Below are 71,711 nucleotides of genomic sequence, written 5' to 3' on the forward strand. Positions count from 1 at the left end.
ATGAGTAAGTTCCCTGCAAGCACACACCGTCAAGTTTATTTATTTTTTCACACAATGCCAAACTACATTTTAGTCAGCTTTAGTTAGAACGTGGTACACACATGAAGGTCACTTTAGAAGGTATGTAGAGTTTGGTGCAACATAAAGCAGTTGCTGTCTCTATAATTTTTATTGGAAGCAATGAGCTGGACTGTTCATGTTGTGGAAAGAAGCCATGTTTGGTTATGCATATCATAATGTGCCTTTTTGTAACATTTGTGGATGGTTTTGGATGTGTGAATAGATTAAGAGATGTATTTATTTATTTGCAGCTTTATTTTGGTATTAACTCATATGCCTTGTCCTCTGTAAATTATTTTAATGTCACTGTAATGCCGAAAATGAATCACCCATTGGTATATGTGCACATTTGTATAAATTCCCAAAGTGTTTTTCGATACGTCTGTTACTATTGTGAGAGTAATTAACGCTTAACACAAACGCTGAATAATACACAGTATGTCCAGGTTTGGCATTTAAGTGGTGACGAGTCATTTTTAAATGGGTCTCAGACCAAAAATTTCATTTTATTGCTGCGTTCAGCACAAACTAAATAGATACCTTGCAACATGGGAATATGTAAGTGTTTGTTCTGAAGTTTTAGAAACCTGTTTTTGTGGATTCTGGTATCAGCACATTTGATGTGTAACTCCACAGTGCTGGCTCAGTTCAGGGTGATTTCAAAGGATGAGCACATGAAAAGCAAAGCTTAGTGCAGAAGTGATTGGGTGAGGAGAAATAAGAGTAGTTGTGGAAGAGCTCAATTAGCTCCTCATATCACATTATTTATATTAAACTGGATTTTATCACTGGATTTATATCCCCAAAACAACAGATTTTTAAAACAAAATTATCAAAGAAATGACAGAAAATGTTAGCAGGCTAAAGCAAAGTCTATGGTAATGAGGCACTTTAAAGCGAGGGATGCTGCTGGACTGCCCAATGTGAAATGACAAATCTAGTCAGCTCTTTAAATTTTAAAAATAAGGCTCTGATTTTATCTTCACTTTTACTGAGCACCATGCACACACCTGATGGACGTGAGCGAGAACAGGGTATTATGCACATATTTTACATTATCGGTGGCTCACATTGGCAAATTCTGTCATTGGCAATGCTGTCTAACACCACGTGTTGTGCTTTCGAATGAATAATGGTATTTTTAAGTTACACTTTGGAGCTGTAAATTAACTAATGTAATAAAGAAACAAAGTGTCATCAGACTGTGCATTGTGAAGTGAAATTAAATAAAAATGCTTACCTGCTCGAGGTAATTGCCTATGTTGCTTATGCATAGAAGGACTGTGAATGCCTGTCCTGCATACTACCATAACTTGCATGGCTAAACTGGGGGGGTTGGGACATGCTCATGGCAATTTGGCAGAAAAAAATCTCATGATGCATTTACTGTAGGTGCCAGGTATGATCAGCTAATTTGTGGAAAACAGAGAAAGAAATTGAAGGAGGAAGGAATGGAGGAATGAGAAAAAGTCATCCAGGACACAAAGAGATAGACAAAGTGCAAGAGGTTAGAGAAATAGAGAGGTGATAGAGGGATGGAGGTAACTGTAGAGAAGAGCGCAAGGGGGGGATTTACAATCACTCACATGCTGCGCTCGATCATTCCCTCTTTTGTGCGGTGGACAATGAGAGCCAGGGGTACAGGGCTTAAAAAGGATACGCACACTGTCACAGCCAACAACCCTGGAGAGACACCAGCCAACCCAGAGGTATCAGAAAAAAAAACTTGGACTTACACAGAATCTATTTTTTATTTTACTACTTTCTTTGAAGGTTTAAAAGGCAAATCCACAGCTAAGAACCTGCATTTGGAGAACAAGCGGAACTTCAAAGACCGGAGAGATGAAGTGTGGAGATCTCTGTCTATGGAAAAGATCTTTACAGCTTACAGATTGGGCCTAGGGACCTGTTGTTCGTTCTCGTTTTCTTGACAAACACCAATATTGTCAGACACATTTGGGATTAAGATGAAAAGGTCTTATTCGGATGTGATTTTGGAATATGTTTTTTTTTTCCAAGAGCGGGGAGTACGGTAGTTGAAAACCAGTGTATGAATTCATTGGTTTGCTGGCTGTGTGACAGAGAGCGACACTGCTGACAGTTCAGTTGCTCAGTATTGGAAGATTAGTTTGCAGTGCATGGAGGGGAATTAGTGGCGAACAATGGCTCTGAACTGCCTGATAGGCAAGCTTATTGTCACACAGCAGTTTGGGTCAAGTGCTTTGCTGGCTGTGACCAATATGACAGCTTCACTAAAGAATGAGTCACTCTCTTGTCTAATGTGTGTGTGTGTGTGTGTGTGTGTGTGTGTGTGTGTGTGTGTGTGTGTGTGTGTGTGTGTGTGTGTGTGTGTGTGTGTGTGTGTATGTGTACGAAATGTTCATGTCAAATCTCTGGCTTTTATATTTGAAGAAACATGCTTAATGAGGATCATTTGGGAAAATGACTCTTGCTATTGTTTTTAAACTCTTTAAACACTTGGACATTTAGTTTTGGAGTTTGGTCAGTCTATTATGTCTGCTCAGAAACTACAGGGAGTACTTAAATGAACTTAAACCTGGCTTAAACCAGGTTTACAGCAGGTCAGTGAACACCTCCCATAACTAATGTAACCAACGTCGCACATCCAACAAACTTAAGAAGTTATGTTCTGACGTGGTGGTGGTATACTGGAATGCTTTGTTTTCTTGACCAGACATAGATAATGATGTATAATGGATATTTTTGGCATTCAGGGCATCAAGGAGTAAATTAATGAGTATGACGTCTAAATGATGTAACCCTCCCCCCTCTCTCTTCCCTAACAGTTGCTGAATGTGTAGGAGGACAGTGCTTCCCCTGGCTTCTCCACGATGCTGTATACTTTAGCGGGAGGGGGCACGCTTTGCGGTGTGGCTGCCCTTGTGCTTCTCATTGTTTCTACGGCAACAGACTTCTGGATGCAGTATCGATACTCGGGTAGCTCAGCCAATCAGGGGCTTTGGAGGTTCTGCATTAACCACAAATGCCATGCCCACACCATAACTGTAGGTGAGTACTTCAGAAGTGGCATTTGGACAAGAGGACGAGACCCTAAGGTGCCTAAAGTTTAGAGAAGCAGAGCCGTTTAATCCCCAGACCGACAGGATACATCTGGCTGGGGAAAGTGAAAGAGCAGTCCCCTTCTTGATAAATGACAGTAAATATGATATCAAACACATTGACAGCGACTTACACATGTTGGTCATTTCTGCAGGTCAAAGCATGTTACACCTGTTTAAAAAGTATCCAGATAGATTTACTAGTGACTTGAATTAGGCTGTTTAAAGACATGGCAACCTCATTTTGTTATTGATGGAAAGAAGAGCGGATTAAAGAAAGACTCAGGCGAAAATTCCCCATAGTAAATATATCGAGAACACAAAAGTCAAAATGTCCCAACTGCACAGTACTGCAGAGGAGCTCTGTTTTCTGAGTGTGAAGTCCAGGCCTAAGTGTAAGTATGTGTTGACGTGTATGTGGTCCTGACCTTTTTTGTGTCCAGCCTTCTGGGATGCCACACGGGCCTTTATGTTGCTCGCGGTGCTGAGCTGCTTCGCCGGCGTGGTGCTCGGCCTGAGCGCCTTCACTAATGGCACCAAGAACAGGAGGGTCCGTACAGGCGGCATCGCCCTGGTCCTGTCAGGTAACACACACAATTAGCGTGTTCATCACATTATAAACTTGATTGTTTTTTTTCTAGGCAGAGTGATTATAAGATTGCAGAGTAGTGCCAGTTTGTTTTTTATTTATTTTCTCGAACAATCAACAATGTTGCAAAAGAAAAAAGAAAAAAACCACAAAATTACAATCAGAATTTACCAAAGACCAAATAAATAATAAAAAAGGATAAATTTGAGAAGGAGCAGGCAAAAACATACAGCTTATTAGGACCTTCACAATATCATATTATTACAAAACAAATAGATATGCAAATACAGCATACAATCTTTCAGGTCTTACAATAACTTCCAACAATATACAACAATACCTTTACATTACAATTACATTCCTATGTTTCGGTCTATTCTAACTCTTAATTTCTGTGACTGATTTTTATCTATGTGAGATATATGTGTCTATGTGTGTTTGTTGTGTTATGGTTGTCTAAGCTACTGGATGCCTAAAATTCCCCTTGGGATGAATAATCTATCTATCTATCTATCTATCTATCTATCTATCTATCTATCTATCTATCTATCTATCTATCTATCTATCTATCTATTCCTTTCTGTTAAAGTTAAGTTAACAGTCAGTTCCAAAAACATGTAGGCTTATATGGTTGTTATTTCCTTGAATCAGACTTGTTAGGTTAGGTTATATAGATTGGAGTTTCTTCCATAAATCTATTCTAGGTCTACTCATTTTGATGTTTTTTTTATTTATTTTTCTATTTCCTCTCACCCTCCGTTCTCAGGTTTTCTTGCTCTGCTTGCTTTGGCGATTTATACTGGAGTGACTGTCACTTTCTTTGGCAAACGATTCTTGGACTGGCGCTTTTCCTGGTCCTACATCATCGGCTGGGTGGCCATCATTTTGGCTTTTGCAGCAGGTATTAACTGTTATCAGTTATTAATGTATTTGTAAAAACAAAAAAATTGTTGGCAGCAGCCTGGACAAGAGTATCCAAATATGTGCATTGCAACATTGCACATTCTTTGGTCAGTAAAAAATCCTGTTGTTGCACCTTTAGATATCCTTACTCTGAAGGGAGTAAACACACACTTTAAGTGACTCTGCCAGATACTGTATTGTGCATCAAGATCTAACACTTTAATGAAGTTGTTTATTGGAAAAACTACTTTAGATGACATGGTTACACCGAGGCGGTGTCCATGGATCTGCATTAAACCAGTGGGCTCCCAAATAAGCAGAACTTTAAAGTGTTTTATAGTTATTTAAGTATTTGTAGGATTCAGTAAAACTAACACTGATCCACAACTTAGTAACAAAAGTGTGCTTTTCACTTTCTTTGCCAACAATCATTGGTCATAGTGAGATGAATGTCACTTAAGAATTAAACTATCAGTTATATTTGGAGATTACTGTGTTACTTACTTCGGCTTTTTGATTTATTTTTTTTCAGGTGTGTTTCAGCTCTGTGCTTACCAGCGGACCACGGCAGAACCTGCTCCTTCAAATAACCCGGACAGCTAAACAAGATGAGCATGCCGATTAGGACCGTTCTAATGGATGTCACTGCTGCTTTTGAGTACCTAGAATGGAATAAATAGAAATCATAGACTCCTGTGTGGTTTCACTGAAACTCTGATTCACTGACAATCTTTTTTTTTTATGTTGACCCCAAAATTTTGAAAACATCTTGATAGATAGAGCCTTTATTGTCCCATAGGGATAATCATTTCCACACATCTTCCTCTTCTTTCCATAGCACAGCACCACATCTAAAACACATAAAACGTATAACACATATAGAAAAACATCACATTAAGACACCCATATATAGACATATCAAATCTGCAAACTTTGCAAGGCAACTGAGATGGGGGTTGTAGTATTATAGTTGGTTCAGAATTGTGATAGCGGTGGGGACAAAACTTTCTTTGAAATAGGCTTTAGTCCAGTTCAGTTCTCTGTATCTGCGGCCGGATGGAAGTAGTATAAAGAATGGATTCACGGGATGGTCTGTGTCAGCTGCATCTTACCTTTTTTTTCAGGGTAAATTGTCAGATCTGCTTTTTTGACACCGCGCACCTAGAGCAAATGTTCAAACCCTGATCATTTTTATTTTTTGGGTTGTTTATTTTATTTATCCAGACAAAACAATAGAAAGTGAGAAACATTCCATCATAATACTACTTTTAATTTACTATATTTTTAACATCTCTAACTGAAATAACATATGGACTATTATTAATTTTGCAAAAACACACAAGGACTTCCTGTAAAATCTCCGGGTGATGTGTGCCACTAATCAGAATTAAAATGCCCATTCATAATGTAGTGTAGTTTTCTGCTGTATTGTCTGCATCTAGTGATTCTCCACTGGATGATGGTGTTGTACCACACACACACAAGAGGCACAAACACCACGGCTGTGTGGCAAAGTGAGTTAACATTACTCACACTTTTTGAGTTATTTAGTTCCACTTACTCACCTAATGATGAAAACCCTAGCTGACTGGTTATTAAAAACTTACCAAGTTACCAGTTTGGCTTTGGAACAAACACCCAATCTGAAGCCCAATACACAGCTCAGGAGCAGCACATTTAACAGGTGATGAAGTTGTTAGTCCCTCAGGGAATTTAGGTTATTGATAGAATCTAAGTATATTTTTACAATAAAAAAATAGAATATATAGTATAAGTCACAGGCAACTCGACTTCAGATTGCTTGAAGATGTAGAGGTCTTCAGCTCAACTGAAAAATCTTTTTGCACTAGAGGAAAGATGTCTAAGAAAGCTACAGCTAGTACGGTTAAATTTGACTTTGCACTTCTAAAATATCCTAGTAAGATAGAAGTATAAGTAAGAATGATAAACTATCAAAAGCAATAGTTACAATTATAAGTATAAACAGTAGATTCAGTTGAGTTTTAATGCTCCAAAACTGACGTTTCTGTCAAACCATGGATAATCTGCACTGGAAACACTTTGCAGCAATTCAATGTTTTTTTGTCAAAATGTCTAGATTTTATTTTATTGAATATCAACATTTTAAGTCACTGTCTGTACATGTATAACACAAACTAGGTGTGGAATGCAAATGTTCAGTTTGTTTCCAATTTACATGTGCCATTCCTACAAAAAACGTAACTTGATCAAGTCTTGTGTAGGGACAGCAAAGCAAATACACAAAACATTTACTTTGCAACATTTTTATTTATTTTTTTAACAATAGCAAAGTCATCTCACAGAGACTACTTTAAATTACAGAGAATGCAAATAGGACCATAGTAGAATTAAGGACATGATACAAAATTATTTACAACACTTTGAATAGTGCAAAACCACACATATACTGCCCTCGTCATTGAGATTCTTGCATTGCGAGTCCGTTCAAGGACAGTGGATGTGTGTGCTGCCCCCTGGTGGGAGATTAGAAGAACTGACAGTACTGTATAGGACATGCTGACAATAACCTTTGCTGAATATGAGAATATGACTCTCTTCAAACAGGATGTAGCAAAAGTAAACCCCATCGCTACACCTCGTCAAGAACAGCGTCGACAACAAGAGTGATGTTAAGTCATTGAGATGTGGCGTGGATATGAATTGTTAGGTCAGTTTAAAAAGTGTCAAATGGGGGCAAGCATTCTGAGGAGCTGAATACAGTAAAGTAGTAAAGTCAAGTGAATCTCAATGAAAAGTAGTGTTCTTTCTCAAATGGACATTTGAGAAATCACCAAAGCACGAGACTTTGAAATGACAAAGTAAAAGATAAACCATGTGGCAGGTAGTGCCCACCACCCCTGAGTGAAAACAATTTGTTTTTAAAAAGGTCTTAGCACCGTCAGATACCACAAAACGCCAGCTTTGACATTTCTTCTCTGTCCCGACTGTGACAGGCACAACACATTTTTTTTTAAAGTGCGCTCGCTCGACTGAGCTGCTCCTTTCACTCAAATCTTTTTGTTTCGCTTTTTTTCTTACACAATTTCTTACCCACAAACACCAAGCTCCATTTAAAAACGGCACACAAAGATAAATTACATTTTGCCATGCATAATAATTTGTTGCATATTGAAATTTCGTCTTGGGACCACTTGTTTTTGCTGTTGAAAACGAGGGACCTTACAGCATGCGGGGCTGCAAATTCTCCTCTTCAGGTGACAAGAAGGAGAAATGCATTTACAGTATCAGTCAGGAGTGTCGATATCGACACATTCATGAACATTAGAAATACATTATTGGTGCTACTTGAAATAACCTGAAAATTTGAGAAATGCCACTTGGTCTTCGGGAGGCCCGTCAGAGAAAGAAAGAGGTTCGTACTTGTAACAACGTGGTCAGACTGGACTGGTAGTACATCAGACATCTGAAATTGACTCTCTAGAAAAGCCATACTGATGCCTCTGAGACAACCTACTCGTGTCCTATTGTATCACATATTTGTGCATTGATGATGCATTCGTCCACAGTTGAGACTGCAGGGAAAATAACCTCTGAACATTGATCATCAACGGGGTTAAATCACGCCAAAGACGAGGAAAGTAACACTGCAATCATTGCCGATTGGTGAAAGAGAGAAAGGCTAAGACCATCAGGAGAGTATCACGCCTCCACGGGCTGATCTGATGTTGAGGTTTCAGCTATCATCATTTCAACCCACACCTGATTGGAAAGATAAGAACCATTCGGAGAGCAGTACCCGACAGAATTTAAAAGGACAAAGACAGATTTGTAAATCACGCTGTTGGATGGGTAAATAAGAGATAGAAAGTCATTTTAAAATCCTCGCCGTGCATTGTTAAGTTGGAGCTGTTTGGCTTTGGTTTTCGACGACAGACACGCTGCAACCAGGCAGGGTGTGTATGGATTTTGGTTCGGCTATGTGACTAAATCGTGGCATGTCCATTTGTCTACTAGGAGGAAGTATAGCCCTTCAAGTTAACAAGTTGCCTCTAAAATTGCACAGGTTGGCCATTTTTCCTCTAGCCGACAGCACAGGCCATGTTGGGAGCACAGTCTTGAGTACATTCAATTTCTCCCGCTGCGTCCTGCTGGAAGAGGTTGAAGTAATCCTCCCAACACGTGTCAACCAATCTCTCCTTCAGTCACTGAGTGTTATGTGTCTTGGTACCTATGGAAAGACAAGAGGGAACCAGTTGAGTGCCATATTAAAAAGCACACTAATGGCGCTTTTCCATTACATGTACCTACTCGCCTCGCCTTTTTTGGTTTTCCATTACGAAAAAAAGTCCCTCGTACCTGTGCCAACAGGTACTTTTTTTAGTACCACCTCAGTCGAGGTTCCAAGTGAGCTGAGGCGAGCCGAGAAGGTGTGACGTGAAACCCTGCAGGCTACAGATTGGTCGGAAAGAATCACTGATCACTGCATTGCTAGCGGCAGACGGCATTTTTAAATAGTTTAGCCAGCGGTGTTTTTTTGCTGCCCGAGGCTCCACGCAGAGCTTTCTCCGTAGCATACAAGTGGCCTGATGTTTATACGTGTGTGTCGAGTCGCTGCATGTGTGTGTGGGGAGCTGGTGAGCGAGGGAGAAGTGAGAGAGTGACGGCAATTAGCTCCACAGCGAGTCATATAGTGAGTGCCCTGTTCTTTCTGACCACGGTGGGAGATCTGGAGCAGGAGAATCTCGTTGATTTCATGTTGTTTACGGAGAAGGAGAACCAGAAAATGAGTCAGGGGAAATGCAACGCTACCAAGCCACGCCCACGGCAGTCGCTATGACGACCAGCCAAGCTGAGGCGGTACTAAAATCTGCAATGGAAAAGGGACGCACAGTGTGCCGAGTCGAGGTGAGCAGGTACCATGTAATGGAAAATGCCATAACACTTTAGTATTTAATTACTTGGTAACAAGGCTACTCCCATTACAGGAATTAATTGAACCCGTTTCCTTGAAAGAGAACACAATAATATAAAATATAATAATATAATAAAATATGTAGATATAATCTGCAAACATAGGCAACATTCCTGATTCCTAAGCATCAATACAGTCTTGAGGTGAACAGGATATGGTTATCTTTTTTAGAGCCTTGTGAAACTAAGATTACTTTGTCTTCTGTTTTTTACTTGTATCTTAGTAAGTATACAACACTGACCACCAGGTGGCAGTAATGTGTAATGATTGAGGACCATCTGGGCACAAATAAGGCTGAATCTAATGTCTGAGTGTAGTTGTGAGGCAGAACTGCTGTACTGGGTAAATATAAACTGCTTGCTTCAACTTTTCTATCTCTTTTGCAGCCAACCTATAAGACGGGTATTTATATTAAGAGAAAGACTTCTTACCCGCTCTGTAAAGTGAACTCAGACAGCGCCCCTAGGGATGACAGCTGTTCCTCCAGGGCCACGATACGTAAGCCAATGTAGCCAGAAGACAACAGCAGCAGTACAACCCTGTAACAAAAAAAATAAAATTGTCACACATATTGCCTTTTTCATGCTTACGTATTTACCGTGATAAAGGTCAATGATTTCGGCTGATAGCAGGTACATAGAAAACTAACAGCTCAACACTTGGTTAATGCCTATATTTTTTATAGTCCTTTCAGAAGGCATCAAAAGGACTGCATGTCACAATTGCATATCCATTAACTGCACTGTCAATAAAACATTACCTTTTACAACACTGGAGGACCACTTATTGTATGTAAGCAGGAAGAAGAAGAAAAAAAAAAAAAAAAAGTCTCAACCTTAATGGGTTGCAATATAGTTTAAAGGTCCAATATGTAATATTTGTACTGTAATAAATCCAAAAATGACACCAAGGCCTCATCAGATATTAAGGAAACATGTTAAACTGAAATACTATCTTTTCTGACAACAATGCTAATGTCAATATTTTTTCTTTTTGAAATTTACATTCTGTGACGGAATTTATGTTTATGTTTTGATCTGTGTGTTGTTATCAACGGCCCAGTTTGACAGGCAGGCCGGGTTGCCAGATATACCTGTAAAAACGTAAACCCAGCGCACTACAGCTGTAACGTTAGTACAGCCATGAAAGCAGCAAACAAACGAACAGGATCAACGGAGATAGATTATACATGACATAAAAAAAGAAAACAGCATGTTTCTAACAGTTGCGTGACCAGAGACGTAACAACCCCCTGGTAAATATTGGAGATGTATTTGAAAGATGGAGACAGCTTAGATCCCAAAAGGACGCAGAGTTGGCTTATTTTCTCCTGAACAGGTAAGCATTAGCTTCAGGCTAATTTATCACAGCTACTAGGGACGGGCATTTTTTGTCATTTCAACATTTGTGTACTCACATTGAATTATATAACTAGAGTACCCGAGTTGGTTACTCGCAAAAACAATTGAGACATAGCCAATAAAGTGATCCCGACTGGTCCTGGCTAACGGCGTTATGCTAACCCTGCTAACTGTTAACGTTACCGGGAGGACCAGGCAAGCAACCCATGGCTGTTTACAGCGTGTAGCCTCTTCAGCGGCCGACAACGGTGAGTTATTTTAAACCCACGAGAGGGGGGCTGTAAATCGGAAAGAGAGGACTGTGAGTTTGCAGTGTGTTTAGCGATTGTTGCCGTAATTCTAAGCCAATGAAGTGTGTTCCGTCGGCAAGGTAGTGGTATTTTTAGCGTTTCGTATTGTAATTCTAAGCCGAGGAAGTGTGCCTGACTGGCGTGTGGAGAGGACAGTGAGGTTGTTGTTTTTTTAGCGGTTCATACTGTAATTTTAAGCCGAGAAAGTGTGTCTGTCAGTTGGTTACAGAGCTCAGCGTGAGCACTGGCTTTTATGACTGTCAATATAGCCAGCATCTACCGTTAGCTACTCCGCTGTGCTGTGGAGTAACGTCTGGCTATGTGAGACTAGCATCTACCGTTAGCTACTCCGCTGTGCTGTGGAGTAATGTCTGGCTATGTGAGACTAGCATCTACCGTTAGCTACTCCGCTGTGCTGTGGAGTAATGTCTGGCTATGTGAGACTAGCATCTACCGTTAGCTACTCCGCTGTGCTGTGGAGTAATGTCTGGCTATGTGAGACTAGCATCTACCGTTAGCTACTCCGCTGTGCTGTGGAGTAATGTCTGGCTATGTGAGACTAGCATCTACCGTTAGCTACTCCGCTGTGCTGTGGAGTAATGTCTGGCTATGTGAGACTAGCATCTAACGTTAGGTACTCTGCTGTGCTGTGGAGTAATGTCTGGCTATGTGAGAAAAGCGTCCAGCTACATTGTTGTGAATGCTGCGGTCTCAGCCTGAACTTCGAGTCTGGGCAGGAGGGGGCGGGGGAGACGACTCTCCAGTATTTTGAATTGGTAGTGCAGTAACTATTTTAACCGCTAGCTGCCAGTATTACATACAATATTACATATTGCACCTTTAAGGGACTGCTGTACATTTCTTATGCTAAATTGTCAAGCTTGGACGTAATGCGACTCTACAAGATCACCTAGTGTGTTGCTACTTTCTGAAATTCCTCAGCCTCTCTTTTAAGGGCAGTGACTTCAAGAGTGAGGAGCACATTTAGATTAGCACATAGGAAAGGTAAGATAAGGCGTAGGATTTGACAATAAAGGGAGACAAAGATAGAGAGCAAAAGATAAAACATATTATAGAGAGGAAGTGCTACTCACAAAATCAAGTAAATAAAGAGTAGGGTGTTGAGGTTGTTGGCCTCTCTCTGAACCAGCAGGGATTTGGCCTTTTCTGTTACGTTCCAAACCCACGATCCACCTGAACCCGGAAAACGAAAAGTAAACATAGCATGATTATCAATGCTGTCATGTTGGTAGGATGTAACTTACAGTATGTACAGTACATGCATAGTATAGACATGACTGCGGAGAGCAAGATGCACAATGAAGCTAGGAGCAAACAGAGAAATGATCCCAATATCATGAAAACCCTTATGATTAGAAAGGAAATTATGGGCTTCTTTGTAACTGCAAGATTCAAATATAGACATCTTTCAACTAACACTTTTCCAAATTTATATTTGCCTGCATCTGCTTTGTATCTGGGAATTAAAAACAAGCCACTTTTTATTGGAGGCCCCTAAAGTGCCTAAAATGACAATCAGTTGTCTACTCTACCAGCAACTTTGATAAATAAACCAACCAACCACAGTCAAGAGTTGAGCTGAGGGTTTAGGATTCAGCTGGTAAGTAATTGCAATCTGTATGAATGTCTCACCTGATACTGACAGCTCCTCAAAGGATGAGCTGTCACTCTGCTGCATGTTTAGGTTCCTGAAAGCGGGGACATTCCCATTAGGCACTGCCTCTGAAGAAGGGAGAGAGAGAGAGAAATGGGAGAAAAGAAATCAATGTTAGCCTGCTATTAGACCTTGGACTTTGCACGTCAACTTGCTTTGAAGAGACATGAGAACGGGAGATAACGGCACCAAAACAAACGGCCAACAGTTTTTGGATTTTGGAAGGATTAATTTTACCGTCAACTTCCCAAAAAGATTCTTGCAGGCACTTCAAATGCACCATGGGTTACTTAGAAATACTGTTTAGAGTTCTCTATCATGCAAGATTATTCTAGGTAAAAAGGTAACAGTTGTTACATTAACAACTAGGTTTGCCGTTTTGCATGTAAACATAGTGTAAACATAGACTCTAACCTCTGAGTGGTCTGTGCGGAGGCTGGTCCTGTAAAGATTGTGACTCGGAGCCATCGAATTGGTCCAAGCTGTTGTCCAGACTGGACTGGCTGGAGTTCTGTTGAGATACGAGAGCAAGGAACACTGTCACAAAACTGGTCTATCCTATAATTCAGCCAGATCCACAATGTTTTACTTACAGGGACATTATGTTCTCCTATAAAAATTTTAACTTTGAGCCCTGTAACAATAACGGGAGATTACATGTTTGCAATTTTGAGAAAAGGTCTCTTACCTCAAGTTTGCTCTTATCGAAGCTGTTCTCAGCCGAGGAGAAGATAGGGCTACTATTTGTGCTGCCATCCTGTAACAGAGAGACATGTTTCGATTTTTAGATGTATTAAAACTTGTATTTTTGAAAAGTAACTTATCATGAAGTTAGTTCTGGCGAATGGATTTGATAAGTCCGCATGCTCGGACTTGCATTTAGTCAAAATATAAATAAATGGTTTAGAGCTGTGCAACAAGGTTACAACAGCAGGGTTGCTGCCCTCTTTCCACTGTAAAACTAAACACATTTCCAGAACTATATTTTTTGTAATGAGCAAATATACTGTTTTCCTTTTACCATTGCAGAACTTCTAAATGTCTTAAAACTCTGTAACATTTGACCTGAGCAACTCACCTCTAGCTGAGGAGATACTGAACGCAGCAGCTGATAACATGATTCTCTGTTCCGCAGCGACACAAACAGGTACTGAACAATGAGAGGGAATTAAAAAACAAAAATTAGCCATCTGCCAAACACGGTCACTGATTAGATTACATCTAAAGCTTACATTTGACTTCAACCATCTCTAGTTATTAAATAGACTGTATGGCCATCACAGGTAAACTGAGAGGCCTGTGTGGGGCTGTAGGTGAGAAACTGACCTTGTCTCCTTCTGTGGTGCGAATCGACAAGGCGTTGGGTACCAGTAAAGCGGTGTTCTGCTTCTTCACTATGTGGATGCAGGAAACGGGAATAACTAACTGCAAGAGGACACAGCCACAAAACAGAAAAGGTTAGGGAAAGTGTGAACAATGTGGTGAAATACCAATCACAAAAAGAAATCAAATTATTTACATATGTATAGCCAGGGCAGAGCTGCAGCCTACCTTAGTGTCCTTGAGCAGAACAGAGGAGTAGAAACAGGCATTGGTGTCAGTGATGTACAGTCGACCATGGTAGGGCACTTCCTTCTGCAGGGCACAGATGTATGCTGGGAGAGGAAAGGAAGACAAACGCCTTAAGTTTTAGGTGGTTCATTCTTCTTGTCATTTATTCTCCCTTTCCTTTTTTGATTGTTTACCTACCATGTATCAAGTCTTCACTCTCGGAAATTTCTGGAAACAACTTGTGGAATGTCTTGTTGTGCTTCATGAAACTCTAAAAGAGAAAAAACAATTTAAGCAAAAATCCAGACCCTTCAGCAGAGCAGCTTTCACCCAACAACATCATGGTGCACTACAAGTACCACAAAGGGCTGTACTTCCACCTGAAGTATGATAATCTACTTCAAATGTTTAAATGAAAAGATGTGGACTTACACTTTGTGTGCCAGTGCCCTCCGTCCTCTCAAAGCCTCTGCTGTCATCAAATGTCTGCGACCTGCCGAGAAAAAGAAGTGTCAATTTGAAAAGGAAGTCTGTGGTTTCAGCAGGTTTATGTGAGAAGATACAGACAGACTACACGACTTGCCTACATCTCCATGCCAAATGAATATTTGAGGACAAAAATCATTTAGTGTAAAAAGGATTAGTTCCATATTTGTTTTGTAACTACAGTACGTTTTATCCGACTATGGTGGCAGGGCAGTGGGGGCTCGAAACTGCCCAAAGTAAGTAAGGCAGTGTTCACCATGCCCACTCGGAAAATTCTAGTATTTGTAACAGGCCTTTTTCACAGGCCAGATGAAGACATGAAAGGGGAGAGAGAGGGGGGGATTGACATGCAGCAAAGGGCCGCAGGTCGGAGTCGAACCCGCGGCCTCTGAGTCGAGGAGTAAACCTCTATATATGTGTGCCTGCTCTACCAGCTGAGCTAACCCAGCCACTAACAGGCCTTTTTCTTGACTGAACTTTGGTTAGTGTTGAGGTTACTCAATCCAAAATGACGTTGCAAGTGGCTGGGTAATCACATTGTCACGTAGGCAGCAGTTGGGGATGAATAACACTCTTCATACCAACACAAATCTAGCTGAAACATTTGAATCATGTGAGAAGACAGTCGGTGTACAAAGCTGTTCAGTCATGAGTGTGTCACGACTGAACACAAGCTGAGAGTTCGGTCTTGTGATATGTGTTGAGAATAGCCTCCACTCCACTCATCCCTTGTCATTTTCATTCCAAGACTGAGAAAAAGTATTTTCCCCACATCGGATAAGACTTGTTAAGAGTCTGCGAGGTTTATCACTTACATTTCAGTTTTTAGATTTTAAAACAACTTACGGTGAATATGTGTGAAAGTAAGACCTTCTCTTGGCTGAATGTTTGAATCTGAATGTAGATCTGTGTTTTCACAAGTGGTTCATCGCGGATCTATGAATACAAAAACTTTGGCACTCACATAGAAGCAATAAAGAACATTATTTAGCTCTGAGTGCCAGAGTTTTTTGTTTTCTTCGATCTTTGTCACTGCCGTGCACGCGATTCACTGTCATGTCTAAGATTTAGAGTTCTGCAAAACATTTAGCACAGTCTGTGTGTGCTTGTGAAGGATTATATTCAAAAACATTTAAGAGCTTCAAGGCTTTATTTTTTGATCATTTGAGTCATTGATTTTTTTGTTGTTGTTGCATTTTGTAGAATTCCCACTCTTTTCCCATCAGTCCTACCTGATGGCTACTTGTCTGGTGATGGTTTTGTGCGGTTGCTGGAGGTCGAGCTGGGACGCCTCCATGCTCAGGTCTTTCCTGCTCTTCACCTTCTTGATGCTGCCATTGCTTGAGCTGCTCCTGCTTTTCTTCACTTTGGCTGGCAGCCCGCCACCACTGCTCTCTACTGGGTAGCTGCTGGACATTGAAAAATAAATAAATAAAGATTTAGAAACATGCAATATATTGTTTTACAATCATTTTCGTGTGCACATTCACTATGCATGGGGAATTTCTCTAAGAAGACTTACAGCAAGGACATTACAAAACAAACAGCACGATTACACCCACTGATAAAACTTTACTTCTGTGGAAAAATGACTCTAACCCAGCTGAAAACATGAAAACAGATGACAAAGACCTAAATGATAACATATTAAAATAAGACAGGAAGAAGTCAGTGTAGGAAATCGACACCAGCCACCATCTGAATGAACCTAGCTCTATTACGGTTAAAGATGCCTGTAGCAATCTCCTGTACTCTACAGAGTGTCATCATCTAGCACCAAACAACAGTCATTAAACAGATCTTAGTAACTTAAATCACTCCAATTCTACTCAACTTAAAACCCTATGTATTGACTGGACTGACAATTGGCAGACAATGGGCTTATCTTTATGGTGTGCTGGGAAAGATTACACAAAGTTGTACTGATATACTCTGCGTCAACGCTCCGGTTGTGGCTGTACGAGTGCACCTCCTGGCTGCTTTACAAGCTGATCAACGTAGGCTCATGCTCCAAAACTGACAAGGCAAATATGCCATTTCAATAAACTGTAAAACAAGCCAGCCTGTAAAAAGGAAGGTTGCAGGATTTACTACAGCCAAGGAACTCTTTTAAGGCCATGATCTGTCATTGACCAAAACTAACAAGCCACAAATGCATAGATAGATTGAAAGAGAGTTTGCTAAAATCTAATGACACAATCTAAACATGTAAATCATATTAACAATGACGATACAGGACTAATATGAGACTACACAAATCTCCATCTCAAAACTACTAAAGACAAACAACAAAGACCACCTTACCTGGTCAATTTAAATCGCTTTGATGAACGAAAACTCATATAGCCACCGACAGTAGGCATTTCCTTTTCCTATAGAATCAATCCCAACTCAAAACGTTTTGCTATCTCCAAGCTATGCTTAATGGCCTCACGCCATCAAAGCTGAGAACTTTTAAAATAAAAGACACAGAGATAATAAAAACGTCCAAAAAGATTTGTATAGTTCTCTCGGTTTTAAATGTGTGGTCCAAGATGAGTTGTTGTCCTAGTTAAGTCAACGTTTCCTTTGCCACATCCTGCCAGAAAAAAAAAAAAAAAAAAACAACCTGTTGCTGTACTGCAGTGTGAAAGTGCTTGTACAAGGAAACAACTTTGTGATGAGAATGGTGTGACACTCCGTAGTGGGTGACGTTAAACTCAGCCACTCCCCCAACCACTCCCCCAGAGCCATGCACACGCATGCGTGCACACACACAGACACACACACTTAAGAAAACAAGGAAAATCCACTGACAAACTTCATCCAACATCAAAATCCGGTCTTGTTGGTATTTGTTCTGGTGTGGCAAAGCACTGCAGAGACTTCATAAAAAAAAAAAAAAAAAAAAAAGCTTTGTGTGTTATTAAAGAGTACTTGTGAGGTGCTCAGACTGGCCCGATCTAGGAGTGGTATATTATCCGTCTCCCCTCAGGCAATGAATCATACCAAGGAGATAGCAGAACAACACAACATAACCTCAAGTCTTCCTTAAACACACTCAGGGTGTTAAGAACTTCAAAAGAAATCATTTGAAAAAAGGGACACAGCCTCTCAACAACTAGCAGCATAATAAAAAACAGGCTACTTAAGAGTGCATAGGCTGTTTCACTGCCCAAGTCCTGCACATTATTTATAAAAAAAATAAAGAAATAAAAAAAAAAGAAATCAGTCTGGGTTGATGAGGAGTTTGTGCTACTATCTTTTATCCCATCAGTTATCCTTGAACAATGTATGTACCGCATCAACTGAGTGAGTGGAGAAGGTCAAAGAGAAAGAGAAAAACTGATTGGGTGGCATCTTTACACTTGAGGTGGATGGCAAACCTGTAACCAGTCCTGACTGTCTGACTATGAAATTGCAACCAGCAGCACTTCCTTATATCAGTACAAAAAGAGCTTTTAATATAAAAAAATAAAAAAATACATTAAAGAACTGATGTCCTGCTTGTGTATTTGAATCTAGTTACATTCTTAAGTGTCATGAAAGTTAGTTATTAATCATGTTAAGTAAAGTCCTATATTCTAAAATATAAAGTACTTATAACTTATATACTTTACTTGGATTGGGGTGGCAGCTAAATCGTGTTTGCAGCTGCTACTGTGGTCCTACTTGACGCCCTGCTACGCCCTGCACGGCTACTATTATTTCTAGTGATAGTTCTATTATCTTTATTGTTACCATAATTGCCACTGTTCATCATATCTGCTAAAATGATTATGAATCATACTTCTCTACTGTATCAGTGTCTCTGTGTCCCAACCGGCAGCGGCAGATGGCCACCCACTAAGAGTCAGGGTCTGTCCGAGGTTTCTGCCTGTAAAAAGAGTTTTCCCTCGCCACTGTCCCACCAAATGCTTGCTCTTGGTGGGGAACTGTTGGGTCTTTGCAAATTGTTGAGTAGGTCTAGACCTACTCTATCTGTAAAGTGTTATGATTTGACACTATAAATAAAATTGAATGAATTATAAAATATCAAGGCAATACCATATTAGTAAACTTTGGGGCAAGTAAGCTACTATAGCTGGTGTTTAGATAAAAGGTAACACACTGTGAGAACTATTTTATAATGAGTGCTGAACCATTGACCAGGCAGTCAACCATTGACTGTGCTCATATATGCTCACCTGAAACCATTTAAAGTGGCAGGGCAATATAGGCAGTATTTAAAGACTATTGACCGTTTGAATTTCTCAACAACTTCCTCTCTTTACTCAGGACTAACCCTAACCATTAACACGGTCACGTTGAAGCGGCTTCCTGTAACACTCGGGCAGCCGCCAGCACTCATCAGTTCTTTCAGATGGATGTGCTTTATATTTAAGAAGCACTCAGCCTTAGGTTAAGGGTTGCAATTTTTCTACAGATTATGGAATTTTAATTGAATTTCTTGGTAATATTGTCACAGTAAAGTCCCTGCACTACTCTGATGACCGCTCCTCAGACTATGATTATCTGTACCCTCATAAGCATGCAGTTTGTGTCAAAACACGCAGACAGTCTGGCAGTCAGCCACTCAATAATACTGTGTAGGTTTATTGCAGAGGTTCCGAGAAACACCGTCATATAGAAAATGATGATGTAAGAACCAAGAGTGAAACGAAAGGAAAGACTATAACCTATAAAAGTGTTCAAGGCCACAGCCATATAAAAATGTTCAGGGACACAGCCATTAAGGGTGAACAGGTGCGTGACAATAACCAGTGTAATAATCAAAAGGTTAAAGCATGGAGAAAAACCTTCTTACAAAATTAACTATGCAATGCATAGTTCATATTTACAAAGCTTGAGGTAGCCTGCCTGGATTGGGTGCGGTATGGCCAGACAGAAGCCTTGACCTCTGACCTACTTACTTGTTGGAACACTATGACCACCTGACCTGACACAATCAACGTTAGGCATAGTTGTACCCCCAGGCCTGACATTTCAAAGCAGGCATAGGCAAATCAAATTCTCTGCAGCAGCAGGATTAAAATGGACATGCACGGGGTAATAGAGGCAAATTTATCTGGACTTGCTTCAGAGTGGTGGGGGTTACAGAACAAACGGCAACCTCACATGAGACATGTTCTGTGAAATAAAAGATTAGTGACAAACACATTGATCCATTTCTTTATCTGCAGTTGTTCTGGTATCATCTTAGAGACCAGACAAATCAATTCATCACAGATGCAAACTGGATGTTGATCACAATTTTTTTTGGATTTGAAGCACTGATATGAGACTGATGACCAACAAAACTACTTTTCCAAAGTTTCCCCACAGTGGAAAATAAAACAAATTGGCTAGGTTTTCTCCCTATTTGAAAACAACGAGCCTACATTTCCTCAACGTTGCTTAAGTTAGCGCTTCCTTATCGGAGACGGGTTGAGAAGTACTGTCTGAGATCAGAAATTGGATATGTGTGCTCGCCTTACCTTCCCAGATCCTCAGAGCAATGAGACTCGGCCACAGCGCCCTGTTGGTTCAACAAGCCTTTCCCTCTCTCCATAACCAACCGACTTCTCCCTCCACGTTTTCCACGATCTCTAAAAGCTTGTAGTCTGGTCCAGGCAGCCAAATGAGTAGGGCAGCTGTATCTTTTGCACTTAGACCCTGAGCACTGAGCCAAAAATACAAGGGTGTAAAGGTCTGTTTTACTGCATGTTTTAGAGCACCAAAGGGCACAACGTGAAGATAGCGCCAGAAACACACAGCAGGAAAGTAAAAAAGAAACAGGGGGTGAAAAGACTAGTTGGGGTTCAAGCCTGAAATGCCCTCCCAAGCTTTGTCCTTTCAGAGTCCTTTCTCAGTCTAGATATAATGGAAAACAGCTACAACAGTAGGGGGTAGACGGTGGAAATGTGGGGGTGAGAGAAACAGTGCTCGGTTATTCTCCGTTTAGAAGGCCAAACAACAAAATTCAATGGCCTGTTTTACATGACAACAAGAAGATGGCTTTAAAAGCAGCCGGTGCAATGTGCATGACAATGGCTAGCACATACTCTTTGTGGATGATGTAAATGGAGCCATCACATACAAGACTATTTGTGTTTGACTAGAGGGAAAATGGGAGAAAAGCAAAGAATAATTTATAATGAAAAGCAGTGGATGAACATAGTACACTATGTACTGTAAATGTAACAGACCCGTTTCATTCACAAACCTCACCTGAGTGCTGCAGTTCAATTGGCCATTTCTATAACTATTAAAATCACTATTCAGGAAACTTAAGATAAAGTACAACTGCACTCGTGACATCAGTCCAAATTTAGCCACCATATATCATCCCTTACCTCTCCCGTCTCACCAACGCCTGCCATGTTTTCACTGTACAACTCTCGTTGTGGAGCTGCAGGATGAACGCGGTTATGAATACATTTTGCCATAATCAAAATGGCACAGGTTTGTTCCTTGCTACAGCCATGTGGCCTCTCAGAGTTCTTGTGCCTGAAACTGAAACCCCAACTTGCTCACCAACAGACTACACATTTGTCCTGTGTCCCAACAACTTAAAACACTCAATGTTGGATTGCAGGCTATGAGATGTCAAAGGTTAATTGGGCCACTGTTTTATCCTTTAACCCCTGCTATCCCCGATGGCATAAAGTCACTTCCTAAATCTCTGCAGGTCCAGGGACCACCAAGGATCCTTCAGGGTGTTCCAGGGGGTCCCCAGCAAAAAAGGGAATCATTCATTTTCACTATAGTTTTATCAATAAGTTACACAATGACATAATGTATGACTAGTTTGGTCATGCTCTCCATTTTATCTACAGGTCAGACTGCACAATGCTTGTGAGGGGGTGCAAGGGCACTTCTCATGATATTCATCTATAAACTTCTGAATTGCACAAATTAAAATGCATGTGCACAAGGCTGACACTGGCCCTCTTATGGTATAAAACAGGGCAGGAAATACCTCTTTCTAGTTATTGATCATTAATATTTAAAGAATAAATCACTGGCAAGTTATATATTAAAATCTACACTAGAATTATAAAATTATGTTTAAATTCACTGGAAACTAGTTTGGACTGACATGGCGACCGATTGCTCCAGCCGACAAAATAACTCTTCCGGGTATAGAATTATGATGCTTTGACTTGCTGTTCCGAGATGGGACATATGATCCCAGGAGTCCTGCTGCAGACGTCAGCTGTTTAGTGCTAGTGCCCTTTACAGGCAACATTACTGCTCCAACAACATGAGCCCCAGGTTTAAATGTGAGGCTGACAAACGTTTTACATCCACGTAATCTCCATGAAATCAGAGAATTTGCAAAACCAGATAGTGTGAGAGCACCATCTTCTGGAGAACCGTGGATAATTTTTGTCATGTCATGAACAGCCGATTCCCCCATCATCCAATCAAAACTACCATAATCCCAAAATTTTTTTTAAAAAGCAGCTGTGCTTCATTGAGCCCAATGGGATAATTAATATATTTCAAGTTTTTTGCAACCACGCACACACACCTGAGAGTCCTAATCTGTGATAATCTAGTTTAGTTTTCTGTTATTTTACCTATTTTAAAAATCAGAAACTGACAAATTATTGCCAAAATGCGAAAATTTAAAATATTATTCTGGGTTGGACTGAAAGTGATTCTGTATATGTATACATGCATGCACAGACACGTGCATGTGTGCGAGCTTCAATGGAGCAGTCATGAAGGGTAAGGAAGCGAGCCAGTGGTCATGGCGAAATCAGCTGCTGGAAAACTGCGTGTGCATGTGTGCCAAATGGAATAGAGCGAGCCTGTGTACATGTGTTACAGCAACAACTGTGTGAGTGGGAAGTCATGTGGCCTTGTGCATGCAGCATCACCCGCCACTTCCTCTGTGCTAACTGGACACAGAGAGGGTCTTTCTTCATGGCGACTCAAGAGTACTTTCAGCTACCAGGCATGTGAGCTGGAGGGGGGCGTGGTGGTGGCTGCAAAGTCCTGCCTGACTTTAAAATCGTTAAAAGTATTCCATTTCATGGAATCTACTGTATCCAAGGGGGGCTTGGACTGAATCTACAGTAGAATTGTGTTGATCTCAACTCCTCAGAGCAGCAGGTTGTCCAGGTAAATAATCATATCCAAAACTGTTAGGCTACATGTGCCTAGGGTGAAACTTTTTTCTGAGAAGAGTGGATTGCATTTTTCTTTCTTTGGCTGTTTTTCCTACAGATACTTCAACCTTCAATGAGCAGCTTACCGTGACACAGTGATGCCAAGGATGTATTCCTACTTTCCAAAAGGACTGGGTTTATCTTGAAAGCAAGTTACTATTTAAAAAAAAAAAAAAAAGCACCCAGCTTTTAGATAAGCTTGCATGTGTCTGAAATTAGTCTGACCTATGGCAACTTAGCTACTTTAGGTAGAATTCACCAGGCTACTTTGAGTACCAAAAGGTGAAACAGTTAAGAAGAATATAGCCTTTCTTGGCTCTGTGACAAGTGGTGTTGTCATTAGGACTTTCCTGACAGAGGCAACACACAATTTCAACTGTGACCAGCTGGTTAGTACGCAACCCCTCATTGAGCGATAAATAGTTGAGCAGATGTGGTTTTCATCCTCTAACTTGGGGTTTGCCCTGGGAGCATCTTCCTGGAGCCAACAGAACGCCTGCAAAGCAGCCCCACCCAGCCTATTCCAGGCTCCTCCGTCTAAACAAGCTTTGCAGCAATGTTCTTCCCTGTTGAAACATGGCCATTCATATTTTACCACTGTGTGCATTACAAACCTGTATGCAGCGACTTACAATGAGCTGGCAAGTAGCCGTTTAGTTAAAACATGTGATGCACTCATTTCCTACCTTCAACTACTTGGCTACTCACGTTTAACTGTAACACTTTTTTTGTTGCCATTTTCACCTTCATAAAAAGAAAGATTTAAGAACAAACTGACAAGAACATAGAGCGGAATAAATGACTATAGATGGATACTGCATTTACATGATAAGATCCTTGGCTCACTGAGGCCTAGTCTACAGTATATCCCTGACGTTCCACTTCCGGGATTGCTCCGCGGCCGCTGGAAAATCTGCTGGATTTCACTCATTTAGACCGGATATCCGTTGCCTTGGCATTTTAAACTCCGGTCGATTTATGAGGACTACAGTTAACCTTTTCTCAGATCTCTGCAGGGTAAATCCAGACAACTAGCTAGACTATCTGTCCAATCTACATTTTCTTTTGCTTGACTAAAACAACTTTTAAAACGTACACACGCTCCACCAAAACAAGTTCCTTCCGAGCACATTTTGCAGCTTTTCGCCGGTGCTTAGCACCGCCTAAGACGATTGTGATTGGTTTAAAGAAATGCCAATAAACCAGAGCACGTTATCCTCCCATCCCGAATGCTATGTGGAGTAGCCAGACTCTCCTCCAGCTCGCTTTGGAGGAAAGCGAGACTAACTGAGCCCTGACATAACACACATTTACGTGTGTGTGTTGTGGGAACAGATAATCACCCCACATACCATACTGCAGACACATGATAGCTATGCTGATAAGCAGCAGGCCAAGACTGATTGGGAGGGCTCTTGTACTCCATCAAATGGCTATGTATGGGGAGGAAAGTGAAAGGCCAAGCTCAGAGGATGAGGTGTACTAACAGTGAGAATTTGCATAACACCATGTACCATCTTTTCTGGGAAAACATAAGACGTACCAGACAATATATGTGTGCATGTTTAAAAGAGTGTATGAGTGAATGTGGTTGTGAACAAATGTGCCCCTGCCAGGCTGGTCTGCTGTGGATCTCAATAGGGCTGGATCATCCATTACAGAAGGACAAAAAAAGTGATGCCAATCTCACCGATATACATTCTGAGCAGGAGGCACAGGCGAGATTAAGAACCAACCAGATCTGGACTAGCATCCCTTTATGGCACTCAAACATATGCAATGCTGTTTATTTACACTGCCTAGAATAGATTAGCCAGGTACGAGACACTAACAACACATGTATTAACACCACTTTATAGTGCTATAATATGGGCCAATCATTGTGTTCTTGGAAATGGCCCAATGAGAAAGGACACTAATGAAACCCCTTGCATTGCGTCTGTACAAACACTTAAAAAAAGGCCAAACATGAAACTAAACCCACGAAAATACTTCCAAGATAAATGGCCACCATTATGCTAACAAGCATTTGTATTTTACCACTAAAAAGCATTTTATTTAGTGTTATCCAAGTTTGTCTTTAAGCATTATACATATATTAACGATGATCAGGTGTTTAGGTCACCAACAGTTCAAACATGCCCGTTAGCTAGGCCAACAACGTAACATATAGCGTATGCTTAACAACAGAGTGTAGATTCTCCATTTGTGCTAATGCAACGTTAACGTTACATTAAATATTGCAAATCTAGGCTACTCACAACAGCCACCGTCTACAACTACCAAGTGTATTTTAACTCAGAAGCCAACAATTACTGGTTGTTTAACGTTACGGTTTAATATCAGTGCCAGTGAGTGTAATTGATTGTAACGTTAGCAAAAGAATTGATATGCCAACACATTTTCATTCCGGCGTGTTGCTAACCTGCTAGCATTATCTAACGTTACTCATTGACTGAAAGACGTATTCTCCCCTTACGTAGGTTTCAGTTCAAATCAATTCTACAAACACGTTTCCTGGTGTGTGTTAAATAGCACCATAACATAAGATAAAACAATCCAATCTTATCGGACAGGTTGTCATCGGTAAATGAATGCTAATGTTAACCGTTAGCATCCACCCTGTTGATGTTGCTTACCGTTAGATAGCGTTTCATCTCGCCACATTCACTCCGCCTACCTTTCTTTCATGAAATGCTTGATTCTGACGATGGCCTTCTCGTCGATCTTCCTGAGGAAAGTTTTCAACCTGTCTCTCTTGTTTTCAAGCATTCTTCCCTCAACCAGAGGTCGACGTTCCACGCCAGACTCCACCGTTCTTGTTTGGCTTCTGCTTCCTTTTTTTTTTTTTACCCTCACTCCATCCACGGCTGATTATGATAATGAGCCTATATCGGACCAAGTCGGCCGACCAATCAGCGTCGGATATGACTTGTGAAAAAAAGTCATGTCAGCCCGGTTCTCCAATCAGAACGGGGTAGATGACTTTGACCGACCGCCCATTACCTTATATGGTAGTCGGGTTGTCTCCTTCTTGACTCTTCTTAAGGCCTGTGTTATAATTGTGCTGGTTATCTGGTCCTTTAAATAAATGATTTGCATGTAGTTTTAACGTCTCACGTTTGAACCACTTGGGGAATACACATTGTGATTTCACAATAGCGTTTATTATCACTGATAATAAACGCTATTGTTCAGCATATCAGCATAGTATGATAATCACACTATGCTAAATCTTAAAGATAACCACTGGTACACCAGGGTGGGGCTGTTTTATATTATTACCATAATATTAATAATAGTAACATAAAATAGCACACATGTTTATCTGAATAAGGTATACTGCTGTTTATTTTTGAAATTACATAATTACATTTATGCTTTGAAACCAGAACAAATAGCGGTATTCCTTTGAAAAGCGCAGAACTGAGTAGTAAAAGCTGGCAGCAGCCATAAAGTTCAAAAGTGAAATGACTCTTATCTCATGAATTATAATGAGCCAGGAAACAAATGAGCATTTATCCCTGTTCTTATGAAGGGAAGTGGAAGCTAGTGACTCAGAAGGCTAGTCAATTGCTCAGTTGGTGGCTTTTATTCTAATGCCACAGCATGAAACACTTAATTTCGGCCCAGCATTGTGCATGCAGCTATAGTGAAGGGTCAAGTCGTTAACTTCCCCCTTAAGGCTGATTTATACTTCTGCGTAAAATCTACGCCGTTACTACGTACGTTGGTACGAATGTTGGTACGTGAAGACACAAATCTACGCCGAACCCTACGCCGTTGCCTGACGTGCACTTCTCGAAAAATTTAACTACACGTTGCAGCTACGCACGTCGCTCGGCCATGGCTTGGAAGCGTTGCATTTCCCCCGACTCATTTCCTGGTTCTCCTTCTCCATAAACAACATGAAATCAAGTAGAGAGTAAAATTTTCCTGCTACAGATTTCCTACCGTGGTCAGGAAGAACAGGGGAGACACTTTGTTTCTTTCACTATGACTCTATAGAGTCTGTACTCGCTCCAAAGCTAATCGCAGTCACTCTCTCACTTCTCCCTCGCTCTACCACACACTCCCCACACACACACAAACACACACACACACACACATGCCGGCTCGACGCACACACCAGCGCACACATCCCTTACATAGGCTATGGCGAAAGTTCTGTGTGGAGCCTCCGCAGAACCATAAAACAGACTTTACTGGAGAAAAAGGCAGCGACAAATGGCATAGTCTTGCACCTACTGTACAATCAGCAGACCAAGGCCATAAGGTCAAAGCTAAATCATCAGCTAAGTCACATTGTAGTCACATTGGATGACACTGTGTGATACTTGTGACTACCTTGTGTGTTAAAAAAAATTGGATATGCCCCAGAGGAATGGTGTATTGAGACCTGAGACAATCTTTTTATTATGTTGTAAGATTGGGTTTATGAAATTATTTTTTATTTACAGAAATTATTTAAAGTGTCCTTGAACAAGTTGTGTGAGGGTTTTCTGTAGCTGACCCTGAACTTTGACCTCCATGTAAAGAGGGCTACACTAATAAAAAATACAAAATATAGATCATGGCAGAAAGAGAAGGATGTTTTTTTTTTTTTTTTTACAATTCTTATTACTTCATCCTTAATAATTCTTATTAGTCAATTTCAATAATTGTCCCAGAATTCTTCTTGATGTCATTGATACATGATCACATCATGACAAATCAATGGGTTTGTATTGAAACACAATTCACTCTATTTTACCACTCAATCGATGGACACCTTGATCATATAGACAACAGAAAACCAATCATTATTAGGTGGCAGTTTAGAGAAATTCACATAGATCTTAGCAAAGTCCTTTTTTTCTGACCAGGCAGCTGAGGCACCAACACGCCACCAGAAACAGAAGAGGCAGTGTATTGTCACATGCAGTAAACACACCACCTTACCACCTACCCACCCACCCACTCACATAATCTGGTTTACACCAGCCAGCCCACGGTCTTCCCTCCTGTTTACCCTGCCAGAAAACAAATCAGATAGATAGGAGGAAATCACGCTTCATAAGGAAGTATGTGATATAATAAGGGGGTGTACGTGCAACGTAGGAAATAAAGGGCCTTTCTGTGTTGATTCATCACTGTGAAAGCTGGATAGATAATTGGGGAACTACGCAAGTACCACTCACAAAAGCCCCAGCATCACAGTGTGTATGCACAATATCACAACCTTGAGGCTCTTTCCCGTAGAAAGGCACTGTGTCAGTAACATGTGAATTTGACGTAAAATCCACATTCAGCACAGTAGACCGTCACTGCTGAATGAAAACAAGTATCAAAAAACCTTTAACAAATAAGAAAACAGAATGAAAGAACCATGTTTATTCATCACTGTGAAAGCCTTTAATCCTATAAGACCACACATTTAGCTAATATTAACTGTCTGAGTCATGAATCCTGATGTAGTCAATATTTGTAAATGACACACCATCTGTTCGGAGCCAATGAGCTGAGAGTCACTTAAGAAAGGCGTATTTAAAATATGCTTTTGCAAACAGTAGAAATATTTGTGCAGCTTTCATTTACTGGCTTATTTTACTTTCTTTTACAATACACAACCATTGCAGAGAAATGAAGCTTTGACTGGCTGCTGTTATGAATATTGCAGGTTTCATTATTGTTTGCATGTAAAGTTGTTGAGCTGTTAATATAAAGTCTAGACTATCTTGCACTAATCTACAAACTTTGCTAACAAAGCATCAGGGGCTGCCTGCAAATAAGGAAAAAAGAAGGGGAGTAAGACTGAAATCAAATTTTTCAGAAAATGCAGAAAACGACTTTTATTGAGATAAATTAATGTTTTGACTTGATTTGTTTGTCAGTGAACAATGAAGGCGTTTATGTTAAGGAGGGACAAAGTCCTTTTAAATTAGGAAATGGACAACATTAAATGAAGTTCCTCTCCTGTTCAGCAAATATGATGATATCTAATTTCTAACAAAATATGTTTCCTGCCAGTTACACATCTGGGAAACCAGGCATCTGTTTGCTTTAGAAAATGTAGATAGATAGCATGTATGTCTCTGCAAGAAGAGAAAGTGAGATGTCCTTTGCTTAGAATTCCCTATTATCTGTTGCAAAATGAATGTTTTGTCAGTGTGATCCTTATTATCAGCTGCTGGTGTAAACACTCTGACCTTGGGAGGCTGAAAACACCTTGGCCTGGAAAAACGAGGCTATGACGCACAGGCAGCTGCAGCTATGCACGATACAGCACAGGTGTGTAGGAATGCTTGTGAAGCAGTAAAACAAAGTACATCACATTGCCCTTACAGTACAATTATGGAATACAAATGTTTGGCTAAATTTAACACGGTATACACATGAAAAATACAGTAAAGCATTAAGTCATGGCAGCATACAATGGCAATGTGAATGCCAAATAAATACTAAAAACTTTTAACTTCAGGCATTTTCACTTTGTTGATACATACCATACAAAATAAAAAAAAATCTATGTCTGAAGTGAATTACACAGGAATCACTATGCAGGAGACGCAATCCCACAAATTCCACATTTTGTGGAATTTCCAGATCTGATAGAGAGATAGATAGCTTTTTGTGTCCTGGCATGAGAGCATCCTTGTTTTGCATGAGTGATGCATCACATGGGAAAAAGTGCCACAAATAAAATTGTCAAGGCAAACAGACCATCATGGCAGAACAAAATAGGAATATGTTAATCATGGATTTTCAGTGTTTGGGTGTTTATCCACAATTCAGAAGAAGAACATATTTCTGTAATTGTCTGTCAAGCTTCAGGTTGGCTGATGAGCGGACTCAATAAAGGGACCAAGCTATTTAAGTCTTTTATTGGTTTCATTACATCTGTCACAGATTCAAGATTTAAAGAACATGTGTGTCTCATCATACATTTTAGTACCTTAGCACTATTTCCATTATTTGTCACTTATATAACGCATTTTGTTCCGAGTCAAGATACTCCATCATTTCACAAAATGACAACCCTGAAACCAATTGAGTCCCTTTACAAACAGACACTAAAAACACTAGACCTAAAGACCAATAGCTATCACCACATAGTAAAAAATACTTTTATACTTTTATCTTACTCTTTATTTAATTTAGATAGTTCAAACATTTTCCAGATGCTTGCCTTACCTTTAAGGTTTTACAGGGCTTGCAACTCCTACACTACGTCAGTTCATAATGCAGAAGGATAGTAGTTGCAGGGCAACAAGGGCACGGAATGTGTGAAAATTCTGTGTGGCCATCACGGAAAATAATGCCAATGTAAAGTCAATGAGACGATGACGTAGCGAGTAGTATGAAAAGCCCGAAAATCCACATAGGGAGGTTGGTTGGGGTGGTGGATGGGTCAAACACAGGACTTTCACCCAGGAGACCGGTCTTTCACCCCACGTGTCACGTTTCCTAAACCCAACCGTAACCGTCCCATTCTTCTTTTCCTAAACCCAACCATTCTTCCGGCCCATCACGGATTTCTTTTTTCACTGATTTCTGTGAGATCAGGTTGTACTGAAATGTTGATCAATGTGCACCATCCCATCACTTTTTTAAATTTGCATCTTTTATACATACAGTATATTATTGGTTTTAAGAGCTCATTAATAAAATGTATTGTATTATTTATCATTATTTTAAGTGCTATCATATGTACACACATTTTGGTACAGCAAGGTTTGAAACTGATATTTTAAATCCTTGAATCGGTGAATTAAACATCTGTTTAGCGGCTGTAACTGTCATCTTCTGTTTCTGTGGGCTGTCTGTGGGGTCAAAAAGGTCAGTGCATCACCAAGGATTCACCCCGGCAACAGCCAATTTCATTCAATGAGGCCAGTGAAGGGGGGAGCACCTTACTCCCTAACCCAATAATATCATCTTACCTGTAACACTGGGACATTGTCTGTGGCCATCTCTGAGCCGCCCACTTTGGAAATCATTTATTATGTGGTAATATAATGGGCAATTTCACACTTCAGAGGGATGTTCACATATTCAGGGTCATGCCTGTCTGGCACCCAGACTGATCTGGGGGATTAGAGTCTTAACCGTGTCATGTGTATAAAAAAACCTAACCCGATGTGTTTTGTTTGTGATCTTTATGCGTGAGCTGCCAGAGGCTCAGGTGTAACACACACAGTCCTGAACTCAAAGGGTGTTGGGTTTCTACCCAGCAGGGTCTGGCTGGCCTCTTCCAGCTACTGTTACCAGGCTACACTCATCACTAATTCATCTGCGCTCTTCACCCCAAAGCTCTGGGTGGCTATTTGTTGGTTGGTCGGCTAAGCGGGGGGAAGGACAGAGTTTCTCACTTTGCCAGAGCAGTGCACCACTAGGGCTCCCAGACAAGGCCCTTACCTGAGCTGGGGCCCTATGCAGAACGGGGAGGCTTTGAGCCCGCAGGACAAAGCAGCAGGGGCTGAGGCCATGGAGGAGCAGAAGGCCCAGAACCAGAGCCAGAATCAGGGGAGTGTGGCGCCTACAGCGCCTCCGCTTCCTCCACCTTCACCACCACCATCAGGGCCACCAGAATACCTGAGACCTAAGCTCATCTTCCACACCCAGCTGGCTCATGGGAGTCCCACAGGCCGCATCCACGGATTCACCAACGTCAAGGAGCTGTATGCCAAGATCGCTGAAGTGTTCAACATCTCGCCCTCAGAGGTACAGAACAAACCAAGCTATGCATGTAAACATGATTAGGCTCATTAGTGGCATTTCCAGTTTTGTGAGAAATGACACACTGTTACGATACACTCAAGATAATAAAATGGTGTTATTCCTTTCTTGCATTTCTGCTCTGGCAGGCAAGTTGCAAATAGGTATTAGGTTTCCTTTCTAGGCTATTTTCCATGATGCACTATTGAAGATCTTTTGGTCTCACTACTGTCAGTAGTCAGACTTTGTTGTCTGCACCTTGACCAGGATCAATAATGGAAACAAATAACCAGATAATGTTATGTGTAGTACATACAACACAACAAGATAGGCCTATAGTAAGGGAAGTGACTTTAGAGCAAAACAAAACCAGGTGACGAAAATTTTGCTTTGAAAGTTATTCACACTACAAACTTGGGGATAAGATATAGGTGCTCAGTTACATTGATGCAAATATCATCAACATTTCAACCTATTTTTAACAATCAGTGTATTACAGTAGCTCTTTTGCCTAATTAATTAAAAATAATCGGACAGATGATTATCAGCATGACGTCCAGCAGTGCTACATTTCAGCTCAAACAGAAACCAAGCTAAAATGGTCAAATACACAGTGATTAAGTGTAAAAGCAGCAGAGGCAGAGGTAGTCCCTATGGGTGAAGCTCCAAAAACGCTTGGTCCTACATTTCCCATGATGTAAATATTAGAAACTTTTCATTGGACCCTTCTTGCCTTGTGAATGCCCACACCTTTCAAACTCAGTTTGAAACACAGGTTTTCTTTTATGTTGTTGTGGCGTCCAAGCCCAACCCAAGATAATCTCCCGATAACATAGCAAGGCTTTTTTTTCTCGGACTTGACAAAGCTCCTCCAGAGCCACATAAGACATTAGAAAACAACTGTTTTTACAGTCTGACTAGTACTCCACATGACTAGTATGCTGATCTTTTGTGTGTAAAAATGGAGTTCACTTTTAAAACACTCCAAGAAGTAACATTACCCTAAAAATCTAAATACTGTGTTCAGTGAAGCTGTAACAAGTGACTGAACTGTCTGTGTTTTAGAGACATTAAATAGTAAATTAAAGGGATATCATATTTCCAAAATGGTTATACAACATTATAGGACTAAACAGTTCATTCATAGCACTGCATGGGGATTAAATGTGTGGTAGGTTATGCAGTCAAGTTACAGCAGGAAGCTGCTCACAAGGTCAGAATCCTTGAGAAGGAGTCTAATAACTAAACCTTTAGCAGGTCGGGGCTGGCCAAACCATGCATGCAGCCTGATACTCTCAATGCTAACACAATCAAAGGCCACAGACAGATGTCACTGAAAGACTTATCAATGGCTACACTTAATTTTTGTATTTTGTACAGGCATTTAGATGACATTTATCCAGACAAGCTGGAAGTAGATGGAACAGTAGAGTGATCAAAGAATGTGTGGGACAAAACTAGCAGGACTTTATGTGTAAGCAACCGATTTTCTGTCTTGTGCACGTGCATGTTTTGTCTGTAGAAATTGGTTTACTTAACTAAGCTGTGGTTGTTTATGCAGTTCAACATTATACTACAAGGATACACTGTAAAAATAGTGTCATCTTTTAAAAAAAAAAATTTAATTAAGGATAACGGTGGCGGAATGCTGCTGTTCTGCATGGTTCTCCAGTATTTTATGGCAACAGGGCAATTAACATTCAACTAATCTAATACTTATCAGTATTATGAAGGCCACCATGCATGAAGGCTTTCCTATCAATGTACTTGTTGGATATCAATGACTGGAGATGAAGGAATATGGGCATTTCATAAGAGCCAATCTTATTGTTCAGTTGTGTGCAGTCTGCGTGGCGTTTGTATGTTGTAACTCTCCAATGCGTTCTCATAAATGGGTTTGTATGATATCGTACGAAAACATATGCATAAGACACTCTTGTCCAAATTTTATTAGACACTCTAAATTCCTGTGAATGTGTTTGTCTTCTTATATGTAAGCCATGTGGTAGCTTGGCAACCTGTCCAGGGTAAACTCTGCCAAGTGTATGCTGGGATAATCTCCAGTGGTCCTGAAAGAATAAGCAGTTTAAATAACAGTCGGATAGATTACCACTAATCGTAAACAATGCATTGTTGGAGCCTTACATTGTAAGAAATACATAATAATAAATTCTAAAAATTAATCTTTTAAATCTTGAGACTTTGAAGTTTTTGTCAGATGTTGCTTTAAAGGTCCAATGTGTAGGAATTTCTCCCATCTAGCGTTGAGATCATATATCGCAATCAACTCTCTTGCACCACGCAGTTCAAAGTACGTATTACAGCTACGGTAGCCTTCACGCTGCAAAATGCCGGGCTCTTGCTCTTTTCAATATCCTTTTTCTTTTTCTGGGTGAAGAAGAAGTTTGTTTGTCTGTTCCTGAAATTTGGATTTTGAATACGTGTGCTCCTCCATGTTTCCTTCTTCAAACTTGCCGGGGCCGGGAAGCGACTATACCCATTAGCAGCATTAGCAGCACCTGTGAGTTTATCATGTCCTGTATGTCCCTTACCGGCTAACGTAGTTCAAGATGGCGCATGAATATGGAGCGTCTACCCCAGTTCATGCGAATGCAAATGTAAAATTTCAAGCCATAAGGAATACTTGGAATTGATGGTGGAGGTAAATATTCATGAAAAAGGACAAGTTTGTGAACGAGCAACACAGATTTTGATGATGAACAACTAAACACGTTACACACTGGACCTTTAAAAAACCCCTGATATTTCTAGTGCAGAAGACTAGAATGATTAATAAATAATTAATAACATTAATAACACACCTATTTTGGTCTTGCATGATTTGTTGTTTAATCAAGACATTAATAAGTATTTTACCAATAATTGAATGGTTTTGTCAGACATTCAAATAATAGTTGATTTAACGGCCTGAATTTCTTGAACCTTGAACTGCAGTCAGAATTCACGATACAAGACTTTCTATAGGAAATAGCAGGCAACTAGATGGTGATAGTGAGAGCAGTTCCCTTGACCTCCTCGGCACTGAACAGCAGCAGCATAAAGTTACAGCACAGCCAGATGCCAAAGAAAACCTTGGACTGCAAGCAGACTGTTCCACTTGCCAAGAGAACTACTATGAGCAATATCTAACAGGAACGGCTCCAAGTGAGATAACAGCTCACTCAGGTTATCTTCAATTTCCGTCATGGATTATGAAGTCAAAGTTGAACTTCAACCTCAGGCTTCAGAATATCAAACAAATAAACAAAAAAGAATTTGCAAAAACTAAAGTTATTTCAAAAACAAACTATGTAAACTATAAATAAACTTTATAAAGCGCAGCCTGGAGAGTGTCATGTGTTGTGCCAATGTTTGCTCAAATACATGGCTGATAAATGGTGTAATCCTGAGAGTTAGTTACATTTGATAACATCTATATGTTTTGGAAAAAAGAATTTACAGTATCTTACTATCAGCCATTTATCATTTTCAATCAATAATTCAGCAACAAACCTTTGAAAACAAGCAGCCCTCAAACAAACAGAAACATGCTTAATCAAACAGTATGTGTGCTGTGATTGACTCAAACATTGATCTTAACATATAGAGAGGCTCTTAATGAGTTGTCACATTTATGACTCATACAAAATGGCCACAATAGCTAAATCAAATTGTTGACTCTACTGCCCTCTGCTGCTTAATCTCTATACAGTAACAGCTAAAGGAATTCTGATAGAGGAAGAAATGAAGAAAAAAAAAACACCTAGGAATGCCACAGAAACTAAACTATCACATGTATTGTAAATAGGTAGGGAATTATTTTTTTCCAAAACATTTTTTTTTATTAAAAGTAATTTGCTAGGGATGTCCATATCTACACTACTACATGCACTTGTTTAAACCTAAAGTAGATTGAAGTTGTAGTTAGTCTTGGGCAATGTTACTGACATTATTTAAAAATTAACAATAGTATACTTTTTCTAATTGAATAATGTGCTCTCAAATATTTAGGGGCCACTTTAAAATGGTAAATGTAATAGTATTACATTATTATATTTCTAAATGGAAAACTTGGTGGAGTCTTAATCTTGTTTACTACAGAGTGTGGACATCGTATCATAAAAATAAAATATAATATGTGTTTCACTTTTGCATAGGTGGATTCTGCTAAGTAACTAACAGAAACAACTAACATTTTGGTCCATTTCCTCGAATTAGATCCTGTTCTGCACCCTCAACTCTCATAAAGTGGACATGCAGAAGCTACTGGGTGGTCAGATTGGACTGGAAGACTTCATCTTCGCTCACGTCAGAGGGGAGACCAAGGAGGTTGAGGTGACGAAGACGGAAGACGCATTGGGCCTCACTATCACAGACAATGGAGCTGGATATGCTTTCATCAAGGTAAACAAGTGGCAGAGCTAAACAGTCTGGGCACTGTCATCTCAATTTGTAGAAGGCTCCAAACTGGGAATCTCAACACGTGATTTCAATTTGTTTCTTTCAGAGGATAAAGGAAGGCAGCACTATAGACCAGCTGAAGACAGTATGTGTTGGTGACCACATCGAGGCCATCAATGACCAGAGCATTGTAGGCTGTCGACACTACGAGGTGGCAAAGATGCTAAAAGAGCAACCAAGAGGCATCCCCTTCACTCTCCGCCTGGTAGGGCCCAAAAAAGCCTTTGGTGAGTGGAAAATGTATCTAGATGACTGGGCTTCACTGTCATGTTCAGAACAGATGAAGATTGAGAATTCTAGACATGCACTCCTAAATCAGTTGGCAGTTGAAAGCAAACATTCAGATGGGGTTCACCTTGTAGTACATTTCTGCAAAGAAAAAAAAATACAAAGGCTTTAATCTAATATGGCCTGACGCTAAATATTGCTTACCTGTATGAGTTGACACTGGGTCTGTGCACTGATACCATTAACACTCAATAGTTTCTGCACACATCTGACTTTGTAATCACTTGCCTTCCACGGTATAAATCCATTCCTGATTAAATAATGGGATGAAAAGGCTCAATACCAAGAGCAAAGTTTTTGCCAGGAAGTGAAAACATAGAATAAACGCATGAAAAATTACTATTATTGCCATCTAAAGCTCTCACAAAGCAGAATTGTGTGTTGGCCATGATTATTCAAACTGACACTAAATATCATCAGCGCCAAAAGCTCCCCCGGAGGTGTCTTATGATCGGACTGTCCATGCACGATCTAGCACCAACAGATGATTTCTCCTAATAAGGCCACATTCTATTGTCCCCAGACTCTGCTCTCCTCAGTTAGTCCGAGTGGTTGATGGATTTCAGCCTTCTCTGGTACTTTTCCATATATCATCAGCCAAACAGGAAAAGGAGATAGAAACATTGAATAGATTACTGACTAGCTGCCAATGAGCCTGGAAAAGTTGTTGAACTGAGCAGCTACAAATAATTGACCAGTATTACAGTTCTCATTCCTTAGCCCGAAGAATCTTATGTGACAGTAGATGGTCTAAAGTAGCTCTGCAGGGAAAAGTATGGCTATGTTAGAAGAGATCTGAATAAATAAACTTTGAAAAACTCTTAGCAAAACATAGAAACAAAATACATTTCTTTGGTTGTCAGTTCTTGTTTACAGACTGAGTCTTTAATATTACAGAGAAATTGAAGTACTTTGTTAATTGTTTTTGAGAAAAATTAAATATGCAGAGCATAGCTAATCACCTCTTTAAAGTCAGTTACTGAAATAAGTTTTCATTCTCAATCATGTACCGAGACAAAATTGAAAAGGCTTGAGGTATTTTTCATCAGCCACAGGAAAAAACGAGGCTCTTCAAAAAGTAGATACTGCACAGTAATGAATTTCAAGTTTTTTTTTTCTTAGTTTACAATTCATCTCCAGGCATAAGACATGCAACACAAGAAATCAAGCACACCTTTTATAGGAATACAGAAACAACCTCCTGGAAGCTTAGTCTACAATTAAACAGGAGTAGCAGTTTTGTATCTGGTATGACACATCCCCTCAGAGTCATTTCGCTGTATAAACCTGCCATTCATAATTTTAATGGGTGTGAAGTAAATCTCTCAATAATTGAAACACACACGCAATGGCTGGCTGCCAAATCTGCATATGATGGATTCAATTTCATGTGTAAAATGATTTATTACACTAATTACAATCCTGAATGTAACAGAATGTAGGGCTCTTTTTGGCCCTAAATATCAGAAATATTATAGAGAGAGGATACATGGCGCGCAGAGTGCTAGCAACATAATTGTTAACACAAACAAAGTTATTAGGCTTGTCAGTTAGGGAACATGGTACACATTAACTCTATTACACAACTATTCCTTTACTGTAACTTTGGAGACATCGTAATAATAAAAAGGCATGAACACGACTGGCTTTGACACTGTTCTTTTTGTAGGTGGGACACAACATCACAACAAACTACACACTGAAATTTGATTTGAAATGTCTTGCCAACAGGCAGCATGCCTCTTTAAAATGACTTCTCATTTTATCATACACCAAGTTATTAAAACAATATTTCATGTCTTATGATAAGAGACAAGAAATGCACATCCGAACAACAGTATGTGAATTATTGTTTGTTGCTTTGGTCTTTGTCTATCCTCGGAGAAATGTACTGTGTAGGAAAGACTTGATAGAAGCAGAACATTGTGGTTAGCAGTAAGAGCCACAATGGTCACACAGGAAAGAGTGCCACCTGCAGAAACAATGTTGAAAAGGACAGATGACCACTGTGACGATGTCACAAATAAAAATTCCACAGATTATCTCTTTAATTTGATTAATTTAATTAATAAGTTATCCTGTTTGTGTGTGTGTGTGTGTGTGTGTGTGTGTGTGTGTGTGTGTCTGTGTGTGTGTGTGTGTGGTCAGACATGATCGGAATGAGGACGAGAGCGCCAAAATCTACCGAGGGCAAGATGGTAAACGGGAGGGAGACGCTGCGTCTTCGCTCCAAGGGTGCTGCTACAGTTCAAGAAGTGGTGAGTTTCACACGCTCTACTGGACAATGACCGCTTAACTACTATCAGTGTCATGAGAGTTGACAGAAATTCATGCTGTCTTTTTCGGTAGGTAAATATTATCTTAAAAACGAAAACTGAAATTAATGTTAGAACCATGTTATATACCATGCACAATTGTTTTAGTTTAGTATAATTTTGTATTTATTTTCAGTTTCCAAATGCTATTTTTCCACTATTTACTTCAATTTTAGTTATAGTTTCAGTTTTAGTAATAACCCTGACCTGAACTGAACAACAGTCCCAGTTGACTCTGATCACAAATCAACACACAGTCACAAAATATCCATTATTCCTTATAGAACAATGTCTCCATCAGCTTCGCCGGAAGTGACCTCTGTAAACTAAATTATTCTGACTTCCTACACGTCCGTGCAGGATGTTTCACATCACACTGAACTATGATGCGAATCCTCTGAGAAAATTTGGAGGCTGAAAAGGTTACCTGGGGTAAACTCAAGAAGGAACAAATAGAACCAGCAGTGAAGACCTACCAGCAATACTCAATGTCATCTATAAACTTTGATAAATTTATATATAACACAAAGATAAGTGATAAACAATAGCCCTAGATATGCTTGGCTCTTACATGTTTTGGCATGAGAAGGTACGCTTTGTATCACCATATCTAGAGTGTGAACACCATGAAATCCACTAACACCTCTGTATTTTCCTGTCTGCTCTGCCAGCAGAATGAGTTTGATGAACGTGCCATGAAGAAAGTGGACGACCTGCTGGAGAGCTACATGGGCATCAGAGATCTGGAGCTCGGTAAGACCACCCACATAACACTCGGGTCCTTAAAATACACAGCACATTTGAGGCCATGTTTGGATGTAAGAACAAGTTCATACTCAGATCCAGAAGTCAGTGGGGTTTACTGTGGGCTGTAAAAGACTGCCAAACTGCCTCACTCACGGCCTCTCTGGTATGCTGAGAAAGGCCAGTCCAATTTAGCCCGGCGTCGGATTAAAGCATATCCTTTACATAATGGTTAGTACATGGTACATAATGGTCCTTGGATTAATCAGGAATCTGAGTGGGACACATACTTAACATTTTCTTTTTTTAAGATTATTTTTTTGGGGCTTTTCCACCTTTAATTGATAGGACAGCTAGGTGAGAAAGAGGGGGAAGACATGCAGGAATTCGTCACAGGTTGGACTCGAACCCTGGACCTTTACGTCGAGGCATAAGCCTCTCAGTATACGTGCGCCTGCTCTACCCATTGAACCAACCCGGCCACATACCTAACATTTTCAATGATAGTAGTTTGCCCTTTCCCAGACTTCCAAGGTCAGTGGCCTGTTTTTCAAATGGGCGTTTGGCTCTTGAGACCTCATTTAAAAAAAAAAGTCTAGTTAACAAAAAATAATTGTGAGAAAGGCACTTGAAAAAATATGATTTACTCTCAAAGCCAGTTTAGAGAAACAAGATATCAAATTTCTGTTGTTGACCTAGTGCAACAACATTCATCTAGATATACTCTATCACATATATCATACATGCCGTCCTTTTATTCAGATAACTTCAGGTTTAGAGAAACAAACTATTTTTCAGTTCCTGTTGTTCAGATTTAAACAGTCTGGCAGTGCATTTAACGTGGGGATTACAGTACACTCAATTTTGCCTGCTGGTTAACTGATTCGGTTTGCTATGTAATTTGAACATCAAAATAACTATTACCATCTTATTACTGTGGTGTAATGTAAAGTGCTACCAAGAATATAATATTAGCTATGTCTAAATACATTTTTGATGCCTTACCAGTATTTGGCGGTAGTTAGTTAAATCTGGATTGATTAAAATCTGTCCCGTCCCTTCTTTTCTGCAGCAACCACCATCGTGGAAGCAGGTAAAGACAAGAAGAACCCTGATGACTTTGCAGAGGCCTTGGACTCAGTTCTGGGAGATTTTGCTTTCCCTGATGTGTTTTTATTTGATGTATGGGGAGCTATTGGAGATGTCAAGAATGGTAAAATGTAGAGTAATTTACTGTACACACAACAGCAAGATAAAGAGAGAGCTGGGGAAAAAAAGGAATGTGTAGAAGCTTTAACTTGTAATCACTTTAATTAAAACCATGCCAGGGACTGCAATTAATTAAACCATGTCCCTTTGAATAGTCAAATTACAATAATCTGCCCATAAACTCTTAATATTGTCCTGAAGTTTGACAAATCTTTACAATAAACACAAAATACAGAAAATTGCAGTGTAGTTTTTAAATACATTTGTACTGAAAGACTCAAGGATGAAATGAACCTTTATTATATAGGAATTTAGCTGATGATCTTGTTCAGGAAAACAGTAACAGTCAAATTAGCTAGTTCACAAAAACAAAATCTCTTTTGATTATAGAAAAGAGTATACAAAATATTTGTATGGTTCCCTTCCTGTATAGACCATTATGTAAAGGATATGCTAACAATCTGTCAGGAAACACAAGGGGACAATCAGCAAGCCATCTAGGAATCAAGGAAGTTAGATAAGCTACGTAAACCTGTTTCCTCTGGAAAAACAGGGGAAGGAACAAGGAGACATTTTTGGGTCATCCCAAAGTCTGAATGTATTGGTCTACTTTTCCGTTACCAATAATCTATGCAAGCTAGTGTAAGTTATAATATGTTTGCACAGGTTGCATTATATTTATATAGAACTGGTTTACTCTTTTCAATTACCAACTGTCCCCAGTGCAATTAAAACTTCAAAAAAGAAATTGCAATTTAAATATTCTAAGTGACTGATATGACCTATCTGTTTTAAGACAAATTTGTCATCTGAAAATGTAATCATATGATAATTAATATCACAGGGATATTCTCCAGATGTATGGCCCTGCTCTGCAAATCACATTTTCATACATTATCATTACTGTCAAACAGGAACCAAGCCCAAAATTCCCATGACAAAACAAAAAAAGAAGACAAACAAAGCTATCTTGTGTGCATACAAACCATTTCCTTGGGGTTCCCTGCAGCGATTGTTGCCTGAACGAAATGAAGGTCTTTGTGCCCCACTAATATTAAAATACCTTTGTATCACATATTCACTTGCTTCCCGCTTTTGCTATAAGTTCACAGGAAATGTTTCTGGTTTGATTCAAAGAGAGAATGTAAATATACTTGACCAGTTTGTTGCCGTCTTTATACTTCAGTACCACTTAGTTTAAATGTGCTGCTCTCTCTGTCTGTCTCTGCATTGGAGAGTATTTACTGTAAAATAAACCAAAACAAAAAAGAAACATCAAACTACAGGTTGGAATTTAAAAGTTTCATGTTTTCTGGCTTATCAAACAATTTAAACAAAGTATTAAAGTCATATTTGTTGCATACATGTAAGCAAGTAAACACTGAACTGCCAAATTTCAAAATGCAGTTTGACTCGACTTCATTCATTCTGGCTACACTGTTTCAGCTACATTAGTATTTGTCTAATAGCGATGTTTTCTTTTAACTCTTTGTATATGATTGCACCTCTTAATGAAGACCTGAAAATGTATGGCACATTTCACATGTTTAAATTGTTAGTAAAATGGTTGAAATCATAGTTGTCAAGCCTTTGTGTGTTTAACAGAAAAGCCCATTTAAAAGATGTTTTATTTTCTGCATTTTACTAATGCTTTATTTGTAGTTACAATCACGTGCCATATCTATCAAGCACATTCAACATTTACACTTCATTTTCACTGGGTAATACTCCTAAAGAGTTAAAGCAAGACACATCTCAGCCGTTATCAGTGATTGGTTTGGTAATTAATTGAGTGACACTGATGGACATGAGTATGATTATTACATGATAATGCAATATGTAAAATAGATCAGTAGATAGACGGAGTAATCAAGTAGAGCAAAAAATGACTTTTAGTTTAATTATATTATATTATATTTATATTGTAATTTTCTATCTACAATGTTAACATGTTGCTATTACATTGCCCAAATGATCAGGCTGAATTTGAATAATCAACTGAACATTTGAACAACTAAATCATCCCCCACTCCCTGTTCAGTGTTATCATAAACACCTTCTCAGTTGACGTTTCAGTTAAACATCTCTAAGAGATGCAGAAATAACAAGCTAGCACTGCAGTGAGGCCCAGAGGAAGAAGGAATTTCACTTTCTCCAGATGGAAATATCGGACTTCAGTACTGGCTTCCACCGTCATTCACTGATTCCAATGTAAAATAATAAAATAGATAAAAGTAAAGTAAGATAATTAAGTAAGCATGTCGTCTTTGTGTCAGTTCACGCAAATTTAGACATGTATTTTCTCATTTACCCTTACTCACACTTGCACTTAACCTTCTGTAGACTTAACATAACAACTAGTTTTTAACTACTGAAACAAAAAGGAGTAGGCTAGCTACTAGACTATCTGTTCAATCCATAGACTGTTCATATTAATGGGCAGCGCATCCGGTTTGGCGAAGTGCTGCAAATGCGGAAGTGCCTTAAACCTGCATTCTATCTGAATTTCAGCAGGGGGCGACACGTGCGGTTGCAAAAGGAGGTCGGTTTCTGTAGAAGTCTATGAGAAAGTGACCCACTTCTCACTTGATTTATTACCTCCGTAAACATTTTCATAATGAGTTTATAGTCTCAATTGCTAGTTTTAAGTCTTCTGCAATACAGAATGATGTTCTTTTTTTTTAATTATGGTCTCGTCCATTTTAAAATCGGCGATAAAGCAGGGTGTTTTTTAGGGCGTGGCTATGATGTGAATGCCAGTGAAAGTGTGTAACGTAACGTGGCTTCTCCCTCACTTTTCCCTCTCGTCTAAAATCATCACATCCGCAACCAGGATGGCTGCGCCCGTAACGGCAAACTCAACGACTCATAGCAGATCTCCACAAACATTAATATTAACAGTCTATGGTTCAATCAGAGTTTTCTGTTGCACGACTAAAACAACCTTTGAACATACAGGTTCCACCAAAACAAGTTCCTTCCCGAGGCTATTTTGCAGCAGCACCGTGGCTCTGTCCGGCGCATAGCGTTGCCTATGACGATTGTGATTGGTTTAAAGAAATGCCAATAAACCACAGCACGTTTTTCTTCCATCTCGGAATGCTGTGTGGACTAGCCAGACTCTCCTCCGCTGCGCTGCGGAGGTAGATTTGGTAAAGCGAGACTACCTCAAGACCAACATTTAAGGCTGTGGTTCATAAATGTCAAGGGGTGAAACCTAGGTCTGGTCTGTTTAACAAAGCAACATTAATTACACATAACACTTCAAATGAGTAACCCAGAACAATAACATGATTATGTTGAAAAGCAGTCCTCAATCATTTGTGTCAAACTTATCTTTACCATGTCATATGATATGCTACTTCAGTACACAACAAACAGGTATTACTGGACCACTACAGATGAAGATTTCATTTATATTCACATTTATAGACACCACCGCTGAATATCCCTGTAACAATTTGGCCACAATTAAGCACATTGACCATACACTAACTAGGTTTTGACATAGTCTTGTTCTTTAGCAGATAACGACTTCAAACTATTTATGTAGATATGACCCTTCATGCAGCATAATACATCTCAAAATAATACTGTTACTGTACATTTTTGTTTGCCTGCCTGAAGTTGACGGTGGAAAAGATTGTTCTATCACTGACAACATAATCTTAAAAATGTCAGGGTCTTCGTAAATATTTGTACATAAATCACGTTCTCATTGGCATCCACTTTATTTTCCTTTTTTCTTCTTCTGCCAAACCTGTGTGTGTCGCTTAATGACAAGCATGAGGACTGAACTAGAGTGTCCCATTCAGGGATTCTGAAAAAGATAATAACTGATCATTTCAAGGGTCTGGAAAGTTTGGTTTGATTCGCATGCATCATCAAAACATTTGACACATAGAAAACACATAAATTATCATGTGTTGTATAAACTATTGAAATGGAAATAATGTAGGATGCCTCTGGCAGTCTAAGCTATATTTCATTTTTGTTAAAGCATCTTCACTTCACATCTTCCTTCAAAATACAGCTAAATACTTTCAGAAAGGGAACAAAACATGAACAGTATGAGTTGGAAAAAACAATTAAATGATAATGTGACACTCAAAAGCATCTGAACAAAGTGTACATGAGCATAAAAGGCATTATGCCCCATCAGAATTAAGTATCACATTAAAACAATCACCTGAATTACCACAGAATGCCCATATCCACTGTAAAAAGTTGGAACAGTAGCCTATAGTACATGTAGAAAAGGGCAGTCCATGTAGATAGCTTTAAATCTATTTTAGGTGACTGCTGTGCACTGTATAGTGGTCTCTCTCTTTAAACGTTGCTCTAAATGAAAGTGTCATTGCTAATACTGTTTCAAAGGTATGCAATAAAATAACAAAATATTTGGTGCAATCCTGCTTCTTATCTTGTTCACAGTTAACATGAAAACTCCGTCAGAGCTTGAAAACACAGTCTAACACATACTAATAACCCCAACGATATTACTCAGTCTGTGGCAACAACTCAAATCCAAACAATCACGGAGTAGGAGGTGGCTTTAGTGTAGATGGGGGCGTTACGTTTGATTTCTGCATCTCTTCTGTTTCATCTTGGCTCATGGTGATCCTAAGTGAAGATTGTGTGAATCTTCGGACAGTGTCGGTGAAAGACGGGTACAAGCTCATGATGGAGCCCCGAGACCAGTCGAGGCGGGGGTTGACTCTCTTAAGAACTGATCTTCGGAACAGGATGTATACCCACGGATCCAGGATTTGGTTCCAGGTGGCAAAGCGTAGCCATAGCAGGAGGGATCTGATCAGGAGGGGATGTCCGGATAGCACAGTTTGTGCAATAAAGATCTGGTGGAAGTGGGGATAAGGATGAAGAAAAGAAGAGGCAAAGAGGCGAATGATGGGGGGAAGAAGTGGGGGAGGGATCAGAGGTTTGAAGAGAGGAAGTCAAACAGTAAGAAGAAAACAAGAAAAAAGATGTAAATTACAAAAGACAGCAAATTATATTTGAAAAAAGTGGGCAGGAGAGGTTAGAAATAAGTAACAAGAGGGCAAAGATGAAATTGGTTAATATTGCAAATACACACACACACACACACACACACACACACACACACACACACACACACACACACACACACACACACACACACACACACACACACACACACACACACACACACACACACACACACACACACACACACACACACACACACACACGGAATAGCTCAACCAATTTTCCACGGCCATCCTGAGGCAGTAGCTTCTGCAACATAATTACCCCCCTGCTTTAATTAAGCTGCATCATTTTATGTGAGGCATAGCCTTATTAGCATTAGCCCAAGAGTCTCTTGTGGTGGGAAAACATGCTAACAAGCTCCTTAAGGAATGACATGGCTTATTATTGTCTCTGTTCCAAATTCAGCTGGTGCCAAAAAAACGGTTCAACTGTGGTTTACACCAGAGTAGTGCAAGGAAAAAGTTATATAAATATTAAAAACTGTTGCATGCAAGTGTAATGAAGTACAAACCACAGTTTTAGTAAGGCAAACTTTTTCTCAGAGGCAGAGGTGTTCCAGAGACTGAAACAACCAAAGAGGCACAGTTGTCCAGTGTGCATGTTAGCTTGGTTGCTTCCACTTTCACAGAGGGTGGCATTCACGGTTTGCTTACTGGCAACAGGCTATTTCAAGCTAGATAATTTACTCTAGTGAGAATGCATTTTTCAGGAGCATTACAATACTGAGCTTGAATAACTTTCTTGATGTTTAACCCTTATCTGTAAAGATTTCTGCAGCTCTGCTTCAAAGAAATGTTTGAGTAACTAAACAACTACAATCTGCAGATTGTTACACTTGATAGTTTAACGACCTGCAGATTGTAATTGTTGTTTTGGATGAGAAACCATCTGTGTTAGTTTCAGGGAATGAAAGCAGACGCAAGGGCAATAAACAATCATGACAAAGGGCTGAAACTATTTAAGTGAACTGTTTATTAACTGACTAGGAATGGAAAAGTGTAGGTAGCAGCAGCAAAACCAAGATGAGAAAATGGATGCACTATGAAGCATGCTTCCAATAATACTTGGAGCTTATGGGTAATGGTTTGGAAGCTGTAAGGCATGGAGTAAACAGCATTGTCCATCCGTAACTTTCATTGGCAGATGTTTAGGACATGCTGAGGTAGATGGTCATCCACAGCCCAAAGTTATGATGGGGGTGTGCAGTTACAATAGGGAAGCTGTGTTATTGTTATAACCTTTCAAAGTTTTCGTTTTACTTTTTACTCGCCTTAGCTGGGACACTTTACACATGATGTATATCCAGGGGTCAAATATCTGATTGCAGGTGGCCATTCGTATGTAGAACAAAACATTGTCAGCGCTTACAGGATCAGCAGTCACCACGCTCATCAGAATATATATCTGTGCAGAGTGTCACACAACTTCAGTTAGTTAAATAGGACTGCAGAACAATATGTGTACCAGTCAGGTACTGTAGCTTTGGCACTTTTGTTCCTTACTCTGATGAGGACAAAGTGGAAGGAGGGGCAAGGAAGAGGATGTCAGTGGTGGAGATTAAGTAGGTTGGAGTAAATTCTTCATGGGGCTTCTATAGTTATGAGCTTTATTAATCCTCCAGCAGAACAGTTAAAAGACTCCATACAGGTTGTGAACAAGCAACAGTTTTGCCAGATTAGCTACCACCAGCTAATAATCTCTCATTAAAAATATCATAAATGCACGCAACTATGGCACTGGTGGTCAATGTTAAATTAAGAAGCCTGTGTGATTGTTGGGACTATTTTTAGTGATGTTGCCATGTTATTACTAATTACATTGGTGAGTGCAATGTTAGAACTGACGGAACCAATAGCATAAGTATAATCCAAGTTGTAATAAACTGGAGTTTTACCTTTTAAAGACACTGATTTAAACCCTCTTCTAAAGCTGAGATGTGTCATCTCAACTAAGGCGTTAAGGGGTCAGAGATCAGAGAGATCAACAAGATAGGAAGATGCATTGCTAAGGAGAAATGAAGCATATAGAGGGGGATGGAGAAAAGAAGCTTAGGACCTTGTGATGCCTTATTATGGTTTAAACAAGGCAGTGCTGATATCAGGGGATAGATGGGTCTGGGTCTGGTGTTTTTTTTAGATAACTGAGAAACCCATTATTTGGTGGACACAATTACTAAAAGTGCTTTGCCATATCATAACTGACTGTGTGTTCACATCTTCCCATCAACAACCTTATAGTGATGTTGTTTCATTGTTACTTTTGGTCAAAGTTTAGTCTATTAGATCACACATTTTAAGATGCTTTTACAAATTAGAATCAAAATCTTTGTATGATAAAGAGAAATATGGAGCCAATGAAAGGATAAAGTCTTTTGAATAGCTTTCTAGTGAATAATTATATTCTAAGATGTTTATAGTAAATTGCTAAAAGAATTTGCCTAGCCTCATCCCAACCCAGGAAGCTTCATCATTTTGCATAAAGCCAGTCCTAAACATACTGCATGCACACATATAGGGCCTACTTATTTAAAATGCAAACTCACCAGAAGGGGGCACCAGCAGATAGAAGCGATGACCATGATGAGGATGAGTTGAACCATCATCTCTATTTCGTAGTCTCTGCGACGCTGGGTCCTATCCTGTCCGCAGCAAACCCTGATTAGGGTCACAACGCTCACTGTATTCAGCAAAAATGACACAGTGATGCACATCAACCCGACCAGAGAGAAGACCAGGGAGAAGGCCAGATCATTTCCCTTCGAGCTGATGTTGAAAAAACACCAGGAGCCAGGTATCTGCATGTGGTAGCTCCCAATGCCCGTTAGGGGCAGCAAAGCTATGCCGCCTGCAATCAACCACACCATCAGCACCATGTAGACCGTCCGTCTCTTGGGCATGCTGGTGGTGCGTGCAAATGGAAGGTTGATGCCAAAGAAACGCTCCACAGCCATAGCGGCACCAAGCAAGAGTGGGCACAGTCCATAGAAGACCATGGACATACCCATGAAGTTGCAGAAGTGGCAGTTTGGATCTAAATGGCGCCAATTAAAGTGCGTAACATGGAAGGAGATCACGATGGAGCTAGTGACCAGAAGACCCATGAAGTCAGTGACCACCAGGCCACCCAGGAAGATCAGGAAAAAGGAGCGTGAGCGGCTACGTGTCTGCTGGAAGGACTTGAGGAGAACTATGAAGGCAATGAGATTGGAGATGAGACCCAAAGTGCCGAAGATGGATGAGAAGTATGCCGAGGCAATGTTAGGGTGATAATTGAATGGAGGGCTGTTGACAGAGTAGCAGAGTGGGGTGTTGTTGGCGAGTGGCATGGCGGAGGCATTCATGGTGGTCAGCTGGTGTGGGGTCGTTGATTTCAGATGACTCAGAGATGGAAAGACAATACCAGTGTGAGGAATTTCATTTCTCTCTTCGACCTCAAAAGTAAAAAGAGAAAAGTCAAATATTGAAACATTCAATACCAATGAAATGAGCAAACTGTCCAGCTACTATGAGAGTTTTGTTGCACTTCAAATGTAGCATGGTATTTTTCTTTACTCTTGTTGATACAATGTTAAATGGTGCTTATCAACTCTTTATTCAAACTGAGTATGTTGAAACTGCTGGTGCTGAAAATTGGTTTCCATTTATCCATCAATTCTTTTTATAAATGCTTATTCCTATCTAAAGTCATGTGCGGCTGCAGGAACCAGCCTTTATTGGTTGGCAGTCCATCACAGTCTTTTGATTAAAAATGTTAAAGGTCCCATGGCATGAAAATGTCACTTTATGAGTTTTTTTTAACATTAATATAAGTTCCCCCAGCCTGCCTATGGTCCCACAGTGGCTAGAAATGGGGATAGGTGCAAACAGAGCCCTGGGTATCCTGCTCTGCCTTTGAGAAAATGAAAGCTCAGATGGGCTGATCTGGAATCTGCTTATGAGCTCATAAGGAGCAAGGTTACCTCCTCTTTCTCTGCTTTGCCCGCCCAGAGAATTTGGCTCGCCCATGACAAAGAGAGAGACATCATGGCTTGAAAACAAGCAAAGCATGGCAGTGGGTCAAGGCCACACCCCCCCCCCCCCTCCACCTTGCCCCCACCCCCCTCTCCTCCTCAATAGCATTTAAAGCTACAGACACAGAAATGGCACATACTAAGGAAAGCTCTGGCTCTAGTGGCTGTAATTTTGCAACAAGGCTGAATTTCAGGAAAGAGACTTCAGATACAGTTTTAGGGGACCACTAAGGTCTATATAAAAGCATCCAAAAAGCAGCATGTCATGGGACCTTTAAAGGCTCATTCTGGTTTATTAAAATGTTACTTTTCATATTTTGCATTGGTTATTATATCACTGTACTGTATTTACTAAAGTATTTGCATGATCTTGGAACATGGCTGCATATATTGAGGGAAACAGGAGTTGGTCAGATGATTAAACAAACCAACAGTGCAGTGAGATTTTATTTTACTTTATTTGGAGGTTCTACTGAAAATGTTGGTAATATTTTCTCATTTTATAGGAAAACTGTGCATGCACAACTACAGCAAGTCAGCAAGGTGAACTAGGAAGTTGGGCTGTAAACTGTAATGGATGGTTACAAAGGATAGTCGCTGTAATTATTTCACCATTTTCTTTCAGTTTCTCTTTCTGAACTGGGGGTTTAAAACATGTCTGATCATCTGAAAGCTCCTGTTGTCTGTCCAGATCTCAACAATTTACTTGGTAGGTACAATAATTGTTACCAATTAGAATGAGCGAGTAGTAGTGAAACTACAAAAAAATAAGACTATATCCTTTAAAATGTTTAAATCCAAAACATCTTGGAGTACAGTAAGTGCATTTTTGGATGAAAGTCAATGTAACAGATCATATACAGCAAGTACAGAACACCCACAACACAAGCAGACAGGGACAGCATGGGACAGAGTGACACAGAGACTGATATAGACAGAGAGAGCTGTCATATCCTGGCAGGAAATTAAGTTTGGGAACAGTACTGACAGAGTAACAAACAGGAAATAAACACATAATATTGGAATCAGTCTATGATGTTGTCCCTAGTGGTCTGTCCCCAATATACTGCCTGTTATAGTCAGATGGTATAAGACTGGCTTCAAGCAAAGTGGAGGTACACATTAGGCCGGATATTGAAGTGAAATCAAATATGGAAAATAAATGAGCATCATTTTACTTAAACAAATATATACACAATTATTTGTTTGATGTGGTTATCATGTGGGTATTGTTATCATTCTGAATAAAATAGAGAAATGAACAGGGAGTATTAAAATACCATGATGTACGATGATGAACCTTTTTCAAATAAACCCATCCGATGTAATGATGATGAACCAACTATATGTATTTAAGTCACCATTCAAAGATAATTTTCACTAAAATGACACTAATTTTATCAGTGAACAAAAGGAGTAAGGATATACTATACTGTAGGTGTTATGTCCGTGTAGGTGTAATGTTTTTCAAGATACAATACAACTTTTAGGAAGAAGGAAATTGGGTCTAAAAGAAGAGAAAGAGAAAAGAAAAAGAAAACTGGATGGATCATTACAGAAATAAAAACTTTGCATTTGGTGGCAGAGAGTGATATTTGTTTGAAAACTATCAAATTCAACACCCAGAAAACCTGTCTGATCATCTGACCGCTCTTGTTTTTTGCCCAGATCTCAGCAATTTACTTGGTAGGTACAATAATTGTTACCAATGACAATAAGCGCTGAAACTACAAAAAATAATAGTAGTTAGCATGCACAACTACAGCAAGTCAAAGGTGAATTAAGAAGTTGGGCTGTAAACTGTAATGGATGGTTACAAAAGATAGTCGTAATTATTTCACCATTTTCTTTCAATTTCTCTTTGTGAACTGGGGGTATAAAACATGTCTGATCATCTGACCGCTCCTGTTGTTTGTCCAGATCTCAGTAATTTACTTGTTATTAGCCCTTACTTTATTTCACCACAACCATCTGTTATTTTAATGTGTTCCCGCTTTTTGCATTAAGTTCCAACACTTATTACTTCTCTCATAAATATTCTGTAATATTAGTGTTAAACTAATAACAAACTGAATAACAAAATAAAAAAATTTAAACTTTTGGCACAAAACACAATCATGTGTAATGATGCAACTGAGCACTGCTGCATTGCAGACTTTTACACGCCTGATGTAGCACACGCTACATCAGGCACAAAAACATCTGACGGTTCAGCTGCACCACAACAAAAACAGCAAATGGGTGCCTTTTTTAGCCAGCCCCACCCCTAAATTCCAATCTCCAAAGTGAGAAACAGTGGGTGAAAACATGTTGAATCCCATACAGTATATCATTTCCATCTCGTTAAAAAAATGTCTTTGTTACCATAAATTCAACAGTCCTTGAGCACTGTTACTGTTACTTCAGTCCTAAGTTTAAGTCCTAAGCCTTTAGACAGGACTGGTGTTGCTGTTTATAAAGACTTCATGCATGCCAGCTACTGCTTTGTTTGGAATGTATTTGGAGATCATGAAATTCTGTGAAACTAATTCATTTCTAATTTAGCAAAAACAAAATTAGAAGGTAACTTGCATGCAGCACACAAATTACAGTTGAGTTTGAGTTGGTTTACTTCTTTTTTTCCTTTTAAATCAATTTTGCTGCTGTTTTACATTAGTACTTATATGCTGTGGCTGATTCACACATGGGTTAAATGCTTTGACAGTCTTGAAAATCTTCAAATCTTGAAATGTCCTGATGACAAAATGCCCCTGCAATTGAGAGATAGGAATTGTATTACATACATTTAAGAAGAAAATATTTGATTCTATTCTGGCATTAACAAAGTGGGCATAAGAAATGTGCTGCATAAGTGATGTTCAGTGCACATTGTTCAAACGTTATAATTCTTTTAAATACGTATTGTTATTACCCAATAGCCATTATTTTTTTGTCTGCCTAATTGTCGATTTCTTCCAAAAAGACTGAAAATGTAAAGACACATGGAATGAGAGAATCTTCCGCTAAAAGCTAACTACACAGGTCCTTTCATACCTTAGGGGATGCTAGGATGAGACAGACGTGCTTGGCGCCAGCTCTTGTATGACCCTGTAAACCTTTAGAGTGTGCCATTAGCTAAAAGACCCTCTTAGCATCTAAAATCAATATGTCATAATCAAAATTGCTTCACTGAGGAAGACCAGTGGTTTCCTATTCAAACTAATGGGAAACCACAGAAGCATAATGATGAGGTGCATGTACTCTATGCTTGAAATGAAACCATTTTTGAGACAGTCTGCTGTCCAGCTAATATCCTGCTCAGTCCTACATAATGATTTGTTTTCCTTGTTCGTAATGTCCCTTAATAAAAAAGGTTGTTATGCAAGGCAAAAGGGACAAAATCACATGAGAGTGAGCAATACATATGTAAGACTATAAAAACAAGCCATAGCCAAATTCTATTGCACTTAGTCTACTTGGCCAATGCAATGGTTTAGACATTATGCTCTCAGTGAGGTGAACAAATAAACTTCTCAGCCTGCTAAATAAAGAAAGAAAGAAAGAAAGAAAGAGAGAAAGAGAGAGAGAGAGAGAGAGAGAGAGAGAGCGCCATCACTCTACTGAACTGCGGATAAGTGGGGTCATCCCTACTTTGGCCACTCACCCACGTCTCTACACATTACATACTTATTCCAATATGCATCTTGCACACTACTTTGCACTATTACTTTTTGTATAGAGAGTTAACACCTACCAAAGTCAAATTCCTTGTGTATGTAAGTATATTTAGTCAATAAAACTGATTCTGAGAGAGGGAGAGAGAGAGAGAGAAGACAGTTTCAAGTTTCAAAGATTGTGGAGCTGACCCTTAGGCAATATGTGTTTGCAGGCTGGGTAGAAAGAGGTTTGAGAGAAAGAGAAAGAGCATGAATGTTTGATTTAGGAAGACCTACGTCATTTGAAGCAATAGCTTATGATATACCAACTGTATGAGTCACTGACAGCTTTCAGAATTGAAGAAACATCTTCTGAAACTGCGTTGAAACACGATCCAGCACCATTTCCAAAAATCTAGGATCAAAGGTTTCAGTTTCTGGCAAACAATTCTCCCACAGGGGTTGAGCTTTTGTTTATTTTCACATATTTGCATCATCAGTGGGAGTTAATTGATAAAACCTTGCCAATGTTGATCTCATGTAGCCAATTACCCATTAAGCTCAAGAGAAATTCTTATTTGAAGAAAAGAGTTTTGAAAAGAGTTTTGAAAAGTTTGAATGATCACTTTTAAATCGGTGAAACAAAGTTCTATCATTGCATTATAATAATCCGAAGGCTGTGTTTGTCAATATTTGAATAAGACTGAACTAAGTTAGTGCAGCTTTCTATCAATGGTAGGCTACTGAATGTCTCTGAAATGTGACATCTTACACAGTTTTCCATTTGTTGAAACAATGTCTAATGCTTGCATTTACATTTGCAAATTAATAGCAGCAAAACAAAACAAAACCATTAAAATTGACAAAATGCAACTTCTACTGGGTGCCCTGACAAATACGAATCCTATAACAACCCTATTTATTCTGATAAACTGTAACAACATTTGTATTTGTATTTAATAATAAATGTACAAGTGAAGGGTGGGCTAACTAATATCATAAAGACCATACTAAAGACAATTCTATATTCAAACATTTTTTGGGGTTCCTCTACAGTTTAGATACGTTAAATGATACATTTTAGGTTGGTTTCATAAGCATAAACTTTTTTTTTTTTGTTTTTACAGGTTGTTTACAAAGTGATTAAAATGTGTCTTACCACCACAGAAGCTCTTTAAAGTACCAAGTTGACTCTCAGTTGTGTTTGCACTCCTCCATCCGAACCATCTTTCTGCACTTGTAAAATTAATAACACAAACAATAGTCACAGAAAGAGGTGGGAAACATGCCACACACATCAAGTCCCAACAAGTCCCATCTGATGGATAAAAGTCCTAAATAAAGAACTGCAGCAGGCTGTTAGCAGGAGCCCACGATCATCTGCACTCTTCCCCCAAAGCTCAGATACTCATCTCTCCCACCCAGACAGGCTTCCTTTTGGAATCCCTCCCCGGAAGACAAAAGGGGAAGGGCTCTGGGAAGACACCACGGTATTTTAGGCAGAAGAATGAGCAACAGAGAAAAGTCATTAAGCACTGAACTGGAGTTAGTCAGTGGTGCACAGTGGGGGTAAAAGGGGTATTTGTCTCATGAGTATGTGTGATGGAAAGATGGATGTGCGGTCCCTACAGGCTGTAGAAAGGGGTCAATGAAAGATTAGTCAACACACAAAAACATAGGATTTCTTCTTTTTTTGTTGCTGTCCGACAATAATGTTTCTAATACAAATGTAGCAAGACTTTTGCTGACTAGAGACTCAAGCAAATGCAGTAATCAACCTCATTTAATGACTCTGAGATTAGATTCAAGACTAGCCTGGAACAACTGGAAAAAGCTGGACATGCCATCAGCAGATGTTTTTACTTCTTTGTTTTCAGGTTTTATTTGGAATCTGAACTTCACAGAGTTTATAAAACTGAACGACTTGTTCAGATTGAAATATGCAGTGCAGATGTGTATCACGGCTGCCAAACATTTTCAGCTAAGCGCAGGCCTCTAAATCAGTTACAAGGAGAATATAGCAGGAATGAAGGTAAAAGAGAGATTACAGGATTATTAATAATATAAATTTTCTTGCCTGATGAATATGTAAAATCCATAAATGTGTGTTGAGTCTGAGGAAAATAGTCTACTAACTGCAACTTTTCTTGGCATAATGTGCATCAGTATACATTAAGTAAACAGTCTTAAAAGAATAGAATCAAAACCTTGAAAAATGTGCTTTGTCTTTCTTGCTGAGAGTTATATGAGTAGATTGAGGCACTCTCAATGTCTGTGCGTTAAGTACAGAGAGGGGAGGCGATTAGTTTAGCTTAGCATAAAGACTGGAAGCTGGGGAAAACAGCTAGCCTGGCCAGTGGTGGTTTGAACATACTATGGGCTGAAATATGTGCCACCAGAAACTGAATTCCAATCATTTACGTATATTTATATTTGAATTGCTAACCTTGAATAATTGCATTGAAAAACTGAATCTGAATAGTATAATTTGAAAATGAATTTATTTGTTTGGAACTGAAGTCCAATTAAATTTGATCCTCACTGAAAATTCAGCTCTCTATATATCTTCACATTTAGTTCTCACAATTCAATTTCAAGTTACTGTGACAGACATCCGGGTAGTTGAAGGATGAAGGAAGAGCAATCGAGTGCAGATTGATAGATAGAGTTCAGTGGCGCAGATACACAGGACTCCTCTTCGGCCAATCAGCACCTACGTTTTGGAGCACGGACGAAACGAAGAAGAAGTGCTTGCCTTGCCTTAACCCAGAGACTGGCGTGAGCCACGTGACCACCATGGATTCGGCTTGCGACACTGAACTCTATCTATTGATCTGTGCTTGATTGCTCTTCCTTCATCCTTCAACTACCCGGATGTCTGTCACAGTAACTTGAAATTGAATTTTGAGAACTGGATTTGAATTTAAAACCCACAAAACTATTGTCATCGGATTGTTTTTATAACACTCACGGTCTAATTTTGTTTTCAAATGGGACACAAACCCCGTTGTCCAGGCTGGCGCCACATGCAATTTTAGGGCTAACAAATTTATTAAGCACACCCGTTACATACCCCCACCACCACCACCACAATAGGTTTAGTTTTCCAAAAGACTAACGATACACAAACAATAAACGCAAGAACACTCATTTAGTGTTAACTTACTTAAGTTATTTAACACTGCCCATGAATAATTACACTTTTCTCTCTCTGGGGATGAATGTGGGGTAAAAATTTTTGAAAATATTTTTTATAGATGCAGCCACCTAGAATTTCCCCTTCCAACTGCCTTCCAATTCCCTCCCAATCTCCAGTGATGGGAGTCCCACTCCACCTCCTCCTGTTGGGAATGACTAGATTTCACTCGAAACACGCCCATTCATTCCATTACAGCATGTCACAATAAGATCAGAATCAGCTGTATTGCCTTGATGTCCAGCAGCCCCGGTGTGATGCGTGCGAGAGGAGGAGACTCCGCGCATGACACATGTTGCATTTTGTAACTGTAGTCCAACTTGTGTAACTTTTGGACACATTTGTTACTTTGGCCTAAATAGATAATAGTTCTATATACATGTCCCAGAAATGCTTGTTACTAACTTAACTTTGGGGAGCTTATTCCCTGGAGTCTTTATGTTTTCTTCGCCCAGCAGTTTTCCTTGGATTAGGTTGGCACCTAAATCATGGTTGCATCAAGTCACTGTTCCATTATTAATGTGACTATTACTGCCACTGTTCATCGCATCCCCAACCGGCACCGTCAGACACCGCCTACTAGGGGTGGGCGATATGGACAAAAAATAATATCTCGATATTTTTTCCGATTTTGACGATAACGATAATTAGACGATATCCTTTAAAAATGTGTTTTTAAAAGTCTGAGTTACTTAATCACTGATGATAATAATGGGCACAATGTTGAATGAAAACAGTTCTTATTTATTTTCTTTAAAATGTAAGTAAGTAAAAACAATTCAAAGACAAAATACTAATACTATACTAATAATTGAACTAGTGTAGGAGCATTGAACTCTGAGTACACATTCAGTTGTTCACCTCTGCTGTAATGTAAATTGTGCAGCATACAAGCAAGATGAAATCATAATAATAAACAAAGGGCTCTGTTCTGTAACATATGGCACACAAACATTTCCTTATTGGAAGCAGTCCTGGAGCTGTGATAGGGCAGTGTAAGGCCAGGTACTGATAGTCCTTCTACTTGGCTGTATAGTCCTTCTGACTGGGATTTATCCTGGGATCAGGAATAGTTGGATGTGACCTGACTGGCCCAGGTGAGCGAGAGGAGCAGTTCTGTATGCTTTCTTGATGTTAGAGTATACATGGTCTAGTGTGTTCTTCCCTCTAGTAACACAATCTACATGCTGGAAAAAGCTGGGGAGTACAGACTTTAAGGACGCCTTGTAAAAGTCCCCTCCAGGTGATCACGCTGCAGTGTGTTCACTATGGTTTAGCAGTGAGCCAAACTTGTGCTAACGTTAGCATCGGGCGCTATGTAGACGGCAGTGTGCTGTTTTCGTAGTAAATAAAATGGCCTGTATATTACCGACAGGGCGCCAGGTCAGGTGAGCCGTGCTGGGCAACGATCCTGCGGTTGGTACTCCATTCATTGTGCACAAAAATGCAGTCCTCCGCCTCTGGTCTGACTCTTGCCGTAGTTATTTTCTCATCCTGCCGGTAGCTAGCTCGGCGTGCTAGCGCCGACAACAACCTGCAGCGCCCGGTCTGGCTGTGTCCTCCGGGATGCTATGAGCCACCTGGAAGGCTCTCGTAATGGCTGTGTTGTATCGTAGTCCTATATTGATTAAATCAGTGTGGCTGTACTTGTATAAATATACACTGACAGGAGAGCTAGCAGCCCCTGCACAATCGCGCGCCGCCACCTTTGTTGACATTAGTGAATGTGTAGCGTTCCAATACGTGTTTTGAAGTGTTTTTTTCTAAGTAATTTAAATACTCGATAATGTCAATTTGCACATCGTTAACACAACAATGACGATATTATCGTAAACGATATATATCGCCCACCCCTACCGACACCAAGAGCCTGGGTCTGTCCAAGGTTTCTTCCCAAGAGGAAGTTTTTCCTCGCCACTGTCACACTGCTTGCTCTTGAGGGAATTACTGTAATTGTTGGGGCTTTGTAAATTATAGAGTGTGGTCTAGACTTACTCTATCTGTAAAGTGTCTCGAGATAACTTGTGTTATGATTTGATACTATAAATAAAATTGAATTGAATTGAATCTGTCACCGTGGTCCTGCTCCGCGCCCTGCTACGTCCTGCTATGCCCTGCTACGCCATGAACTACTACAACTACTATTTCTAGTCAGTGACGGACTGGTAATCTGGCATTTGGGCAGATGCCAGAGGGGCCACGGTTTGGGCCCGGCCGGCCAATGAGAGAGCCGCATGATGCCATGCGGCCACTTAATTCTAAACTGCGGCCCATATAATTTCTCTCGGCCCCCTTTCAAGCATCAATAACAAAGTTCTTTTGCTAAACGATAGCCAAATGTATCCAAATCCTTCACACTTGCTAGTTATGTAACCTGATTTGTATTTATACCACATATGAGTCTCTCAATATCACAGTCATGGTTACCCTCTACAGTCACAAACTTTTACATCAGTATGTATTGTTTTGTAACAAAATTATTTATTCAGATCAGATGTTCAAAAATGTAAACGTGCATGGTTTGAAATAAACAAATCTACCTGCATTTCTTTTATTTGGTTCAGTGAGGAATATGAGGAAGAGGAAGAACAAAACGAGCAAGAGGAGGATGAAGAGATAGACATGATAACGATAATCTATGGAACTAACTATTGGAACTAACCAACACAGAACAACAAGCGTGCTGTGGGTCTGAATGTGGATTACCAGAAGTAACAGAGATGGAGACCAATGCTGCAGGAGGGAGTGTAGGTACAGTAAGTTTGGCTACTTCAGAATATTATATTATGGAGTGGCTGGCTCTGATGATTTTTTTTATAAGTCTATGTTTTGGTGCAGTTGTTTATAGCATTGGAGTTTACGTTCACCATCACCGGGGCTATCAAAAGTGCGTGTTCTTTCCGTGCGTCAAAAGTTCTATCTGCGACCCCCCCTCCCCCACCGGTGGGCCGCTGGTGGGTGGAAATGTCTGGGCCATTTGTTGTTCCCAGTCCGTCACTGTTTCTAGTCATAGTCTTTATTGTGACTATTATTGACATTGTTCATCACACCCCCAACCGGCACCGTCAGACAGCGCCTACCAAGAGCCTGGGTCTGTCCGAGGTTTCTCCCTAAAAGGAAGTTTTTCCTCACCACTATCGCACTAACTGTTTGCTCTTGGGGGAATTACTGGAATTGTTGGGTCTGGGTATCTGTAAAGTGTCTTGAGATAACTCTTGTTATGATTTGATACTATAAATACAATTGAATTGAATGTAGCACACAACAGGAGATTGTCCATGTCAGATGCGTTCTCACTTACTGTAAAATCTCCATTTGGTTTCTTCATTTGGACGCTAAATTTGGAGATGCTGTTTACAAAGTACTCGGTGGATGGGTAAAATACTGTTTTTCAATTATCAAATTTTTATCTGCAAAGGTTTAACAATAAAGACTGAATAGTAGTTGTTTACTTTGGCTTTGCTCTACTTCTGTCAGGTTATCATGGACTTTGTCTGGTTTACATGGACTTTTAGTTGGTGTTCATTGACTTTCTGTTTGTTTCCCCATTCAACGTCACCAGCACTCACTCCTCTCATTCTCCAGCAGACTCCTCCTACTGATTACACACACCTGCACTGCATCAAGCCACATCATCAGTTCACCACCTGCAGTTAATCAGTCTCTACCTACATAAGCAGCACCAACACACACACTCCTTGTCTAGTCTTGTTTCTACACGGCGCTCTGACCTCTCACATATGTCTAGTTCATCCAAGTTTACCTTACCTGTTGTCTGCCTGCTGCTCTGAGCCTGACCTCCTCTGCTGCCGGATTCCTGCCTGTTCTCTCTGTTCTTAGTTTTGGATCATAGAAATAAAGCTCAGTTTAAATATTCCAGTCTGTCTCCTGGTCGTTCCCTGACAACTTCAGAGCGCACAGGCGCATTATTCTGTCCGATCCCGGCCCGCGTCCGACAGAGCAGTAACTGAGCCCGACCTGAGTCCGACACAGTTAAAATCAAATTTTTTTCTCATACTAATGACATGTTCGTTTGTGTGGAAAGCCCGCTTTTATTAAGCAACTGTAGGAAGGCGTTCGGAAATGTCAACATTTCGCATCAGCGCACACGGGGCAACAGGCACACGTAAATAAGCTGTTTAATTTAAAATGTTCAATGTGTTAACCTTTCCTGATTGCTAAGTTTCCGACCGTGGTCAGAAAACCAGGGGAGACTCGTTACCTCCTGGGACGACGTTACAAAATGAATAATGTCGGGGTTAGAATCCCGTTTCTGGTGAGCAAATTAATGAACTTGGCTTTCAGTCTGGGGTTTATTTCAGACACAGCACACACTGTGTACAAAACTTAAACTTATTCCACCAACTCTGAACCGGCCGCATCTACACGTCTGCTTCCTCTTTCTCTATCTCTCTTCTACACACACACACACACACACACACACACACACACACACACACACACCAAATGAACCATGATCGTCAATATTTTCAAATAGTCCATCTACAGGAGCGTCTAAACAACTGAAGACTCACAGTTTGGCCAGCCTCACAAGTTCTCACCGATAAGAGTCTGGGAATAAGGCTGCCATTGGATCAACACTAACTATAAAATCAAAATCACAATCTGGATCCTATCCAATAGCCCTTGTGTTGTCCTTTATGTCATGGGGACTTAGTTAGGGACTTGGTTAGTTTATTTATATTTTGTATTAGCCTGTCCAAACGCGTTTGATCGCAGCATGCTGTTCACGTGAAATGACATCACATAGTACACGAGAGTCACCGGGGGACCCGAAGCTCAATGCCAGGCCAATGCAAAAACGTCAAATAAGGGACTTGTAACTTTATCAAACTAGACATGACCCTCCCCTCACCAATAATCATTTTTCTATGACCCTCCAAAACAATTTAGAAAAAAAGGAATGACCCTCCCCCAATAATTTATCATTACCTTCTGTACTGGTTTGCACTTGGCAAAGGTTTACAGATTCCCATTGTTTTTTTATAGCAATGCCATATGTGACTAAACCTCTGCATTCTCATCTGACGCATCACACTTCTCTGTTATGGTGTGGTGGCCATTTCAATAGATTTATTCACTAAAATAGTTGTGGAAACACAAAAAGCATGGAAACTAAATATTCCTGCATTACTGCATTACTTCAAATACTAAGTTACTTCTCTAGGAAACTAGTATTCTAATGAAATAAAACAATAAAACATTGAGACCATTCAGCAAAGCACTCTGGGTAACATTCAACACACAAATACTAGGCTTCCTCCACTTCGCCGTTTAAACAAAGTGATAAACGTAAGTCCAAATCTACAAAACCCGCAATCAATTAGTAAGCTGACATCAAATGTGGCATTTATAAAACCTTTATTGCAACCTTGGCACGGTAAGATGTCCAGACTATCCACAGTCATTTTCGTTTTTTGCGTCCTGCTGCTCCCATCGTCAGCCCCCTTTGCAATGTCTTCAAACTAAGTTAAAAGAAGTATGGAAAGAGAAAAAATATATGAAATAAATAAATAAAATATTTATTTATACACCTACACACACAAAATACAACCCAGTGGATACACTGACTTTATCAAGCTATGGCCTTGCTTTTGGCCTGTGTGGATGTTTTCCTCCTACAAGAGCGCTACTGATATTTCCTCATCTGTCCCCCATGTGCTAGATGAAAGGGTTTGAGATAAGGAATGAAATGGTGGGTGTGCGAATAACTACAATTTATTACACTATATACACTGAGTATGTGAGAGAAGATTTAAACACATGCAGTGCAGAGTAAAGCCAAGATTAGAGACATAACTTGAAGAAACTAGCAGACAAAAACACTTTTCCTACTATCGTATAAATGGATGTAATGTATTGGATACCATTTCAAGCGTACAGTGCTAAGGTGACATACGTATATGGTTTGGATGTGAATGTTATAACCTGAGACCATGTTCACACTAAACTGAAAGTAAATGTCTTCTCTGCGTATTGACCTGCCATACACCTAAAAGGCAGTGTTGTGCACAGTGGATACATTTGAAAATACCTGCCTCATGTTACAAGGCAAACTGAGCTTTTCCAAAACTATGATGCATTGATGCAAACTATGTCATATGGAATTTGGTGGTGATGAAGATAAAGACACTTCAGCCTAAAAAACACATGCAAATAGATCAAACAAAAGCAAAACACATAAAACACCCAATTTTGTAACACGTGCAGAAATGCTGCAAACACAGAAAACACAACCAAATATAGAAACATGCTGCAAAAACAAAAACAAAACACAACCAAATAAAATGCTAACTGGAAGAACGTGAAAAAGAGCCAGAAGAATGACGTCCTCAACATCAAGGCAATCTGCAAAGCATCACTGTTTGTGGTGGCCTTGCGGTTCCTCCCTGCCTCTAAAACAAAGCGTCCAGCTGCTGGGAACAAACAGGCAGGTTCTGTTAAGTTGAACTCTAAAGTGGTCCATTTGGTAGCCAATTGCATTAAGGGTCAGATGCTAATGTACTCAGGTCACTACTCTTATTTCTCAACTCAGGGCTGGCAAGATGTGGTTCCTGACGCACACAGTGGTGGAGGTTAAAGGTTATAGATTCACCTGTGATAATGTTAATATCAAGATGGCCTTGTCTTTTTTGTACATAGATCAAATCTTAGAAACAACATACTGTACATGTTATCTATACCTGTAAACTAAAATATATATAATTAAAGCTGCAAGCAGCGATGACGGGCCCTCGGTTCTTGCATTGGGGGGTACTGGCAGACACAACATCACATGTAGACCACACATTCTAAGTTTCATGTAAATCGGAAAAACTTTTGCCAAAATACAACCGTTCCTGTTTCGACACCCACCTACAGGTACTTGGTCCTCCATAACTTGCGCATTGTTTTAGCTATCAAAACTCTTTTGATAACTTTTTGTCACGATGGCCGATTCACTCTAAATTTGGCATGGATGCTCAAGCCCCTATGCGGAACATCTGTGTCATGTGTGATGGCAATCAGAATGAATCTTGCTAAGATACGCCACTTCCGGTTTCGACAGCCCCCTACAGGAGGTTGGTCCTCTGTAACTTGCACATTGTGTTAGTTATCAAAATTCTTTTGATAATGTTTTGTCATGACGGTCCACAGAGTCTACGTGCACATTTTTGTGCAAATGGGACTCACGCTCTAGGAGGAGTTAAAAAAAATAGGTTTCGCTCAAAGCAAATTTGCTAATTAATTTAAAAAATGAAAACAGCGCCATCTAAAGGCCAATCAACGCCATATTTATCACACAGCCTCACTGGAACATGAGGAACAACTCTTCTAAGTTTTGTGTCCATCGGAATAGCTGTTGGCAAAATACAACCGTTCCTTTTTCCACACCCACCTACACGAAGTTGGTCCTCCATAACTTGAGCATTGTTTTAGCTATCAAAATTCTTTTGATAACTTTTTGTCACGAGGGTCCTCCGAGTCTATATGCAAGTTTTCGTGCCGATGGACTCATGGCCCAGGAGTAGTTAGACAGAGTAGGTTTCCCGTATATCAATATTTTGCTGATTAATTAAAAAAAATTAAAACAGCGCCATCTAATGGCCGATTTACACCAAGTTTGGCACAGATGCTAAACCGGCTATGAGGAACAACCTTGTCAAGTTTTGGGCCAATCGTAAAAACTGTTAGATAACGCAACTTCCTGTTTAGACAGGAAGTTGCTATAACTTGCGCATTTTTTCAACTATCAAAATTCTCTGGATAACTTTTCGTCATGACGGTCAACAGATACTACCTGCAAAGATTGAAGAAGATTGAAATCACGGCCTATGACGAGTTTGAAAGAATGTAAAACACCTGAAAAATGCATAATTAAAAATGGCCGCCTTCCGGTTGGGCGGAGCTAATGAATGTAAATGGGAAATATGTCCGCAATGATTAGAGCAATATGTGTATTAAAGCTGGTGAAGATTGGAGCAACTATGTCCAAGTTGAGGCCTTCCACGCCTTAGGGGGCGCTATGGAGCCTGTTTACAGGTATGAGCCAAATCGCTGTAGAGTCTCGCAAAGCTCCCAGGTGTTTATATGTGGGCGCCAATTTTTGTGAGTTTTCGTATATATTGAGGCCGTCAAAAATGTGCCCAAGGGCTAAAACCAATTAGGGGGCGCTATAGAGCAACCGTACCACTCCCAAGCCTAAATGTGAATTCAGATGAAAGAGTTTAATATTCTGCACATGGCTGCAAAAGTTTGAGAGTTTTCGTGCATCCTAAAGTCCTCAAACAAGTGTTCGTAAAATGAAGATTTTTTCACGAAAACCAAGATTTCGGAAATATTAGAATTTTGTAATTTTTTTCTAAAAATAGCACCATAGACTTCAAGATGAGATGTATGTTCCCTCAAAAGTTGGTAAATTAACTTATTACTTTTGTCTAATTTAAGGCGCACGTTAGGGGGCGCTATGGAGCCCCCTGGCAACGCCCAAGCCCAATCACTACAGAACTTTGCAATTTTCACCAGATGTGACGTGTGCAAATTTTTGTGAGTTTTCGTGCATACTTACCCCCTCAAAAATGCAACAAAGGACTTGGAAAAATAATAATAACCTGACGAAAAACAATAGGTTCCTTCGCACTTTCAGTGCAAGGCACCGTTGGACTTTTGTGCTCGGGCCCTAATAATATATAAAAACTAAAAATGTGTGAATTAGGAAACAAAAGGACTCTTGACGATTTAAGGTGCAGACACACAGACCTAGCTATAAAACTCGGAAAATACACTGAAGTGCACTAAGGGATTCCATGTAGCCTAACTAAACCAACATTTGTCCAGACAAGCTGGCTTCATCAGGGTTCCTGACTTGAAAGTGCCATTCATTCCATTCATTAAATGGATCTCAGTCAGCTGCGGATTACTTTAGATCAGACCCACAGAAATGCATCAAAGAAGCATTTCACCCACAATGAGACCCAAACACAAAGTACATTAAAATATTGTTCAGAAACAAATGGCAAGTTCTGTTGTAAAAATATATGATGTGGATGCAGAATTTAGAGAAATATTGAGATTGAGAGTGTGCGAGTCTAAAGGAAAAAGGAAGACATGGACAAAAGGGAGGCCTTTTGTTTTCACTCTTGAGCCTTATTTCATCAATGTTAAATTCTATCTGAGACCACTCTTGCAGATATTCTGCTTAAAGGTCTATTTAAACACAATATCCAACTGCCCTTATGCTACCAACGACTTTGCACAGTTTCCAGACACAAAGCTATATCTCATTAACTCACAGAAGACCTTTCCTGAAACAGTGCACCAATAAAATCCTTTCTTTCCATTCTTGAATCCAGAATTACATTTTATTGAGGTCTTTACACAAAAAGCTCCAGCCCTTGAAGGACGGTCTCAATTTCAGCCAGGAACAGCTCACCAAACACACTAAACAAAAACCTCAGCTAAATGTAACAAGGAAAACAAGCCGGGTGATCTCTTGGGGATAGCATGACCCTACACAAGCATTAGCCTTCATGATGATGTTCCTTGCTGTTGAGTAAAATAACACGCTTGGTGACACCATGGCATAAAATAACTGGCTATACCATCGCGGAGAAAAAAATGGAAAAATTAAGCCTGTGGAGAGATGCAAGATCCTGGAAAATAGGACATGTTTAATGGTGGAAGAACAATGACATACTTACAAATTGTATGTAGATGGTCAATTCTTTAATCAAAATTATTTTATCACCTATTAACTATAATTCAAAAAAATTCTTCACTGCGCACTTTTATATCTGAACATGGACTCAGCGGTGGTCAATTTGTATCTATTTTCCACCAATACTCCTTCTTGCTCATCTCAGCACAGACACAGCACGTTTCCACAATACCATTCAAATTTTCATAACCATATATATATTTACAGACAACCTGCATACACATACACACTTGTAGTTTTCTCAAAACAAACAAATTACAGAGCAGTATACTCTGTATTGCCTAAACAGGAATCTGTGTATGTGATAAAGGAAAATAATGCACATTTAGGAGATACAAAAAACATAAGACTCATCAGAGACACCTTGAAGTGCCCTATTCTCTGCTTTTGTGATTTCATACATGCAATCTAACCCCCTCTGATCTCATCACGTCGACTTCATTACTCTCTATATGTCATTGTAAACTAAACTACAGAGCAGCCTGAAACTCCTATTAACCTCACAATTTAGTTTGCATGCATCAGTTCCTACTGTACCATTCTGTTCACAGTATACATTAGCTGCTCTTTTCCATTTTTCTCTTTGTGGCTAGATCTGTGTATGTAAGATCACCGTATCCTAGTAAATTATATTACACTCCACTCCGGCTAACACCTTAAAATCATTCTGATTGATTTCCTCAACATTATGCAGAATCAGACAAGACCATGGCAAGACAATTGTCACCCCTTTTCATATATTTCCTAACAAACACTTTACCAGTGGCCCCTCTTTTTTGCATCCATACATACACATCCATACATTTACTCACTCACATTCACATAACCCACCTCTATCTATTTTGTTATATGCATTTATTTTACATGACTACACACACACACACACACACACACACACACACACACACACACACACACACACACACACACACACACACACACACACACACACACACACACAAACACGGCCATCCATAGTGCATATACCAAAGGTATCTACATTCACACAATACATATATTTGATATATATTTCTCATTACTGTAAATGACTATCCATAACATCACCTCACCAGCTAAAACAAAAGTTTTAGGTCGCCTGGGTAGTTCACCTGGTAGAGCAGGCGGCCATATATAGAGGTCTACTCCTCGATGCAGAGGACGCAGGTTTGACTCCGACCTGTGGCCCTTTGCTGCATGTCATTCCCCCTCTCTCTCCCCTTTCAAGTCTAAGCTGTCCTATAAAGGCCTAAAATGGCCAAAAAATAATCTTAAAAAAAGGAGTTAATCATTTTGGCAAACTAGAATATATTTGTTATTTGTTACAATTTCTCTTATCTTCAAAGAGAGGTATCTAATTTAATCCATTAACATTATCTCATAGCTTTGTCATTACAGAATGTTACGGTACTGTAGCTTAATAATCATTAATGCTTTACCATATTTGATACCTATATCCCAAATTTAGATGATCACGTTTTCTCTCTCCTAAGAAACTGTTCAATTTCTAAAATCGTGATAAGAGATACAGGTATTAACACCTAGACAATCAAAGTTTCCCAAGTACTAAGAAAATGGATATCCATTGAAAAATTAACACGTGTGAATTAGACCTTGGTTATAGTTGGCAATCACTTTATCCAATACAGACCTTGGCCAACCACCAACCGCTCCATATGAAACAGAACATCACTTGACAAAAAGCTTTTGAGAAAGTGAACCCAAAATTCTTGATAGCATTATTCTTTGTTGTAGATTAACTTCACAGAGTTTCACAGTGCACACAAGGATCAGGAAAAGGTCTTCGGGCTCTCACTCCATGGTCGGCATAGGTATTGAGCCTGCAATTTTGACAAAACACCAACACAACAGAAACCCAAATTCTTAACACTAACCACAAAATCAGCCTATATACAGATGAGATATTAGTTTATGTAAAGGTCCAGAAGCCACTTCAACAATCTGTCCTACCAACACAGTATTACGTTAAATGGAAATAGAAGGAAAAAAATCAACATACCTTAACCTGAATCTGACATCTATTCATCATGCACACAGAACAACCATGCTTGTGATCACCACATCACCTGAATCCCATAACTGCTCCATAGATTATAGTGACCAGCAATTATGTACCTGCGCTTTACCACAAGAGTGAGTCTAATCACCAAGGAAGTAATCTTAAATGTCTTTCTTTTTTTCTCTCTTTCTTTTATAAAATTCTTAAATGGGAAATGAGGGGAATACATATTAATCAGTGCAACTCGCCTATAAAATATCTTTTGTCTCTGCCAATAATTACATTACACATTTTTGCAAACTTGGACTCTTTTTCTCATTCTCACCTTCATGACTTCAAACCATGATTCTGATGTTGTGCAACATGAGCCATCATTTTTCATACATAAGACATTTTCTTTAAATTATAATATTTTATCCAGGTGCAAAACAATGTGCACCATCCACCTAGCTGCTGGTAAATCAGGATGTTGGTTAACGGCTCTCTAAAAGAAGTCCAGTATAGCTGCTCAGTGGTAAGCGACCAAGAGAGTTTTCAGCTGTTGGAACAGAAAACAGTTCCCTGGCACAACTTTGTTTAACTTAATCTGTCGAGCGAGGCAGAAGTGGAAAGTGATTAATGCTCAGTATATTCAGATACTTAATTTGGAATAAACATACAAAGAAAGAATCCATAAAAAAACAAACACACACACACACACACACACACACACACACACACACACACACACACACACACACACACACACACACACTCTGTGACACTATGGCCGACATAGTGTAGGGTGGTGATGGTGCATTGGATAGGACACATGCCTTTGGTGTGGGAGACCTGGGTTTGATTCCCACTGCAATACATCTACCAATGTGTCCCTGAGCAAGACACTTAACTACTAGTTGCTCCTGAGGCGTGTGATCTCTGACGTATATTGCAATTGTAAGTCGCTTTGGATAAAAGCGTCAGCTAAATGACATGTAATGTAAAAATGACATACATCCGTCTACGAACACCAGCCCTAAGCATGCTGCTTCGTTTTTACTCTAATGAGCTGTAGTAGTGGAAAAGATAGTGCACCAAAGCTGCAGAAGAAAACAACTAACTGAACTTTGCCTAAACATAGCCAGAGGGTCATACCTGTAGTAAATGTCTCCATAGATGCAGCGCAGACAAAACAAATGTTTTGTTCTTAAAGCAAAGCGACAATACATTGACAATACATTATCTGGGAAATGCTGAGAGTTGTAGTTGATTTTCTTCGCCTCCTTTAGACATGAACGCACCAGGAAATATAGCTGAAAAAGAAGGTGTCTTCTAACTTCATGCCCATCTGTGTACTATAGGCATGTTGAAACAGAAGTTTGGAGGACAATTACTCATGGTGAAAGGTGTGACTCATACTGCTATTTTCAATACACAACTATTCCTCATAGGTGGTGTATTCATACCCTCTAATACGACCCATAGGAGCATTTCATAAATTAACGCCCTAGTGGTGACAGGAAATATGAAATACAGGAGCGTTTTCTGTCCTCACAGATAATCCACAGAACGTAACAGTTGCTGTTTAAAAACCCTTTGTTAACGTTGTCAAACGGTTGCAGTTTGGTTAGGTTTAGGCACCAAAAGTACTTAGTTAGGTTTAAAGAAAGATTGTGGTTTGGGTTATGTTACTTCACTTCTGGTAACGCACAGAACTTGACGTAGTTCTGTTTATTCCACAAAAAAAAACTAACCCCGGTCCCCTGGGTTAATGTCCTGTGTTTATTTTACCCATCTGCCACCACAACCGGAATATGGCGCTCTAATGCATCATCACCTTACTTTGTTCTTTTTACTTCGTAATAATTACGGGAGGCCACTAGAGGGCGCCACCACTATAAACGTAAGTATGAGTTGTAATTGCTGCTTGAATAAACAATTTATGGGAACATTTTTCAGGGAAGGACAGTCTCTTAATACATTTCACTGAGCTGCCATTTTGCTTATGCTAGCAAGGAGATGGACACCTTGACAGGCCGCATGGCTGTTGGCTGTTTGTAAGAATCAAACATGTTACATGACTCTCTTTTAACTGCTAGTTCTTCCTGAACATCCCAAAGATTTCATCCTACTTGCTGAGTCATTGAACTGTGGATGAGAAGTAAACCAAATAGAGTAGGCCTATCTTTCCTTTTCACGACAGTGCTCCAATTTATTGTTCCCCTCTCAAGTTAACTGGGCTTCAGATCCTGGAGCAAAAGAACTCCCAGACAAAAACAATTAGGCCCAAGATCATTATTGCACTCACATTAATCCAACAGCTCAACTTCTCAGCTGCTGTCATTTAAAAATAACTGTGTAGACCCACTGGAGATCTGATAATTATGCTCCCCTGCCCCCCCTACATAATCCCACGTTCTCACAGTTCAACAGTAACACAAAGGCCACAATTAAGTCCACATGGTCATTGTAATAGAGGAGATTGGGCTCCTTTTTTTTAGTGTGAGCACCATATGAAATATAAAAGCTGTCATCTCCCTATCTTGCAGTGCCTTAAAAGACCTATTGTCATGAAATCAACACAAGCCAACACAAACAACTAAACAGAAAGGCAGACAGCTTGGAGGCTATGCAAAAAATGAGCAAACAATAAAGTTATGACCCAGAGTGTAGTCTTGTTTTGCCAGACCATCCTCCACACGCAGAGGAGGAGGGTCTGGCTACTCCACATAGCATTCCGGGATGGGAGAAAAACATGCTCTGGTTTATTGGCAATTCTTTAAACCAATCACAATCGTCATGGGCGGCGCTAAGCTCCGCACGGAGATGCTGCTAAATAGCTTCGGGAAGGAACTTGTTTTGGTGGAACGTGTACGTTCAAAAGTTCTTTTAGTCGTGCGAGAGAAAACTCAGATTGGACAGATAGTCTAGATAACTGTCTCAATTTACAATGCAGAGATCTGAGGAGCAGTTAACCATAGTCCTCATAAATCGATCGGAGTTTAAAATTCCAACCCAAAGAAAGCGGAAGGAAATGGACAGCAATCCCGGAAGTGGAACGTCATGGATATAGACTACCCAGAGTGTAACATCATGGATGGATACGTAAACATCCATTACAGTTTACAGACTTCCTGTTTCACCTTTGACCTAACGAACATACCCTAACTGTGAGCACTCACGGTTTTCATGTGCAAATAAGTTTTTAGATTATTAGTGACGTTAAAGGTGGGCTCACTCTTGTTCTCATTTCTGAATAAATAGGTAGCTACTGTAATCTGGCAGAATCCTTGTCTGGCCTTCTTGTTCTTGTTACCCTATTGGA

General features: G+C 39.8%; 4 protein-coding genes across 10 annotated transcripts; 2 read left to right on the forward strand and 2 right to left on the reverse strand.

Moving 5' to 3' along the window:
* Positions 1-2,679: 2,679 nt before the first annotated feature.
* On the forward strand, positions 2,680-5,250 carry lim2.2 (lens intrinsic membrane protein 2.2). Of its 2 annotated transcripts, none has more exons than XM_028588461.1 (5): positions 2,680-2,724; positions 2,868-3,090; positions 3,584-3,724; positions 4,496-4,630; positions 5,165-5,250. In XM_028588461.1, the coding sequence occupies exons 2-5, from the start codon at positions 2,913-2,915 to the stop codon at positions 5,233-5,235; spliced, it is 525 nt and encodes a 174-aa protein (XP_028444262.1). In that variant the 5' UTR covers positions 2,680-2,724; positions 2,868-2,912; the 3' UTR covers positions 5,236-5,250. The 2 variants fall into 2 exon arrangements, with proteins under 2 accessions (XP_028444262.1, XP_028444264.1); XM_028588463.1 differs by lacking the exon at positions 2,680-2,724 and adding an exon at positions 2,730-2,769.
* A 2,099-nt stretch (positions 5,251-7,349) lies between these two features.
* Positions 7,350-25,996, reverse strand: si:zfos-943e10.1 (GRAM domain-containing protein 2B). 3 transcript variants are annotated; one of them, XM_028587293.1, is made up of 13 exons: positions 25,768-25,996; positions 16,182-16,355; positions 14,896-14,956; positions 14,662-14,734; positions 14,464-14,567; positions 14,239-14,337; positions 13,991-14,062; positions 13,601-13,669; positions 13,327-13,423; positions 12,891-12,980; positions 12,332-12,431; positions 10,018-10,125; positions 7,350-8,842 (listed from the first exon to the last, which is right to left on the reverse strand). In XM_028587293.1, the coding sequence occupies exons 1-13, from the start codon at positions 25,857-25,859 to the stop codon at positions 8,827-8,829; spliced, it is 1,155 nt and encodes a 384-aa protein (XP_028443094.1). In that variant the 5' UTR covers positions 25,860-25,996; the 3' UTR covers positions 7,350-8,826. The 3 variants fall into 3 exon arrangements, with proteins under 3 accessions (XP_028443094.1, XP_028443093.1, XP_028443095.1); XM_028587292.1 differs by having other exon boundaries at positions 16,182-16,358; positions 25,768-25,994; XM_028587294.1 differs by lacking the exon at positions 25,768-25,996 and adding an exon at positions 17,254-17,580 and having other exon boundaries at positions 16,182-16,358.
* A 5,503-nt stretch (positions 25,997-31,499) lies between these two features.
* gipc3 (GIPC PDZ domain containing family, member 3) lies at positions 31,500-42,374 on the forward strand. The gene is made up of 6 exons (XM_028587745.1): positions 31,500-31,790; positions 36,003-36,188; positions 36,292-36,472; positions 38,682-38,791; positions 39,520-39,601; positions 40,665-42,374. Exons 1-6 carry the CDS (start codon positions 31,500-31,502, stop codon positions 40,814-40,816), a joined length of 1,002 nt encoding a protein of 333 aa, XP_028443546.1. The 3' UTR covers positions 40,817-42,374.
* A 1,482-nt stretch (positions 42,375-43,856) lies between these two features.
* tbxa2r (thromboxane A2 receptor) lies at positions 43,857-54,876 on the reverse strand. 4 transcript variants are annotated; one of them, XM_028588055.1, is made up of 5 exons: positions 54,636-54,876; positions 52,525-52,591; positions 48,375-49,262; positions 47,092-47,236; positions 45,442-45,657 (listed from the first exon to the last, which is right to left on the reverse strand). In XM_028588055.1, the coding sequence occupies exons 3-5, from the start codon at positions 49,170-49,172 to the stop codon at positions 45,524-45,526; spliced, it is 1,077 nt and encodes a 358-aa protein (XP_028443856.1). In that variant the 5' UTR covers positions 49,173-49,262; positions 52,525-52,591; positions 54,636-54,876; the 3' UTR covers positions 45,442-45,523. The 4 variants fall into 4 exon arrangements, with proteins under 4 accessions (XP_028443854.1, XP_028443855.1, XP_028443856.1 ...); XM_028588056.1 differs by having other exon boundaries at positions 45,518-45,657; positions 47,103-47,236; XM_028588053.1 differs by lacking the exon at positions 47,092-47,236 and having other exon boundaries at positions 43,857-45,657.
* Positions 54,877-71,711: the final 16,835 nt, after the last annotated feature.

The sequence above is a fragment of the Perca flavescens genome, chromosome 9 (genome assembly GCF_004354835.1).
Source record: "Perca flavescens isolate YP-PL-M2 chromosome 9, PFLA_1.0, whole genome shotgun sequence".
In the NCBI taxonomy this organism is placed as follows: domain Eukaryota; kingdom Metazoa; phylum Chordata; class Actinopteri; order Perciformes; family Percidae; genus Perca; species Perca flavescens.

What these genes read in the sequence shown, in the direction of transcription:
- lim2.2 (XM_028588461.1), top strand. Translation starts at nt 2,913, where the DNA reads ATGCTGTATACTTTAGCGGGAGGGGGCACGCTTTGCGGTGTGGCTGCC. An exon ending in CATCGCCCTGGTCCTGTCAG is followed by an intron (nt 3,725 to 4,495) that starts GTAACACACACA and finishes CTCCGTTCTCAG; the next exon opens with GTTTTCTTGCTCTGCTTGCT. An exon ending in CATTTTGGCTTTTGCAGCAG is followed by an intron (nt 4,631 to 5,164) that starts GTATTAACTGTT and finishes ATTTTTTTTCAG; the next exon opens with GTGTGTTTCAGCTCTGTGCT.
- si:zfos-943e10.1 (XM_028587292.1), bottom strand. Translation starts at nt 25,859, where the DNA reads ATGCTTGAAAACAAGAGAGACAGGTTGAAAACTTTCCTCAGGAAGATC. An exon ending in CAGTATCTCCTCAGCTAGAG is followed by an intron (nt 13,670 to 13,990) that starts GTGAGTTGCTCA and finishes TCTCTGTTACAG; the next exon opens with GATGGCAGCACAAATAGTAG. An exon ending in TCCGCACAGACCACTCAGAG is followed by an intron (nt 12,981 to 13,326) that starts GTTAGAGTCTAT and finishes TCCCTTCTTCAG; the next exon opens with AGGCAGTGCCTAATGGGAAT.
- tbxa2r (XM_028588054.1), bottom strand. Translation starts at nt 49,172, where the DNA reads ATGAATGCCTCCGCCATGCCACTCGCCAACAACACCCCACTCTGCTAC. An exon ending in TCTGCTGGTGCCCCCTTCTG is followed by an intron (nt 45,658 to 48,374) that starts GTGAGTTTGCAT and finishes CACTTCCACCAG; the next exon opens with ATCTTTATTGCACAAACTGT.
- gipc3 (XM_028587745.1), top strand. Translation starts at nt 31,500, where the DNA reads ATGCAGAACGGGGAGGCTTTGAGCCCGCAGGACAAAGCAGCAGGGGCT. An exon ending in TCAACATCTCGCCCTCAGAG is followed by an intron (nt 31,791 to 36,002) that starts GTACAGAACAAA and finishes TCCTCGAATTAG; the next exon opens with ATCCTGTTCTGCACCCTCAA. An exon ending in CTGGATATGCTTTCATCAAG is followed by an intron (nt 36,189 to 36,291) that starts GTAAACAAGTGG and finishes TGTTTCTTTCAG; the next exon opens with AGGATAAAGGAAGGCAGCAC.